Below are 63,006 nucleotides of genomic sequence, written 5' to 3'. Positions count from 1 at the left end.
TGCAGGCATCGGGACCCACCTTGGGTCTGAGTGTGCAAGCATTCGGACCCTTTCCTGGGTCTGAGGGTGCAGGCCTCGGGACCCTTTCCGGGGTCTGAGGGTGCAGGCATCGAGACCCTTTCCGGGGTCTGAGGGTGCAGGCATCGGGACCCTTTCCGGGGTCTGAGGGTGCAGGCATCGGGACCCTTTCCGTGGTCTGAGGGTGCAGGCATCGGGACCCACCTTGGATCTGAGTGTGCAGGCATCGGGACCCTTTCCTGGGTCTGAGGGTGCAGGCATCGGGACCCACTTTTTGTCTGAAGGTGCAGGCATCGGGACCCTTTCCTGGGTCTGAGGGTGCAGGCATCGGACCCACTTTTTGTCTGAAGGTGCAGGCATCGGGACCCTTCCCTGGGTCTGAAGGTGCAGGCATCGGGACCCTTTCCGGGGTCTGAGGGTGCAGGCATCGGGACCCACCTTGGGTCTGAGTGGTGCAGGCATCGGGACCGACCTTGGGTCTGAGTGTGCAGGCATCGGGACCCTTTCTTGGGTCTGAGGGTGCAGGCATCGGGACCCTTTCCTGGGTCTGAGGGTGCAGGGCATCGGGACCCTTTCCTGGGTCTGAGGGTGCAGGCATCGGGACCCTTTTCTTGGGTCTGAAGATGCAGGCATCGCGACTCTTCCCTGGGTTTGAGGGTGCAGGCATCGGTACCCACCTTGGGTCTGAGGGTGCAGGCATCGGGACCCTTCCCTGGGTCTGAGGGTGCAGGCATCGGGATTTACCTTGGTCTGACGGTGCAGGCATCGGGACCCTTTCCTGGGTCTGAGGGTGCAGGCATCGGGACCCTTTCCTGCGCGCCCCTACCTGGAACTGCAAAATCACGTCTATATATGTGATTTCGCGCACCCGTTGCCGCCCTTTAGCCGTATTTCTGCTAAAGGGAACACGGAAGCGGTTAAGGGCCAGTTCACATCAGAATGCAGTGCGGGAAACCGGGGTTCTATGAGCATTTCCTGCACTGCATTTAAACACACTGCACTTGAGTCTGCAGCAGGTGTCCGTGTTAACAACATCCCAAAAGCAGCTCACAAACGCAATGCATTTGCCTGCACTGGATCACATGGTACAGTGGTACCATTCGATTCGGATGCTGTGCGTTTTATAAGGTAGCGCATGCACTACTTTTGGTGCGGTTCAAATGAATGGGACGAAATTGCACTGTACCCGTATCGCATGTGAATCGCACAGAAACATGCTGCTGTGAACCGTCCCGAAGGGAAACATTAACTGATAGAAAAATGTAAGCTGCCAGTTCTAGCCTCTGCCTCTGAAATTGCCAGCTGCCATGTCATGTCATGTTAACCCTGTAACACTGGTACAGCTCCAATTCCAAACAAAGTTAGTAAAATCTACAATGTATTACTGAGGTAATCCAACACTCTCTCCCTGAGGTAATCCAACACTCTCTCCCTGAGGTAATCCAACACTCTCTCCCTGAGGTAATCCAACACTCTCTCCCTGAGGTAATCCAACACTCTCTCCCTGAGGTAATCCAACACTCTCTCCCTGAGGTAATCCAACCCCCTCTATAACTGAGGTAATCCAACCCCCTCTATAACTGAGGTAATCCAACCCCCTCTATAACTGAGGTAATCCAACACTCTCACTGAAGTAATCCAACACTCTCTCACTGAGGTAATCCAACACTCTCTCACTGAGGTAATCCAACACTCTCTATTACTGAGGTAATCCAACACTCTCTATTACTGAGGTAATCCAACACTCTCTATTACTGAGGTAATCCAACACTCTCTATTACTGAGGTAATCCAACACTCTCTATTACTGAGGTAATCCAACACTTTCTATTACTGAGGTAATCCAACACTCTCTCACTGAGGTAATCCAACACTTTCTATTACTGAGGTAATCCAACACTCTCTCCCTGAGGTAATCCAACACTCTCTATTACTTAGGTAATCCAACACTTTCTATTACTGAGGTAATCCAACACTCTCTCACTGAGGTAATCCAACACTTTCTATTACTGAGGTAATCCAACACTCTCTATTACTGAGGTAATCCAACACTCTCTCTCACTGAGGTAATCCAACACTTTCTATTACTGAGGTAATCCAACACTCTCTCACTGAGGTAATCCAACCCCCTCTATAACTGAGGTAATCCAACACTCTCTCACTGAGGTAATCCAACCCCTTCTATTACTGAGGTAACCCGACCCCCTCTCGTTACTGAGGTAACCCGACCCCCTCTCGTTACTGAGGTAACCCGACCCCCTCTCGTTACTGAGGTAACCCGACCCCCTCTCGGTACTGAGGTAACCCGACCCCCTCTCGTTACTGAGGTAACCCGACCCCCTCTCGTTACTGAGGTAACCCAACCCCCCTCTCATTACTGAGGTAACCCAACCCCCCTCTCATTACTGACGTAACCCAACCCGCCCCTCATTACTGACGTTATCCAACCCCCTCTCATTACTGACGTAACCCAACCCCCCTCATTACTGACGTTATCCAACCCCCTCATTACTGATGTAATTCAACCCAGCCTTTTTCAACCAGGATGCCTTCTGGTGTGCCTTGGCAAAATGACTAAAATTGCTCCAAATTGCCTAGAAATTGTGCACAAGCAGCTTGCTCTGGTGGCACAAATAGAACAGAAGAAGCCAGCCGCTTTAAGGACTAAAACTCAACTCCAAGAAGAAATCTATTTATTTTTGGAAAGCCGGGTAAATATTGATGTTCTTGTACCATTCTTCCTATGCCTCTGGCAGCTTTTCAAGAAATGAGTGGAGCTGTTGTCACTGAGACATGAAGACAGAGACAATAAATTTAATCCGTTAGATATTCTTGGGAAAAAGTGTTTTCTTGCAGTCTGTCTCTACAGGAAGTGGTGGAAATCTCCCTAACAAGTACATTAACAGTATAAACCCAACAAAAGTTGTACCCCTTACCCATCCTGTGTTAATCTAACAAAAAAAAAAGTTTTTTTATCTGCAGTTTGTCTTCAGTCTACAAAAGCTTTAGTCATTTTATATAAAAACTGCTGTACATGCTGATTTGTCCAGTGAGCAAAGCCACACTGATAAAGATAATGTTCTGTTGACAAAAAATAATTATTATTAATATTATACCTTTATGACTTTATATGCAGTGCACAAACAATAGTGGTTGTGTTTTATTAATCCTTTACTTTTCCATAAAGGGAAAACTAAACTAAGTAACGGAAGCTAGGCAGAGCACACAAGGATCTGTTCCCTGTTAAATGTAACCAAATTCATTTCTTTATTGCAGCAATATCAGGATGCCATACGGGCTTCCAAAGCTGGCAGATCAGTGAATCTGGCAGAGCTCCCAATACCTCCAGGTAACATATTACTTGTTTTGTTCTACATGTAAATTCCATCAAAAAGCTTATTGACACAGGATAACATTTCTTCTGATTGCAGGCCTAGTTGTTATTTTTAATCCTTTAAAGCAGTCCTAGTTGCTAAAGTAATACTGGCCGTAGACGTTTTATTTTTTTTTTTTTGATCAGTTAGCTAGTTGACCGAAAAAAAAAAGTGAATGGATTCCCTCATCCACACAAGCTAGGTGGATGGAGGAATCCTCCCTGCTGTGCCATTGTATTCTGACAGTGGGTCTTTTCCACTGTTAGAATACTTTGATCAGCGGCTGCAGCCAATTTGCTGCAAGCTGTTAACTGACAAAAGTTTTCCAACAGTCGATGAGGAATGGCCATAGATGAATTGAAATTTGTATGGTCCTTGCCGTACCGGCTTAATTCAGTACATCTATGGGTAGATTAAGACTTCTCTTCCCAGGAGTGCTGATTTCCTGGTTCCCTGCTGTGCTCCGTGGTTTGTTCCATCAGCTGCTGTGCCACTACAGGATACAGTGGTGACATCAGGGCTGTTTGGTTGAATCACGGTTGACATGTCAGACTTTACATGCCCGTCAGGCACCATTTTTTCTTCACTACTGCAGCGATCAGTAATACAGGCAGCAGGAGAGATGAGTACTCCAAGTCTTTGCAAAGGACAAATGTACTTAAAGTTTTTATTTCAGCCGCATATGTTTACTGTTTTGCCTGGTATATTGGCGGGGTAATCCTAATGACTAGTAGGGTCATAACAAGATATAAAATAGCTGGCCAAAATGGCACAGTTGTGGCAGGTAAACAGGAAAATGTATATATTTAAATTTTCTAATAGCATTGGAATGTTGTCTATAATTTGACAGCCTTCCTCTTATATTGTTGCCTTCTCCGCAGTAACGGCTGATCCGGTAAATCACAGATCAATAAGAAGATAGGCTTTTTTGTATCATGGGTTGTCAAGGGGCAACTTAGATCCGTGAGAGTATAAAAAATACAGTGAGCGCTCCAATGGTCAGCAGCTGAACATTCAAGGAAAACACTTAAAAGTCCCAAAAATATATATATAAAGAAAATGCAGCGCTGTGTGATGTTACTATATTGCGGGCAAATATAAATAATAAATGAAACCAAAGCAAATGAATAAGAAAATAAATAAATCACAGTCCAGTAATGGTGCTTGCTGATTCCCAGTGCAAAAGTTAGAAATGCGCACTAACCAGAAACGTATTAATAATACGTATGTGTATATGATATCATGGAGATTCCCCTCTCTTTTCTGGTCTGGTAATGGGCAGGAGCTGGAGATAGTAGAGATGAAGCACCCTCGTGTGGTGAAATGTAGGTACAGCAGGTCACAGAAATCCTTACAGAAGTGTGTGAAGTGGGAAATTCCTCCTCTCAAAGGCTGGTGCAGGGATCAATCTGGGTCTGCAGAAGCTGAAAAGGCTCATCGCAGAAGACACAGGAAAGAACCCATAGTGTAGTAGGTTGATGAAAATGATTTTATTCAAGAAAAACAGGAGTGTTCAGAAAAAACTCACAATGGTGCCAGGTTTAATCAAATGACTGACCCTTTAAGATTAAAGATGGCCGCCGGGCCTCCACGTGGCACTGGCAGCGTAGTGTCAATGGCGTCCTGGGCTCCACCTAAAATAATTGTGTGGTTTCTGTACATTATCCCATGTAGCATATGGTAGTACATGAAAAAGTACGTTGGCATTTCTTAAAATTTTAGTGGCACTCCAACTCACCTAGGCAGTGCGCTGTATTGCCTGTATGTTAACTATTAGTGCTTTGTAGTATGCTGTGTTGGGAAAAAAATAGTGCTTGTCCAGGTTTCGTGTGTTGTGGTTTGGCAGCACCAAAATGAGAGGGCTTCCTAACCCAACGCTTTTCAACTTATAAATGCTGCATGTTAAAGATGCATGTTGGGAAAAAAAACATGATGTTTTATGCATTCTGGGGTTTGGTAGCCACTTCACTGCAGCGCACATCAACACATGAATACTGCACATTAAATGCACATGTATTACCAAGTCACAGTCCTGTGAATGGGCCCTAAGGGCAAATTTCCACTTCAGCATTCCCTTGCAGAGTTTTTTCTTGTTTTCCAGTAAAGCAACCCATTCATTATATATTGGCTGCTCCTGAACTGTGACAGACAAAAAAATAAATTCACATTTCCCTTTTATTGCATCCAGTACATTGTTTGTTGGCTGCTATTGTACAGTGTTTTAGGGTGGCTTTTGCACATCACTCTGCACATAGTTACCATTTTGGCAACTGTGAATGAACTCTTAAGAGATACTATAATAGAAAGTACAAGACATGAGCCTTCAGCCAATCTTTATTCTATTTCAAGTGGACTTCTCACCTTTTTTGGAGGGGGAGAACCATTTTATGATCTCGAACAGCTTTTTGGGTTTCAGTCTCCTTACCGTGTAGAAATACCTCCTTGGTTAAAGAATGCAATTTCCTTGTAGGGTTTCCTCCATCCCTGGCATGGAGAGCGCGGGAGATGTGGGCAGTGTGGAGAAAGCTTTGGAAGCTGCTCAGAAGTTAGCACATGCTGGTGAGGATGATGGAGCTGAAGATGAAGAGAAGGAGGTAGGCAATTGTTGATTACTGAATCTCTAAACTATAAACTCTAGTTACCCCTTGAATACTCCCCTCTGATTTGACCCACAGAGGATTTCTTGTTTTTATTTTATTTAAACAGTCTCATCCGGTAATTAAAAATAAAGTTGCTTAAAAGAGCAACTAAAATTGCATTTTGCGTACACGTTTTTTCGCATCAAGCATTTAAACGTTTGTGGATTTCGTTGGCCAGGATAATAATTTATTCAGACCATTACAATATCTCCCTGGTTCGTTGCAGGAGTAGAAAGGCTTCAGCTGGGTCCTTGGACATCCAGCAGGCCTTCGATTGCTGCCTTAAAAAAATATTTTCTGGAGAAAAGAATTCTTGTGGTCAATAAAATTTGAAAGTGTACTTACATCTGTGTTGTTGCTTGAAACCAAAGAAAGTTCAGCAACCTGTTGTCACACTTATTGCAAACCTTTGGATTGGCCACTTTCTAGGCTGTAGGGCAGCCCACAAACTTTATCGGAAATTACTGATGTGTTGTCCTACGGTGTGTGTAGTGATTTGTATCATTAAAGTGTTCTTCTTTTTTTTTTTTTTTTTTATTGCCATTCATATCAAACATGTTATACTTACCTGCTCTGTGCAGTGGTTTTGCACAGAGCAGCCCCAATCCTCCTCATCTCGGGTCCCCTGCTTCTGGCCCTTGTTTCCTGCTGAGTACCCCCAGAGCAAGTGACTTGCTATGGGGGCACCCAAGCAGGTTCGCTCCCAAGGTGTTGCTCTGTGTGTCCATTCACACATAGAGCTGTGGCTCAGACCTGCCCCCTCTCTCTCCTCATGGGCTCACTGACTGTGATTGACAGCAGCGGGAGCAAATGGCTGTACACAGAATGCATGATGGTAGGAAAACCTTGAGCCTTTACAACCACTTTAATTCTCTTTCTTGAAGGTGTTCAAAGCTGTTCTGAATAAAACCTTACTTTGTGATACAATACCACTGCCTCAGAGCACATCTTCATTCCACAACCTGTAATCAGGAGTGCCTCAACCATGCTCTCCTTGGCGAAAACAGAAATTCTTGCACATCCAAAAGCATTTGCATAGATTGTCTTATGAGTGATCTGGCTCTGGTAAATGTTTATGTATTTAAACTGTGCCTTTAGCTTTTTTGTCAGGAGTTTCTCTTTAAAAGTTGCACTTATTGTGCCTGTTTACCAGAGAAACAGGCTTGTACAACATGACCATTTATGAGTAAGGCCAGTTATGTTTGTCTCAGTTAATCTACTCATTGATTTCTTGAATCCAGTGTGGCAAGGACAACTGTTTATATGGTGCATTTAACAGTATGTCCTTCCTGAATTATTTTAAATTTTTTTTTTTTTTTAAAGTAAATCATACAGATTTTACCCATGTTGCACAATTCAGCCTTGATCATGTGACAGTAAAGAGCTTTTGCACAGATTTCAGGGACTTCCTTTTACACATATTGTTGGTCACAAGAACAGTTGTGCCATATGACTGAAATTTGAGGTTGAGTCTGTCTGAATATCGTGGCTGTGAGAAAAAAACAAACTATTGCTCCCTTACTTCGGGAAGCGAGATCCACTGTAAGTTTCTGCTTTTATCAATTCTCTTCTTCTTTCTACTTTTTCCAACAAATCGTTTTACATTCTTTCTTCCCTTTTTTTTTGCTGTTTGCTACCATTGCCTTATCTATAGCATTCCATTCAAACAAATGTCATACCAAAGAAAAAATCCAACAGGATTTTGGAAAGGAGGGGGATGATGAGATTGGCATTGCTGGGGTCTTCATCAACTGTTTTTGTTTGCTTTTTACTATGGGGATGCGAAACTTGCATTTAGCAAATCAAATGTGGGTTAGAAAGAGATCAACTGCAAGTCAAATGCAACCTGTCAAGAAATGTTGATCCCAGAAACTTCTCAAATTAATGTCAATCTTATACCATAGACACAAGCCCAAAGGTAGTCAACACAGGCCCTAAATCTGGCTCGCATCTTTGCCCCTGGTGGAGTGGTGCATCATTTTAAACCATTTTTCTCTGAACACCACAGTGTTCAGTCTAACATGTTTATTAGAAGATTCCCATAGACTTCTGTCTGAAAATCTTCAGCCTGATTGCACAGCACAGTGGCTGGAAAGGAGCTGTACTGAGAATCTGTCAGCTTTGACAGGAGCATTGCAGGATTGAAGACATGGAGGTGATCAGGTCACAAACCTACATTTCTTACCCTCTGTACATTGCTAGCCCCCTAATATGTTTATGTGGGTTCTTTAAATGTTTTTTTTAACATACAATTAAAATGTGTGTGTAAACCTAATAAAATCTTATATATGCTCTAAAATGTTAATATAATATCAAAAGATGTTCTATTTTTTTATTTTGCAGCTGTAATTTAAATACTTATTATACAGGATTTATATAGCGCCAACAGTTTGCTCAGCGCTTTACAATATAAAGGGAGAAAATATAGCAATGATATAGTTCAATACAAGAGGGTTAGGAGGGCCCTGAACTTCCTTGTGATCCTTTCATGAAGTTCCTTATTCAGGCATTTCCTGTCATAGGACAGCAATGCTTTGTCTCCTAAATGTACGTTTCATCACAAACAACGCAGAAATGCCTGAAAATTGTCATGTAGCCATCATCAGGATGCATTTAGACAGGAAATGACTGCAAAGTGGCTGCAGAAGAACAGGACTATCAATAAAAAGTGAAACAAGTATCTAATCCAGAAAAATGACAGCTGACACATACCGTGTTTCCCCGAAAATAAGACTTCGTACTATTTTTGGGAATTGCTAAAGTATAAGACCTAGTTGTGATTGGGGTTTTTTTTTTCAGCCGGAATGTAGTGAAACGCCGTTCCGCCACCTCCAGCACTGGCCCTGTGCACACCAATATCTACTGTCTCTTCTAAACACAGAAACGTGGCTTTTGTGTTTGTAAGTGACAGCACCATTCGCTCCCATGGAACCTCCCTATCTCTGTACTCACTGTGGGACAGGGAAGGAACAGATATCTGCAGGCGCAGTGTGTTTAGGGACGGGGCATCCTAATGCATGGAAGCCGATGCCCCAGGGTTGATTGCCGGCCAGTGGGGAAGAGGCGGAGCGGTGAGTAAGTGCACTTGGTGCACTGTGTGGGAAGATAGGACCCGAAACGGGAGTTACTATAGAGAGGGGCCAGCTGCTGATAGCAGTGTTTTGCAATGCTAACTAACCATATGAGGGCAGTGGAGGGGGAGGTGTAAAGGTGAGCTGCAGTCAGGTGTTGCAGAGGTAAATTGACAAGTGAGTTGCAGAAAGGGTGCATAGGTGAGCTTTGGCTGGGGGGGTGCAGAGGTGAGCTGAGTTGCAACCCACCTCTGCACCCCCTGGCCACAGCTTGCCTCTGCACCTCCCAGCCACAGCTCACTTCTACATCCCCTGTCTGCAACTCACCCATGCACCCTGCCTGAAACTCACCTGTCAATTCACCTCTGCAACACCTGACTGCAGCTCACAACTGTCACCAGCCAGCCCTCTCTATGGTAACACTCATCCACAACTGCCTGCAACTCACCTCTGCACCCCCTGTCCACACCTGGACATTAAAAAAATTAGAACTACCCCCAAAAATAAGACCTAGTGTGTTTTTTTTTTTGTTTTTGTTTTTGTTTTTTTTAGCCAAAAAAAATTTAAGACCATGTCTTATTTTCGGGGAAACACGGCAGTACTCAAACAATGTAAATGTAATTGGGGTTTATATCTAATTTACAGGTACTTTAAAAAAGTACGTTGTTTACAGTTTAAAATGAACATGCAGCATGGGAAGCTCAGAGTTCTGAGTACTCTCTTTTTTTCTTTTTTTTTTTTTTTTTTTTTTTAGGGTGAACAGCCAGCAAAGAAACCAGTCCCACAAAAGCCCATCCAGATTGTCAAACCACAGGTGTCATCAACCCTTCCACAGCAAGATGAGGCACCTCAAAAAACCAAAGTCGCTGAAACCACAGAGCCCACTGGGGACTTTCCCCCTGAAGGTATGGATAGGAATAATATACATAAGCTCTGGGGTTCTGTTGTGTTCATGGCCCCAAAAAGCGGACTTTTCTAACTTTCATCCGGTCATGTGACTTTCAGTACAAGAACAGCTGGAATTCCTGGAGAACCGCAGGAGACAGTACAGGAAAGCAGCTCTCCAAGCTAAGAAAAAAAATGACCTGGTCCTTGCCAAAGAGCACATGGTAGTGGTCCGTACTATCCAAGCTTCCATCGATAAAGTCAAAAGTGGGACCCTGGTTGACATTGCCAAGGTTGGTGCATCAACAGACTTTAACTTCACCTGTTAAAGCGGTAGTAAACTTCTGAAAAAAGAAAATTTTCCTTCTGGAAGGTAATATCACGCGATGCATCAAAGCAGATTATGAAAGACTCACCTTGAAACAAAGCCCTCCAGCGGTGCACTATCACAACTGACAGGGCACAGGAGTTACGGCAGTGGCACAGAGCTCTGAAGGAATAGCATGAGTATGCCGTTTCTTCAGAGCGCATGCACCAGTGAATTCACCATCACGTTTGGGAGATATTAATTTTACCTACAGGTAAGCTTTATTATAAGCCTACCTGTAGGTAAAAATCACAAAGCGGAGTTTACTACAGCTTTAACATAGCTTTTTTAGAATGATTAAATTAGACATGTGTTAAGAGAAATGTGTGAACTGCTTTTGCTGATCTGCTCATGAAAATGTTATTTCCTGACTGTCCCAGGATTGAGCACTTTCTGGTGTGCAGCAAGTGTAATCAGAACTCCCAGTCTGCATGTGTTTTATGTCATTGATTAGGATTGCATTCTAACCAGAAGTGTAGCACAGAAGCCAGTGAACTGGTGTCTACAGAAGTGGATCAGAAATATCAACACTGTATTTCTCTGACGGGTTTCCTTTAACCGCCTCCCCCCCACCATATAAGGTAATGACGGGCGCAAGGCGTTTCTCTCATTTTGGGAGGACGCCATATGACGTCCTCCCACTCTAACCGCACATGCGTGGCTCCAGGGGCGTGTAGCACAGCGACCGGTGGTGCGCTGTGTCCCTCAGACACAGCGGATCACCGATCAACGGAAAGAGCTGAAGATGTCGGCTTGGTCATGTGGTCAGCTGTGTCCAATCACAGCTGATCTTATGTAAATAGGGAAATGCCAGTTATCTGACAGCTCGTGAGGAGTGGAGAGCCGATAATCGGCATTCCTCAGAGGGGACATCTACACTGATCATCAGGGCACTGATGATCAGTGTGCGCTCATGATCAGTGTAGCCCCAGCAGTGCCACCTGTCGGTGTCCATCAATGCCAGCTGTCAATGCTCATTAATGCCACCTGCCAGTGCCCATCAGTGCCACATCAATGCCACTTATCAGTGCCTACCAGTGCACATCAATGCCACATATCAGTGCCCATCTGAGCTGCCTTTCAGTTTCACCTATCGCTGCCAATCAGTGCCACCTATCAGTGCCGCCTGTCAGTGCTGCTAACAGAGCCAGTCAGTGCCACCTAACAGTGCCAGTCAATGCCGCCTATCAGTGCTGCCTATCACTGCCATATGAGTGCTGCCTTTCAGTGCCCATCAGTGATGCCTGTCAATGCCCATCAGTGCCACCTACCAGTGCCTCCTCATCAGTGGCCATCAGTGCAGCCTATCAGTGCCCATCACCGCAGCCTCATTAGCGCACATCAGTGAAGGATAAAAATCACTTATTTACAAAAGTTTATAACAAAACTAAGGAAAAACTTTTTTTTTTCTAAATTTTCAGTTGTTTTTGGTTTGTTTAGCAAACAATAAAAAACCCAGAGGTGATTAAATACCACCAAAAGAAAGCTCTATCTGTCTCAAAAAAATGATAAAAATTTCATATGTGTACAGTGTTGCATGACCGCACAATTCCCATTCAAAGTGTGACAGCGCTGAAAGCTGAAAATTGGCCTGGACAGTATACGTGCCCTGTAGGCAAGTGGTTAAAGGTGTGCATACATTTTTATCCACTCAGAGCAGGCTGGCTCTATGGGTCTTGATTGTTTATCCCACTGTTTGAAATGGGCAATATATAGTGATCTTAAGCTAGCAATTGCTTAACCACTTGCAGCACAATCACGTAAATATATGTGATTGTGTTCACGTGGTTATACGGGGGCCATGGCTGCATCTGCTAGCAATAACCCCAGTATTAAAATTTTCAGCCAGGGATTGCCTACCCTTTTAAAAGTGTTCTGAGCAGCTTTTAAAGGTAGCAGGAGGGTTGCCCCTCCAGTGCCTCTCCGGTCTCTCCCGTGTGATCGGGAAGCCCGGCACTGAAGTCAGCAGTTCCACCGGCTGATCAGAGACCGAAAATACAGATTTTTACTTGTAAACAAAAAATGTCTGAAAAGTGTCTTCTGTCTTCAAGTGGTTAATCATAATCCTAATGATGGATCTCTTTTGTTTGACCTATAGGCTGAATGAGAAAAATCTAAGAGATTCCCACATCCACTGCATATCCTTTATTGCAATTAATGAGCCATCTTTCATTGTAGGCGTATTGCAACAGATTGACATATCCTCAAATCATTAAGCAGTCTTTGCTTTTATTCCCCAGATCCCACCACCTCCAGATGAGGACAGTGACTTTGTTGTAGTAGAACATGAAGATACCAGGTCACCACAGAACTCAGATGAAGTTTACTCTCAGTTGTTGAAGCTTCTTCATGAACAGCATGAGGTATCTTGCACTGATCCTCCAAATATTCCATCATATTCTCTAATTTTATACCTAAAAATCAACTCCAGCCTACCTTTTTTTTTTTTCAAATTGATAGAATGGAATTTGTGTGTCCCCACTCCAGAGATTCTTCTCACTTTCTGTCCTGGTCACATGGTTATGCCCTAGTGCAGTGGTCGGCAAGCTGCGGCTCGCGAGCCACATGCGGCTCTTTACACAATTTAATGCGGCTCTTCTGTGTGCCGGGCGCCCGCTCCCCTCCCTCCTCTCAGGCGCCCGGCACATTGGCTGTCAGGATGTAGGCGGGGCAGCGTGACGAACTCCTCTCCTCTCACAGTCCGCCCTGAAGACCGGAACGGCGCGGGAACACGGCGAGAGGAACGCGCGGAGCAAAGGTAAGTGAATTGGCACAATATGGGGAATGAATTACTATAGGGGGGATGAATTACTATATGGGGGATGAATTACTATATGGGGGATGAATTACTATATGGAGGATGAATTACTATATGGGGGATGAATTACTATATGGGGGATGAATTACTATATGGGGGATGAATTACTATATGGGTAATGAATTACTATATGGGTAATGAATTACTATATGGGGGATGAATTACTATATGGGGGATTAATTACTATGGGGGATGAATTACTATGGGGGATGAATTACTATAGGGGGGATGAATTACTATATGGGGGATGAATTACTATAGGGGGGATGAATTACTATATGGGGGATGAATTACTATATGGGGGATGAATTACTATATGGGGGATGAATTACTATGGGGGATGAATTACTATATGAGGGATGAATTACTATATGGGGGATGAATTACTATGGGGGATGAATTACTATATGGGGGATGAATTACTATAGGGGGGATGAATTACTATAGGGGGGATGAATTACTATGGGGGATGAATTACTATATGGGGGATGAATTACTATATGGGGGATGTATTTTCAGTTTTAAAAATGTGGCTCTCAAAATAAATTTCAATCGTGGTTTTGGCGAGATTTGGCTCAGTTTAAAAAAAAAAGGTTGCCCACCACTGCCCTAGTGCACCTTCTCACAGTGCAAATCTATGAATCAGCGAAGCCATTAAAAAAAAAAATCTACTCCCCAGTGATATATCTTATCCCTAGAGCTTCATCTATGAGCGAATCTACAAATATTGCTGTGTTTATGACAATACAAAAGAAACATTGGGGAGCCAGTTAGTAAAAATGTGAAAGACTCTAAGGAATTACTGCAGAGTATATCCTGCTATTATCTCACATTATGTACGCACGAAAAAAATTACTTTCCTTTTCCTTTAAAGTTGAACTGTGATTGGTAACTGGAAATAGTGGGATCATGATATTATTTACATTGAAGCATCATACTTCTTAAGGTTTTGTGATGGAACTACTTTGATTGAGTGGTGATAATGTATGACATATGAACTTTGAACCTTTTGAATAAGGATGTTGTAGGCTTTATATTAAATGTTATTTATGGAATACATATTAAATTATTTGCGTATATGAATCTCTCAAATGAGCAAGACCGAAACTGAAACATCTTGGGTAGTGTCTAATGATCTATACTAACATATATGATTTTATTATCACTAGAAGCCAAATTAACAAAGCTAAAACACCAGGATAAAGATCTTTATTTTTAAAGGAAAGTTGTTTTAGGCTGAGTTCAGTGAGATTCAAAATTTAATGTCACATGGATAAAATAAAAATCCTTATCCTTGCATAAATCTTTATGAATTGAACCTTATTGGATTTCATCTGTCTTCAAGGCCTGCCAAAGGTTTTTTTCAGCATATACTGTATAGTGTCTTTTGTTTCTAAATGCATTGTATGGTCAAATGTTTGTGGACACCTGACCATCACACCTACATTAGCTTGCTTGAAAACCCATTCCAAAACCATGGGCATTCATTCAAATTGAGATGCCCCCCCCACCCCCTTTTTGGTTTTTTAAGCAGCCACCACTGTTCTGAAAAAGCTCTGGAGTGTGTCTGCAGAATTTCGTGCCCATTAAGCCACAATAGCATTTTCAAGGTTGAATATCGATGTTGGAGAAAGCGGCCTGGCTCAGTCAGCATTCAAGTTAGCTCTGTGCAGGCAATGCGGGTTCTGACACACCAAACTTGCCAATGCATGTTCTATTGATCTGGCGTTGTGCACAGGAGCACAAATATATGCCGGAACAAAAGAGGGTCTTCTCCAAGTTGAAACCACCAAAGATAGAAGTCTACAATTGTCTAAAATGTCTGTATTTGTAGCTTTAACAGTACCCCTCACCAGGAAAGGGTGTCCACATACATCTGACCATATAGATAGATTTGATGATCAGGTATCTACAACTTATGGCCAAATAGTGTACATAATGTAGTATTAAGGTGATAAACATTCACAGATAGTTGATATGTCTCCATTTTTCAGACCCAGAAGGTCCACCCATGGGGTTTACATCTATACAGTCCCTTTAGTATCTTTTCTATGTAAACTGGTACAAATGATAGCACAATATGGCTACTTTTATTATTTCATAAAAAATAAACACTTTTTAAGCTGTTAAGTATGTAGAAAGTATATATTTACAGCTATGAACTAGATTCATCTTCAGAGGCTTTATGGACTGGCATCATCCAGTCTTTTGTTTCCTCCTAGAAATGTTTGCGGTACTCCAAGCAATTTACTCAGATGGGAAATGTTGCAGAAACCACAAGGTGAGTAAAAAGTCTCTACATCAGTAACCAGATAGAATGTAAAGATGGCCATAGACATTAGGGAATGAAGGCACACGTGTCCTAAAGTCATGTTATTCAAAGAGAATGGTACACAGACACATTTTTTTTCTTGTCCTTTGAGAAATGTAGAGAGTCTTAAACCTTTTATTTATGCTACCGCCTAGACTAGCATTGGCAAAGAAAAAAATGTAGCCCGTCCCAGGGTATAATTCTCCTACTTACCAGCAAGGCTCAATTATTGCTTTATTATTATAAAGGTAGATTTTATATATAAATACCTTGCTACAATCATTAATTAAGGTTTAGCTCTCAGTTACTGCACGGTCACAGTGACTTCAGTGGGGACATGCCAAGTTAAGGTGATCATTAAGCAAAGCATCGTAGCCACGAGGTTCCCCTTCAGTTGCCATGGTAAGTTTTTTTAGGTGGGCATTCAGGGATGGTAAAATCATGGCTTTTACCATCCTGTTGCCACCCGTGCAATCAAGGCCTTATTCCTGTACAGAGATTGAAAATGCCCTGATAGGCTGTTTGCTAATTCTAAGCACTTGCCTTTTCTGTTTTGTTCCAAAGCTGTTCATTCCTACTGTGGATCTGTTGATTGCTGGTCCCTTGCTTTAACAGCATGACTGTTAAAACCCAGGTTTTAACATACAGGGCATCTCTTAAGTTTGATTCCTATGTTACTGAAGGCTAGGAAATACACTTCCCACAAGGTTTACCACCAGACATGGAAGGTGTACTTTGCTTGCTGTGGGTCTAAGGGCTTCCACCCCTGGAGTTTCTCCATATGACAGATCTGTTCTTTTTTGCAGTTGATCTGAACCAACACCTGGCTGGTAGTACCATGGGTTGGATTTCTCCCCTTTCCATTTAGTTTCAGAGACTGTTGGCTTTCCATTTTCTAATTAAACCCTTTGTGTAGGGGTTTTGCATGGGGCTCCCAGTCCAGTCCCCTTTGAACCTTCCACTCTCCGGTCAGACTCACAAGGTTGCATTTTTTGTGGCAATCACCTCGGCTAGGCAAGTGTCTGAGCTGACAGCTATATCCTGCAAGAAACCCTTTATGTTCTTGCACAAGGACAATGTTGTATTGAGGCCCTGGGCTTCCTTTCTTCCCAAAGTAGTCTCTGTTTTGCAACCTAACCAGATCATTGTAATTCCATCCCTTTTGTCCAACTGCAGTTCACAAAATTGAAATTTTCTCTATTGGTTGGATGTGGTTCAGGCTGTGTAAATGTTTCAGCTGCTGCTTCTTTCATGAAGATGGATTCCCTTGTTGACATCTCAGACGGGGGCACAGCATGGGCTCCCAGGTTTCCAGTTTCACCATCTCTAGGTGGCTTGGACAAACCAAGGTTCAGGCTGTGGTCTTCAAGATTGGGCTGGCTTTCTTCACTAAGCACCTCTTCAGCTATACGGCATCAAGCCTTTGTGTGTGTGTGTGTGTGTGTGTGTGTGTGTGTGTGTGAATTTTATTTTTCTATTTTTAAACCATTTAAAATTCTTTTATGAGGCATGCTGATAGTAGGAGGGTTATACCTTGGGCTGTTCTACAGTTTTTTTGTTTGCCAGTATCCAGTCGTCCCTACAGGCAGCAGTATAACCTACAGGATTATAAAATTCTGTATCCCTCATTGGGCTCCAAGAAAAAAAGTTAATGGTATGTACACAAATCCATATTTTTGTTGTATTATATTGTTATTCCCCTCTTTGATAAACTGAGAATATGTAGAAGTCTTGACAGAGCTCCTTGGGTTAAATCTTCAGCAATGTCTGATGTTGTTTGTGTTCTTGTGGCAGGTTCGAAAAAATGGCAGATGAATGCAAGAAGAATTGTGATATCCTTCACCTATCTCAAGCTCAGGGCCGTGATCCACCTCCCTATCATTTTGAAGACAAGACATTGAGAATAGTCCGGTAATTATTTTGATCAATACTGACTGTGAGGAATGTTGAGAAGCCGTTCAAGGCAGGCATAGGTCAGATCAAGCACCAGTAACTGTTGATCAGGCATAGATCAAACCTAAGACCACTAAATGTTCAGGCCAGGCACAGGTCAGAAGTATCACCAGTAACTATTCAGGTCAGCCATAAATTAGACCAAACTCCAGCAGCTATTTAGCTCAGGCATATGTCAGATCTAACACCAGTAACTGTTTGGGTCAGTCACAGAGCAGATCATAGAACAGATCTGACACCATTAATATGTCAAATCTACAACCATTAGGTGTTCCAGTCAGGCATAGGTCAGACTCCAACACCAGTAACTGTTCAGATACAGTGTCTGTATTTTTCTTTTTGGAAATGGTAGAATACTGAAATGAAAAGGGGGAGGTTATGTGAGTTGTTTGGACTAATTGTTGGTCTGTATATAACTGATCATGATCCTTCTTTCCCAACAGAGTATTCTCGGAGCTAAGTAGTACAGAGATGCTGCTGATTATAGTACGAGGCATTAATCTTCCAGCCCCTGCAGGTGACATTCTCCTTGTCTCTGTCCCTTTCAACACCTTCCAAAGAGTGCTCTCTTCCTCTTTAGTTGTTTTGTAATGAATTCTTGAGGAAAACATGTTTGTCTAGCAAACTGCAGATATTTCTCAGCCATATTCTTACCTGCTCTTTTGCGAGGAGAGGTGTCTGCATATTGCAGGTTGTTTTTATCAGTGTATTTTTTTTATTGTATTTATTTTTAAAGCCCCACTCCAAGGACAGAAAAAAATGACTGTTTCAGTGTCAGCACTGCAGGGGTTTGCTTATTTTTGTCTAGGGGATGAGAAATAAGGTGTGAATACTTACCTTATTCTCCACTCCTGCAGGGTCCCTCCAGTGTTGTCACTGTTCCCCCCCAACCTCTTCTCCAAGGTCCTCCTGGCTACAATCTCACTCTTGCCATCTCTACCTGCAAATGCCCTGCATGGCACATTATGGATGCCAAGGGACCACCTACAGACTGGAGCACCGGAGAGTGCCGGAGCTGGCCAGAGTGGGGGTAAGGCAAGTAATGCAGCCTTCTTATCTGCCTCTAGACAAAATTAAACATACCCTTGCACTGCTAGGGAGAATAGGGACCCCCGCTGCAAGAGTTTTTTTTCTTCCAACCTGAACTTGGGTTTTAAGGTAATGTGTAGTGTTTTTTTTATATATTTTGAATATTATGGTTAGAGTTAAAAAAAAAAATTACCAAAAATAGATTTTCTTCTTTGTCTGGCAAATATTAAATATTGAATATTCCTACTTTGTATGCTCATTTTATATTCAGTGGGTGCTTTTTAAGCACCTCTTCATCTGTGTCCTGCTCCCATTTCTCAACTCTTTTATAGTATGAAACTCTGTTTTTCTGGTTTCTGATAATAACATTAGTATATTGGTTCACTAACCAGTCATCAAAGAGAGCATCCAGTTGCATGTGGATACTTATTTTAGACCAACCCCAGAATAGGCGCGCTTTTTTCCTGCACCTACTGAATAGCCTGGCTGAGTCTAGCATATCAGTTGTCTCATTTTGCTGCCATTCTTAGGGTTGTTGTCAATGGAAGTTCAGCTTGTGTTGATGACATCAGTTTGAGACACTTCTGCTTCAAATTGGTTTTGCATTCCCATAGACTTGTATGAAGATGCAAAACTGCTTGAAGTGAATAAAAGCCTGTCACCATAGTCCCTTACTACATTAGAATGGTGTCAGCTGTTATCTGACATGTCTGCCATCTCTGTATACAAATTGGCCAAATGAGTTCAGCTGAGCTTTTTTCCACATTTTATTTCAGGGCTGTCCAAAGCAGTGTTTAGGGTTTCTGTAACACAAAATATAGAAGGGAGGTGTGATTTACTAAGATTTATGTATCTGCCTCCATGCTCTGATCTGCAATTGGAACTCAGTTTGGAGTTGATCGGCCCTGTTTGTCTCACCCCATGGCTGGTGTCTCTGCTAGAGCATCCATTCACTAGTGTTGCAGTAACATCCTGGGCTCATTGAGTACTATATGACTCCAGAGAGACTCTGAACTGCTAAAGCCAGTGCTGATTGGCACTTCTCTGAGCACACCCCAGAACTTCATGTCACCGAACTCAGGGGCGGACTGACCATTTGGAAACTCGGGCTCTGCCCAAGGGCCCGGGGTCAGTAGGGTGCCCCATGAGATGCCCCTGGTACCTTTTTCATAGGCTTTTTTGAGTTTGGGCAAGGACACAGGCGCCCCATGATCCCCTATTTCCTGGGGGCCCCATGAGTTGTTAGTCCGCCCCTGCCTGAACTACAGTTAGATTTTAGAGAAATGTTAATGAGTTTTTCACTTGTATTCTTAAATGAAATCTATTTTTTTCTTGTTCAGTTGCATTTTGATCTTGTAACCTGAAAGATTCAAGTGAACCTGTGCTTTGCACATGCATTGTAAAGCAACTTGTTGACTTTAATGCCACCTTCTCCTATGCTCGCCTATTTGTTGATCTCCCATGCCTTCTTTCAACAGTCGAGGAAGGAAATCCCTGTGTTCTTGTTAAGCTTACAAAGGCGCTGAAGACTCTCGCTCCCAACCCCATGTGGCAACACTGACTCAATCACAAGCACCAATGTGATCATGTGAGAGGAAAGGGAGTTGGGCAGTCCATAGATGATTTGAAAGAAAGCAAAGAAAACCGTTTGATTCCCCCATCAACAATGCCTCGCGCTGAGCCATGTTCAGCTATGTTCTGCCAGCAGGGGGGAGCACAGGGAGCCTTCCTAGCAGGCAGAACACTGATTACTCCTAGAGGCTATAGCCGCTAGCAGTAATTACATGTAGAAAATTCCTACAGGCTGGTTGTACCCAAGTCAATTGATGGATCGATTTGGGGAACAGTCAGCTTGTCCATACATGGATGGAATCTTGGATGGTCCCTGCTGAACTGGCCGAATTTTGATCCATGAATAGCCTCCTTTTTTTCACATCCTCCCTGATTCACAAAAGTACCATATTTATTTTTCAGCTGCAAGTGACTGAATGTAGCACTGGGGAAAATGATGAAAAGAAACATGTTATGCAGGAGAGGGGGGCATTCAAGGCACCTTGTTGTTTTGCCCTGGATGGACAAAGCAAGATTTGCTTTAATGGCACAAACGCTCAAATGGCCCTTCAGGAGCTGCTGAATATACTGCAGAGGGTGGACTCTATCCATGGCTGTGTTGCCCCATGTGTCACCATACAACTTCATGTTTTATGTGCAGTTTCTTTTCTCAGTTATTTTTTAGTTGTAGTGTCACTTGGTATCCGATGAAAATTGCTCACTTCTATTAATCTGTTTCACAGGAATGGCACCCAACGACCTGCATGCGTTTGTGAAGTTTGATTTTCCATATCCAAGCACGGTAAGAAGTGAAGAGAAAACTGATTGTACCTGTGAAATCTCTGTCTCTGAAATTCTTCTTTGAGGGTTTCAAAGGCCAGAGACAGCTGACAAGTGTAATGTTGCTGCAGTCCTGTCTTTATATTTTAAGACTGGTGAAGCACACCATCTCATGCTCCTATTATTGTGCTGGAATGGAATTATGTTTTGAAATGCAACGTTTGAATCTATTTGAGCTTTTAAACACAGTCAATGTTTGTCTCTTGCAGGAACAGCCACAGAGAAATAAAACCTATGTAGTTAAGAACACCAACTCTCCAGGTGACATTGCTCAAGTATTTTTGTGTCTAGTGCTATTGTTGGCCAAAGTATGTGTGATGTGAGAGCTAAAGCCATCGCTAGTCAGAATATTGCTGCAGGAAGGTGATGCTATATGTCCACAAGAATAAACCCAGCTTGGAATGACACCGTGGGGAATATTTTCTAAAACTAGTGCAGCTGTGCATGGTAACCAATCAGCTTCCAGGTTTCATTGTCAAAGCTGAATTTCAGAAGTTGAAGTTAGAAGCTGATTGGTTACTATACACAGCTACCCCAGATTCTGTGTGCACCAGTTTTAGTAAATCTCCCCGTGTTTCTGTTTATGGATAATATACTACAGGGTTGATTTACTAAAGACAAATAGACAGTTGCACTCTGCAAGGGAATTTGCTCCAGAGTTTGGTAAATGAGGGGAAGCTCTACTGACTTCCATCATTCAATCATGTGCTAGCAAAAATGTGATTGCGTTTACTTTGCAAAGTGAATCTTTACCTCATTTACTAATCTCTGTAACTAATTTCCTTGTGGTGTGCAACTACACATACGAAGTGAACAGTTTGCCTTTAGTAAATCAACCCCTATGTTTAATCCATACAGGGGCGGACTGACAACTCATGGGGCCCCCGGGCAATAGGGGATCATGGGGCCCCTGTGTCCTTGCCCAAACTAAAAAAAGCCTCTGAAAAAGGTACCAGGGGCATCTCATGGGGCCCCCTACTGACCCCGGGCCCTCAGGGCCTGGGTCTCTAATTTTCATTCTGTTATGTTTATGTGGACTTACAGCATCCTCTCAATACATATTTGTGGGTGGAGCCTGAAAAATTGCTAAAATCAAAATGATTCTCTCTGAAAGTGAAATTTATAAGCTTGCCTTTCATGTGTCAGTGGGTTACATTATGAAAGTAAAGAGGTGTACCAATTTGGATTTTTTTTTTAGTCAATTGCTTTTACTTTCTATAGCAGTGCTCCTCTAAATGTGCATGCAAGGGTAATCTGTTCATGTCTGTTTATAGTAAGATCATGCCATACATCTAATTACCATTTGTAGCAGATCTCTCCTCAAGAATTACAGCTACAGATCTGCTTATATCTTATATATTAATTATATACTAGAAAATCTACAATTTCTGGGGAAATTGTGTAAAGTGTTCTTGCAAGTAACCTTTACCAAGTAATGATGAAATGTAAGCAGTGCACATAGCAAGCCTGACAGAGGGAGAAATGAATTTTAGCTTGTATTTTGCAGCTCACAGTTAGCCTCAATGACTCAGCTGCGTGTGAGTCATGTTTGGTTGCTATAGCAACTCACTCAGTCAGGAATGTTAGCAGGTCTGTTCTAAACACACTGTTTAAACTTGCCAACTTCACTGGCAATTGCCATCTTCAAACACTTGTAGTTTTAAAAGTATAAATGCTACAGCAAAGAGCCTTATATTGTGATAATCACAAGAAGCAGGGCTAAATTTTGATGTATAGTATGTCTCTGAAAGATAAAAAATGAAGGCACAGTCGTAGTTTAAAAACGTCCCTTCACATTTCAGGTGGCTGTGAGTGAAGTTTCTCATCTGACTCTTGAGTGACCTTTGGTTGCTATAGCAACTCACTCAGTCAGGAATGTGACAAGCTCTGTTCTAAACACACTGCTGCAAGTTGCCAACTTAACTGGCGATTGCCATTTTCAAACACTTGTAGTTTTAAAAGTATAAATGCTACTGCGAAGAAACTGAGCTACATTTTGATGTATAGTATGTCTCTGAAAGATAAAAAATGAAGGCACAGTCGCAGTTTAAAAACGTCCCTTAAAATTTCAGGTGTCTAGAGTGAAGTTTCAATGAAAGTCAATGGGAGGGGTGAGTTGCAAACAAATGGTCATATTGTGAAAACTATCAGGAGTATGTCCTAGCCGTGAACATTTTTAGTGACAGCAGGATTAGCTGAACGTTTTGATATAAGATATGTGTAGGTGGGCTTGAAAATGACAGAATGATGGCAGTTTACAAATCATGTTCTGATTTTTCCTTTCACACTGTAGCTTTGTCACTTCTCACTCTAATGTGACTCAGCTGCCTCTTGAGTGACCTTTGGTTGCTATAGCAACTCACTCAGTCAGTCACAGGAATGTGAGAAGCTCTGTTCTAAACACATTGCTCAAACTTGCCAACTTCACTGGCGATTGCCATCTTCAAACGCTTGTAGTTTTAAAAGTATAAATGCTACCGTGAAAAGGTTTATATTGTGACAATCACAAGAAACAGATCTAAATTTTGATGTATAGTATGTCTCTGCAATATTAAAAATGAAGGCACAGTCGCAGTTTAAAAACGTCCCTTAACATTTCAGGTGGCTGTGAGTGAAGTTTCAATGAAAGTCAATGGGAGGGGTGAGTTGCAAACAAATGGTCATATTCTGAAAACTATCAGGAGTATGGCTTAGCCGTGAACATTTTTAGTGACAGCAGGGTTAGCTGAACGTTTTGATATAAGATATGTGTAGGTGGGCTTGAAAATGACAGAGTGATGGCAGTTTACAAATCATGTTCTGATTTTTCCTTCTACACTCTAGATTTGTCACTTCTCACTCTAATTGCTCCATTTATTCCTATGGGAAAATTTCGCCACAAAAACTGCGATATTTCGTGAACGATTCAGCGAAATGTTCCACAAAGTAATAGCAATCCGATCGGGAACAATCCGCATGTTTTGATATATTACTTGTCTTTGTAGTGTAAAAACTGTGGGAGGAGTTAATGTGGCAAATATGGCTATAATAAGAATAAGAATATATTTGTGAGATAACAATAAGTGTTCCTGCTATGCAAGAACACTTAATTACTGTTGTCTGTGTGGTGGGCTATTTCCCACCACTGCTAAGATTGAGACCTCTAACAAAAATGACTCCACCAATTAATTGTTCTGCATAGTCTTGCCTCCTATTCATTTTCTGGCATTTTCCAGAATGAATTTGGCTTAGAACTAAAGAGTTGACTAGTTACTTAAATCAGACAGCGACCAATTCTATAAATGTCTGGGCCTCAACAACTCACAAATGAAGCTTTTTCCATTCTCACATTTTTTTTGCCTTAAACTAGTAAGCAGTTACATCATATCTTATATAAATATGTAATAAATGATGTCTCCTGATAACTTTGATTTCACTATTGAAACATTTTATTTAGTTCACTTGGGATCAGCATTTTATTATTGGTTACAGAACACTGATTCACTACTTGGCTTTGCTAGAAGTCTGATGTCATGATTTTGGAAGTTACCTGACACCCACTCAGAACTTTTGGCTTCCTAAATGAGTTCTTGCCTTCTCAGTTTCTTCATCCCATGGAACATTTTTTCAGTTGAAGTAGCTTACGGTTTCTAATATTTGTTTTGCCGTGACATTTCTGTCTAACTAAAGAAAGGAATTTTTTTAATAAGTTATGCTTATGTAGGAATTCCAAAAAAATTGGAATTGTTGCTGCAGAAATGCAATCTTATCTTCAGAATATTAATTTGCTTGCACATTCCTGTAAGTAATGCTAAAACAGCTTACCTAGAAGTCACTTTTACAAACTCCAAACTGAAAATCCTCATTTGCACCCTTTCCCAAACAATCCATTACACATAAACTCATAACAGTTAAGGTATATGTAATGACAAAACTTTTTTACAACGTAATTTTAGATAGAACTTGGATCAGTTAAAACCCATATCAGGCTTTTATATGCCATCTGTGTCCCATTGGGGAGCCATGTTTCACCTTCCAAGCTGTATACTTAACAGGAGGTGAGATGGAAATATCTCCAAACTGTGGAAAATCCCCTCTAGATAATTATCACCAGTGGAAAATGTACCTATTGAAATATTCCCCCTCTATTCCTGTTCTGATGACAATTTTGGACCTGACTATCAGTACCAATGACAATGGCCACAAGAACAAATAAAGGGAGGGTATCTTGCCAGCAGGGACATAGACAGTAATAAAAACTGACACCACACTGTTCTATCCAAAGCTTAAAAAGAAAAAAAGTTACTTTAGATAATCAGAAGTGTATGCAATTTAGAAGTGTAATCAGGCTAATAATGGCTGGTGTCAGCCGAAGCAGGAAACTAGGGGTCTTGAAATTCCTAACGCAAGATCAGCTAAAACTATAGACATAATTAGAATCAAGACAAGATGAAAAAATGCTGATGGTTAAATACAAGGAGAGGAAGTCAGACAAGAGCGAGGGTCATAAACATGTAAACAAACTGAGACTAGACAAATTTGACATACAAAAATACAGAGAAAAAAAAAAGGCTTGCGGTTGTCAGCAGGAAGTGACAATAGCTCAGTGAAAAAAAAAAATTCCCACAAGTACTACGCAAATGTGACATGGACCTAAATTGTTAAGGCCTGGAATGTCTGATCTTCAACAGAGACTACTGGTGGGGGAGTTGGAAGGGACATCACTGGTAACATTACTGAGGTAGAGAGAGAAAAACAGATTAACAGGGACAGACTTAATAGGTTTATATTGTTATTTCTAATTTGGCATTCTTTTTATAAGTGAGCAAATGAAGCTTTAGGTCTTTCACATTTTCAGACTAAGAGGGAATTTTCCTTACATTGCAAAATATCCATTTATTTCCTGTGAAGGAAAATCTCTCCAATGAGGGTTTTAACCCTGCCCTACTCTATCCAAATTTTTTAAAGTTTTTATCTTTAGATATACTTTAAAACAAAAAACTAAATTTTTTTTATCAGGTAAATATTGTTATTTCTAATTAGGCATTCTTTTTATAAGTGAGCGAATGAAGCTTTAGGCCCTTCACATTTTCAGACTCTCAGTATGCTGCAGTGATGTAAAGCCTGTTGTTTACAATTTTGTAAACAAGTGAATTAGAGTAATGATTCATCACAGTGATTCATGCCTAGGGTTAGTACAAAGTTTCAGTCAAACATTCTGCAAACCTTTTATTGCACCAATGGACACAAGGAACCATTCCACTGCTCTTTACTTAAAACTTTACTGTGACTAGAAAAATATTGTTATAAATAACATTCAAAGATCAAGAACATGGTTGAATGAAATAAAAGAAGGTTCTATCACTCCCTCATGGGTCTCTTGAGAGTCATTAATATGTGTACATGTTTCAATGTAACATCCTCATAACATCATCTCCTTCCCTCATCTCTACATCAGGAGGAATGCATCTATCTTTCTCAGAGAAGAGTATTCACAGCTCCAGAGAACACATCCCTTATTGTTTCAGCATAACTCCTCTTCCACACTGTAACCAGTGCCCTTTCACTAAACAGAAGGAGAATTTCTCCCAATCATCTCATTGACCTCATTTACACACTATGGTGAGAGGGTCCAAAATGCTGTAAGCCCTCCTGACAAGCTAACCAGGCAACAAGTCCTTGAAGCAAGCAGAACATCTTAGTTCAAAAAGCAACTTAAATCAGATAAGTCTGTCATATACAATATCACTTAAATTATGCTTTACAGCTCTCTAGGTAACATTCCCACCATCATCCAAGAAAGGCCCCTCACCTTGGGCAATGGTCCCACCACTATGAGAACTTAAGAGGTCCTTTGAAGATGTTGTGATAAAAAAATTTGGGACTTACTTTCTACAAATATGCCCATTTTCCTGCAATTTCCACAGGAGTGCCTGATGTGAAATCAGAGATGCCTCTTTTTAGGACTCATTCACACCATACGTGCAGAAAAACTGATGATAAATCAGTTTTCATGCATGCTTCAATGAGTTTTATACACATTTCAGAAAAATCTGCATGCAATACTAGTGTTGTGGTATGAACAGGGCAAATAGAGAACAATTGATTTTGTTGTGCCCTTGCAAAACGTTTGCAAAATAAACTGACCTCTCTGCACCATGGTGTGAACGAGTCCTAAAAGAGGGGCAGTGTTGACCCCTGTCCCTACCTCACTGACATTCTGGATTTTTTTTCATTATCTGTTACAGTTTCTAGGCAACAACATCAATGTTGACCTTGCAAATTGTGCTGGAAATCCTGAAGTGTGTATTTTTTTGTATATAGTATATAAATGTATATTGTATTCATAATGTATATACTTATATAGTGCATTCTTTCTAATGACCTCTGATGTAAGTGGCATTATTCTTCTTACTGAACAAGAAGTATATATGAGCCTTTCTTTTTTTATCATAATGTAAGGGATCGCATTTCCACTGACCACCCTGTCTTTTCTGCCAATTATAATTACACAGGTCTGCAAAAAAAATTTTTTCAAGAGCTGTTTTGGTTATTCCACGTAATCTTTATGTTTTTTGGCGTGCTGAATCCGAAAATGACCTCCATTTTGTCATAGGACATCATGTTTCCTCATTAACTATGTTAAATAAGGCAATACCTCAAAATAAATGGAAATAGACTTATAAAATTAAAGTTTTATTACAATTTTTTAATGAAAATCCTTTTCTGAACTGAAATGAGCTTACCTACACACACTAAACGCGATTCTTCTTCCCTGTGAGGCCCCTTCTTGGTGCATTTATGCTTGTGAGTAGCATCTGGAATGTCTCTCTGAAGCATCCAACAGTAGTCTTCCATCATTGTAATGCTCCATTTTCCCTGGTATCTCCTTTCCATCTCTTTAATGCCTTGGTGGAATCGTTCACCTTGTTCCTCACTCACAGCTCCCAAATTTTCAGGAAAGTAGTCAAGGTGGGACTGGAGGAAATGCACTTTCAAACTCATCAGGCAACCTAAAGCTTGAAATGCTTTCAGCATTCATCTGATGATCTTTTTGTAGTGAGGATCTTTGTTATTGCCTATAAATTTCTGTACGACTTCTTTAAATGCAATCCACCCTTCTTTTTGAGGATCCGTCATGGTATTGACAAACTCTTGATCAACTATAAGCCTTCTAATGTCTGGTCCATCGAACACACACAATTTTGTCTCCGACAGGCCTGGAATTTTGGTGACCAAGTATTTGAAGCAGGGGCGGACTGACAACTCATGGGGCCCCCAGGAAATAGGGGACCATGGGACCCCTGTGTCCTTTCCCAAACTCAAACCACACCCAAAAAAGCCTATGAAAAAGGTACCAGGGGCATTTCATGGGGCCTCCTTCTGACCCCGGGCCCTCGGGCAGTGCCCAAGTTCCCAAATGGTCAGTCCGCCCCAGATTTGAAGCATTCTCCATCTTTTGGAAGTAATTTTACGAATTGCTTCATCAATTCCAATTTTATGTGGAGAGGTGGTAGAAGAACTTTATGGGAAGGTACCAAAGTTTCTCGGAGGACATTTTTTTCACCGACTGTTAGCACCCTCGGCTGCCAACTCTTCTTGGTCCAGTGATTTTGTCTGTCTCGACTGTCCCATAGACACAGAAAACAAGGGTATTTGGTATCCCTCCCACTGGATTCTTCAGGAAAGATTAACCCCTTCTACCATTAGAAGCACAGACTCAGGGCTGAGGCTTACACATACAGCATGCTACTGAGTATCCCAGTAGTCAGACATGTCACTCAGAGCAGCACTTGTATTCACCCCCTTTGCAGTGGGGGAGGGGCAGAAATTGTTTACCTGCAAATAACAACAAAGGGCCAGAAGAGAACTAGGGAACTGAGGAAATAGAATTTATTTTCCCTAAAACTTGCCTAGCTTAATTATGTATATATTGCTGACCATGAGATTTACAGTGCTATTTTTTTTTACATAACTCGGAAAACCCCTTTAAGATTTTTTTTGCATTTTATATCTTAAATGCACTTATGTGAATTCATTAATAGTAATTTGGACTTAAAATTTGGTTAAAAACACATAATATAAAAAAATACCAAAAATTAAAACAATTTGAAGACAATTTTGCATTTTGTGGCAAATCACGACGTCTAGGAGTTTTTTCAATATTTTATTTGTTTTCAGCACACCAAAATACATGGAAAGTAGATGAAAATAATCAAACAGCTTTTTAGTCGCAGACCTGTGTTATTGTTCATTTTATTGAAAATTATTTTATCTTGTAAAACAAGAGAATGTTAATAATGGGGGTCACATAGTCTAGGTATGTCACAGTTTTACAGCTGTACAGGTGAAACTCGAAAAATTAGAATATCGTGCAAAAGTTCATTTATTTCAGTAATGCAACTTAAAAGGTGAAACTAATATATGAGATGACTCATTACATACAAAGCAAGATAGTTCAAGCCGTGATTTGTCATAATTGTGAGGATTATGGCTTACAGCTCATGAAAACCCCAAATCCACAATCTCAGAAAATTAGAATATTGTGAAAAGGTGCAATATTCTCGGCTCAAAGTGTCCCACTCTAATCAGCTAATTAAGCCATAACACCTGCAAAAGGTTCCTCAGCCTTTAAATGGTCTCTCAGTCTGGTTCAGTAGGAATCACAATCATGGGAAAGACTGCTGACCTGACAGTTGTGCAGAAAACCATCATTGACACCCTCCATAGGGAGGGAAAGCCTCAAAAGGTAATTGCAAAAGAAGTTGTATGTTCCCAAAGTGCTGTATCAAAGCACAATAATAGAAAGTTATGTGGAAGGGAAAAGTGTGGCAGGAAAAGGTGCACAAGCAGCAGGGATGACTGCAGCCTGGAGAGGATTGTCAGGAAAAGGCCATTCAAAAGTGTTGGGGACTTTCTCAAGGAGTGGACTGAGGCTGGAGTCAGTGCATCAAGAGCCACCACACACAGATGGATCCTGGACATGGGCTTCAAATGTCATATTCCTCTTGTCAAGCCGCTCCTGAACAACAAACGTCAGAAGCATCTTACCTGGGCTAAAGAAAAACAGACCTGGTCTGTTGCTCAGTGGTCCAAAGTCCTCTTTTCTGATGAGAGCAACTTTTCCATCTCATTTGGAAACCAAGGACCTAGAGTATGGAGGAAGAATGGAGAGGCACACACTGCAAGATTCTTGGAAGTCCAGTGTGAAGTTTCCACAGTCTGTGTTGATTTGGGGAGCCATGTCATCTGCTGGTGTTAATCCACTGTGCTTCATTAAGTTCAGGGTCAATGCAGCCATCTACCAGGAGATTTTGGAGCACTTCATGCTTCCTTCCGCAGACAAGCTTATTGGGGATGCTGACTTCTATTTCCAGCAGGACTTGGCACCTGCCAAAAGCACCAAAACCTGGTTCAATGACCATGGGATTACTGTGCTTGATTGGCCAGCAAACTCGCCTGACCTGAACCCCATAGAGAATCTATGGGGCATTGCCAAGAGAAAGATGAGAGACATGAGACCGAACAATGCAGAAGAGCTGAAGGCCGCTATTGAAGCATCCTGGTGTTCCATAACATCTCAGCAGTGACACAGACTGATAGCTTCCATGCCACACCGCACTGAGGCAGTAATTGCTGCAAAAGGGGCCCAGACCAAATAATGAGTAAATATGCATGCTTATACTTTTCAGAGGTCCCATATTGTTCTATGTGCAATCCTTGTTTTATTGATTGCATGTAATATTCTAATTTTTTGAGATTGTGGATTTGGGGTTTTCATGAGCTGTAAGCCATAATCTTGTATCTCATATATTAGTTTCACCTTTTAAGTTGCATTACTGAAATAAATGAACTTTTGCATGATATTCAAATTTTTCGAGCTTCACCTGTAGATATAAATTTTAGCAGGGGTTACCAAAGAGCTAAACATTATTTCAAGGCTTCCTCTGGGGTAAAAAGGTTGAGAAAAACTGCATTCAAACTTTAGTTGAGCTTCTATACTCATTTTTGCAGACGCTTTCAAGCAACTTTGCAGGTGTTTTTGCTTGAGCATTTCATATTTTGACTATTGTTACCAATAGGAAGCTAGTTACTAGTTTGAAAAAAAATTCAGTAATCATGTATTCACACTGTTTTCATGCATCCCATTGAAGTCTTTTGGGGGCCAAAAAAGTTTGAAGTGTGTACTTTTTGAAGCTACAAAATAAGCTCATGTACTTTTTCGAGTTACAAGCTTCAAGCAATACTCTGCTCAGGTGTAAACGGTACAATTGAGCACAATGGGATTTTGGATATTGAACGTTTGGAGCACTGAGCTATGAAACATTTAGGTGTGAAAGGGACCTAAGGGATGAAGGGCTTACTGTTTATGTCATACAGAAGGGTGGGGTTCAAGGAAGTTTTAACAAGACAACCAGCTACTACTACTTGAATAGTTATTAATTGGTGTATGAGCTTGAACCTGTTTGGAACTGTACGTTTTGCTGCAGGTTGAAAATGTGCAATAGAGTTTAAAGTTATAGTTGCAGGCTATCTTCAGCCATGTTTTTTATCTTAGTGGTGCAGTCATCACCAGACAGGAAGACATTAAGGTCCCTTAAATGTCCTGTATGTAGGTGTTTATTGACTATGCCAATGAGTTGTCGAGACGCTTTGCACAGAATGAAAATCCTAGCTAGGTATTAATGGACAGGGTATTTTCTTGGTCTCTAAAACTACTCATTGTCAGGATAACATTTACTGGGGTTGAACTATCTGCCTCATTGAGCAAAAAGCACACAAAAGAACAGACCACGCATGAGAAGTAAAAGGTTTGCTGCGAATAGCAGAGGAGGTTCTGTAATTTATATATTGGAAACTACATTGAGTTCATCCCCCTCTATTGTTTGTTATTTTGTAGTTGAAATCAACATGGCCTGCTGAACTAAGGAAAAAAAGGTCCTGGCATTTACAATGTAAGATTATACAGTACCTGTATGTATGAGGCCTAAAGCATCACACAGCCTTTACTGAAGCTGAACAAGCTACACATTGACATTTCCAAACAAAGAAAAGACTTCTGGTTTAATGCCATTTTATATTTATAAATTAAATAACAAGTAAAAACCATTGCAAGTACAAATATACACAATGAAATATACTGTATCCGACATTCCCACTGAATTTAGAACAAATACAGTTTTCCATAAGTTCCTACAGAAGTGGAGATATTTAATATGGGTAGCTGGGCAGTGTTTTATGTATCCCTTTAGTTTAGTTGCTAACTATAGGAATATATGCAATAGGGGAGATTTAATAAAACTGAAGAGTGCAAGGTCTGGTGCAGCTCTTTATGGTAGACAATCAGTTTCTAACTTTAGCCTGTTCAAGCTGAAGCTTTACCTGGAAGTTGATTGGTTTCTATGCAGAACTGACTGCACCAGATTTTGCACCCACCAGTTTTAGTAAATCTCTCTCCACTGCATTAAAGTATACAGCTTTGTTTTGGTTAGTTTTGTGTGAGTAGGGAAGTTTAGAATCCCACTTTTTTTTGTGTTTCCATCTTAAATGTTTTCTCTATTTGTCTTGTTAACCATTATCATCAGAACAGAAAACAGTAGAAAAGCCAAACGTGTATGGTTCTTATAGGAATAGACAGGAAAGTTTGTAACAGGGCAATTTTTTTTATTTCTCTTGCATTTCTAAGCCACAGGCAGAAAAAACAAACCCAACATGGGATCCATGGGATAAGTTACTGAAGGGTTAAACACTGGGTAGGTGGAACATACAAGTACTATAGTAACATTGCTATGTGAAAATAGAATTTACCTAGGAGACTTTATCCACCCCAAAATAAGTGTGTGATATTTACCTCTTTGAAAATGATTGTAAAGAATCACTTTTTAGTTAAAAAAATAATAATAAATAAACATGCTGTACTTACCTACTCTGTGCAGTGGTTATGCACAGAGCAGCCCTGATCTTCCTGTATTCAGGTCCCCCATTGGCACTCCTGGCTCCTCCCACCTGCCAAACACCCACATAGCAAGCTGCTTGCTATGGAGGCACTTGTGTTTGCTGGCTCCCGAGCTGGCTCTGTGTGTCCACAGACCATTTATTTTAAAAAAAATATAAACATGCTATACTTACCTACTCTGTGCAATGGTTATGCACAGAGCAGCCCTAATCTTCCTCTTACCAGGTCCCCCATTGGCACTCTTGGCTCCTCCCACCTGCCAAACACTCACATAGCAAGCCGCTTACTATGGAGGCACTTGTGCGTGCTGGCTCCCGAGCCGGTTCTGTGTGTCCATAGACATACCGAGCGGGGTTCAGCCCCACCTCTTGCTACCTCCTAACTGGTTGTGATTGACAGCTGTAGAAGCCATTGGGTCTAACCCAATGAAGAAAGGGAAAGCAGGAAGAACCTCTGCACTTCTGCACATCGCTGGATCGAAATTGGGCTCAGGGCAGTATAGGGGGATAAGGAGAGGCTGGGTGGGAAATGCATGCACAATGTTTTTCACCTTAATACAGAGAATGCATTAAGGTAAAAAAAACATTCTGCCTTTAGAACAGCTTTAACTCCCAGTAGCCTGGTTAAACAGGGTTTGAACTGTTACCAAAATTCCTACCTGTAGTAAATAGAGCTACAAAACCATGTTGGGTGTGACTATTTCATAAGTCCTGTGACAGGTATATAAAAGTGTTTGTAAACCTCTGAAATGCAAAATTAACAAATCATATCCCTCTATAGTGTCTACTAGCCTCAATCTAAAGCACCTAGTGTGGTTCCTCTCTGATCCCTCTGCTATCTGCATGACTTGCTTCTGACAATCTAACTCAACACCACAGAATCCTGGGTGGTGGCTACACCCCCTCCAGCACACAGCAGGTGATTGACAGCGTCAGCTGTGCATGTTTTCCAATTAACTTGTGTAGAGGGGGTGTGTCCATTCCTTCTGGTCAGGTCTCAGGGTCAAAAGCATCTTCTCACAAGATTTCAGCTGTTATGTATTCCCCAGGATCTAGCCAGAAGAAGTGTGACATTATCCTTACCTAGGCACCGTGGGAGGAAAACAGGGATGATGTAGGACTAATTTGTGACTTAATATTTACAGGTACATTAATCTACTAATAGTATGTGATATATGAAGAGGGAGTGAGCCAGACAGTGTGCATCTTACTTTAAAACAGAGACATGCTTTGTAATGCTGGAAATGTTCTATGTAGACTAATCTAGGCAATTTTAGGTCATGAAGTATGGAAAAAATATCAGTAGAAGGGATTCCCTTAGGTTACTTTTATGTGGTTATGAAATCATATTGCACGGTTTCTACAAAACATAACTAAATCCACAACTGACATTTTTAAGCATATAAATATACTACATAAACCATTACGTACAATCCTATAATAATGGTGGAAAAATTTGCTGCAGTTGTGCATCTGGGAAATAGGTGCTGTACTGGGATCCTTAAAGCGCAACTGCAAAATTGCTTTCCTTCCCTCTTAGAAACATTCCTTTATTTATATTAAAATGTTTATTACATTTTTTTTTTACGTTTTTATATCTGGTTACAAGATGTCATAGGTCCTCTTCGTTTCTTGTCCTTGGCAGTGAGGGGCTTCAGACTTGAGCGCTGCAGAAAAACATGCATCTTAGTAAGTTACCACTGCATGGCCAGCACAAAACTATTATAGCATGCCCCAACATATTCCATGTGTTATGGTGCATTATATTGACAAAAAAGGGTCATGTACATTTTTAGGTCATTTGTGGAGTATTCACCACCCATTCATAATATATAGGCTGCTTAAACACAATACACATTAATGAGCAACATAATGCAGTGCAGCATACTACATACTTATGTGAATTCAGCATCTGTGTTGCAGGAAACCGTGCTCATACCATGCATCTGTTCCCTACAGATTTCTTCAGTTTTTTCGGGGTGGCTTAATGATGTGCCCTCAGGGTTAAGTAGGTTACAGTAAATAAAATTAGGCATCATTCAGCATGGGAAAGGACAAGCATTGGATGACTGGACTTGACAATCTGTGGGGCATAGGTACAGTAAGTAATGTAGCCAGAGCTGTTTCTTTATTTTTTCAGATGCTGGTCAACAAAACTGTAGTTCAGCTTTCATGCTCTTTTTTATTCTTCTAGGTATGCCTGAGTGACTTTTAATAAATATACTGGATGTGCAACTCTTTTATCAGATGTAGTTCTGGCTTCTGTCACTTTAAAACTTTCCTGAAACAGAAGGAAGCCTGAGGAAGATAAAACACCAGATAAGGAAGAATTCTATGGTTAAATTTGAGATCTGCCTTCCTAATATTCACTATATTGCCAAAAGTATTGGGACACCTCTCCATATCATTGGATTCAGGTGTTCCAATCACCTCCGTGGCCACAGGTGTATGAAATCAAACACAAAGGCTGGCCATACATTATACAATTATCTGCAGATTTTTGGTTTAGATTTACCAAAAACCATATAATAGAAGGACAAACCTAAACAACACTTTCAGTTGTATCCAATTAGGCAGGCCCTTGCACTACATAGTTGAAGGTAAATCTAAAGGAAATTGGGCAGAAAATCTGCAGATAATTGTATAATGTATGGCCAGCCTAAGGCTGGCCATACATTATACAATTATCTGCAGATTTTCTGCCCAATTTCCTTTAGATTTACCTTCAACTATGTAGTGCAAGGGCCTGCCTAATTGGATACAACTGAAAGTGTTGTTTATGTATGGCCAGCCTTAGGCATGCAGACTGCTTCTACAAACATTTATGAAAGAATGGGTCGCTCTCAAGAAATCAGTGAATTCAAGCATGGTACTGTGATAAGCTGCCACCTGTGCAATAAGTCCATCGGTTAAATGTCCTTGCTACTAAATATTCCACTGTCAACTGTTAGTGGTATTATAACAAAGTGGAAGCAACTGAGAACAACAGCAACTCAGCCATGAACTGATAGGCCATGTAAAATGACAGAGCGGGGTCAGCGCAAGCTGAAGTGCACAGTATGCATAAGTCGCCAACTGTCTGCAGAGTCAATAGCTAAAGGCCTCCACACTTCATGTGGCCTTCAGATTAGCACAACAGCAGTGCATAGAGAGCTTCATGGAATGGGTCTCCATAGCTGAGAAGCTGCATCCAAGTCTTACGTCATCAAATGAAATGCAAACCATTTGATGCAGCGGTGTAAAGCATGCCGCCATTGGACTTTAGAGCAGTGGAGATGTGTTCTCTAGAGTGACAAATCACGCTTCTCTGTCTGGAAATCCGATAGGCAAGTCAGGGTTTGGCGGTTGCCAGGAGAACGGTACTTGCCTGATTGCATTGTGCCAAGTGTAAGGTTTGGTGGAGGGGGATTATGGTGTGGGATTGGCTTTCAGGGGTTGGGCTTGGCCCCTTAGTTCATGTGAAGAGAACTCCTAAGGTGTCAGAATACCAAGACATTTTGGACAATTTCATGCTCCCAACTTTGTGGGAACAGTTTGAGGGTGGTCCCTTCCTGTTCCAACATGACTGTGCATCAGTGCACAAAGCAAGGTCCAAAAAGACATGGATGAGCGAGTTTGGGATGGAGCAACTTGATTGGCCTGCACAGAGTCCTGACCTCAACCCGGTAGAACACCTTTGGGATGAATTAGAGCAGAGACTACAAGCCAGGCCTTCTCATGCGACATCAGTGCCTAACCTCACAAATGCTCTTCTGGAAGAATGGTCAAATATTCCCATAGACACACTCCTAAACCTTGAGAACAGCCTTCCCAGAAGAGTTGAAGCTGCTATAGTTGCAAAGGGTGGGCCTACTCAATACTGAACCCTACAGGCTAAGACTGGGATGCCATTAAAGCTCATGAGCGAGTGAAGGCAGGCGTCTCAATACTTTTGGCAATATAGTGTACCTGATATATTCCTGATATATTGGAGCTAGTAGACTAGGCAAATAGACTGTTCACTTTGCAAGGGAATTTTCCCCAGAGCATAGTGAATGAGGTGAAGCTCTACTAACTTTTATCACCCAATCATGTGCAAGTAAAATACTGTTTGTTTTTCATTTTCTTTGATAGCAATTAGATATTCTTTGCAAAATGCAATTTCACCACATTAGCAAGGTCTGGGGAAGATTCCCTTGCAAAGTGAAAATATTATTTGCCTTTACTAAATCAACCCCAATGACTCATACCAGGCATGGACTGGGACAAAAAATTGCTGAGCAGCCCAAAGCCCAGGTACCCTTTCCTCGGAGCCCAGTGCTGGAATGCCAGGGCCCTATCGCAAGAGCGACCTTTGTGACCCTGGTAGTTCTGCCACTAGTGTCAGTAGGTTTTTGTTTTTATTTATTTTTATTTTTTTTACAATTTTATTTTTACAAAAAAAGGAAGGAGAGAAAGAAAAGGAAGAAGAGAAAGAAGGAAGGAGGGAAAGAAGGAAATAGTGAAATAAAGGAGGGAAAGAAAGAAGGAAGGAGGGAAGCAGGACAGAGAGAGAGAGAGAGAGAAAGAAAGAGAGATGTATAGAAGAAGGGAAAGAAAAAAGGAGGGAAAGAAAGGAAGGAAGGAGGTGAAGTAGGAAACAGGGAAAAAAAGGAGGGAAAGCAGGAGGGAAAGAAAGAAGGAAGGAGGGAAGGAGGAGATAGAGAGAGAAAAAGAGAGACGTATAGAAGGCGAGAAAGACAGAAGGAGGGAAAGAAAGCACGAGAGCAAGAAAGGAGAGAAAAAGGAGACAGAGAGAGAAAGAGAGACATATAGAAGGAAGGAAGGAGGGAAAGAAAGAGGGAAAGAATGAAGAAGGGAAGAAAGAAGAGGGAAATAAAGGGGGAAAGAAGGAAGGAGGGAAAGAAGGAAGGAAGGAGAGAAACAGGAGAAAGGGAGAGTGAGAGTGAAAGAAAGAGAGATGTGTAGAAGGAGGGAAAGAGAGTGAAAGAAGGAAGGAGAGAAAGAAGGAAGGAGGGAAAGAAAGAAGAGAAAGAGACAGGGAAAGTAGGAAGGGGGGAAGAAGGAAGGAGGGAGACATGGAAAGAAAGAAAGAAAGAAAGAAAGAAGGAAGGAAGGAAACAGGAGACAGAGAGAACGAGAGACGTATAGAAGGAGGGAAAGAAAAAGGAAGGAGGGAAAGAAGGAAAGAGTGAAATAAAGGGGGAGGGAAAGAAAGATAGAAAGAAGGAAGGTGGGAAACAGGAGAGAGAGAGAGAGAGAGAGAGAGAGAAAGAAAGAAAGACATATAGAAGGAGCGAATGAAAGAAGGAAGGAAAGAAGGAGGGAAAGAAAGGAAGGATGGAAAGTAGGAAAGAGTGAAAGAAATAAAGAGGGAAAGAAAGAAGAAAGGAGGGAAACAGGAGAGAGAGAGAGAGAAAGAAAGAAAGGAAGGAAATAGGAGACAGAGAGCAAGAGAGAATGAAATAGAGACATATAGAAGGAGGGAAATAAAAAGGAAGGAGGGAAAGAAAGAGGGAAAGAAAGAAGAAAGAAGGGAAACAGGAGAGAGAGAGAGAGAGAAAGAAAGAGAGATGTATAGAAGGAGGGAAAAGAAGAAGGAAGGAAAAAAGGAGAGAAAGAAAGGAGAGAAACAGGAGACAGAGAGAGAAAGAAAGAGAGACATATAGAAAGAAAGTGGGAAGGAGGGAAGGAAGGAAGGAGGGAAAGAAAGAAGGAAAGAGCAAAATAAAGAAGGCGGGAAAGAAAGAAAGAGGAAAAGAAAGAAGAAAGCAGGGAAACAGGAGACAGAGAGTGAGAAAGAAAGTAAGAGATGTATAGAAGGAAGGAAAGAAAAAGGAAGGAGGGAAAGAAAGGAGGGTGGGAAAGAAGGAAGGAGGGAAAGATGGAAGGAGGGAAAGAAAGAAGGAAAGAGGGAAACAGGATAGAGAGAGAGAAAGAGAGAGAGATGTATAGAAGGAGGGAAAGAAAGAAAGAAGGAGGGAAAGAAGGAACAAGGGAAATAAAGAAAGAGGGAAGGAGGAAACCAGGAGACAGGGAGAAAGAGAAAGAAAGAAAGAAAGAAAGAAAAATGAGAGAAACGGGAGACAGATAGAAAGGAGAGAAACAGGAGACAGAGAGAAAGAAAGAGAGAAGTATAAAAAAGAAAGAGAAAAAAATGAGAGAAATGGGAGAAAGAAAGGAAGGAGAGAAACAGGAGACAGAGAGATAGCGAGAGAAAGAAGAAGGGGGAGAAAAGACACAAGGCTGGCTGGAAGTGTGGGCAGGGAAGACACAGGTTGAGAAGGCGGGAGGAGGGGCAGATTTCTCCCTCCTCTCCCGTCTGTGGTGGGCGGGGAACTGTCAGCACTGGGGACTGCATATGCTGACAGATCCCCTGCAGTGCTTCGGGGGATAAGGGGGGGCTAGCCTTGGGGGGGGGGGGGGGAGCATACAGCAGCCCAGGCATGCAACCTGCAGGAGATGGATAGGAGTGACGGCCGGGCAGAACATAGAGGAACCGAGAAATTCATGGTCCTCTATGTGCCGCCCGGCCTCCTCTCCTATACGGGCGGCCCCGACGCACCAGGCAAATGCACGGTGTGCCATATGGCCAGTCCAGGCCTGCCTCATACTGTAAAGGACAGTAAAGAAAAATACAGTATTTTGCAGTCACAAAATACTGAAGACACATTTAGATGTACAGCTTTGTTTCGTCACAACAGGAGAAGCTTAAAATGGTAGTAAACTCTTTTGTTATACTTTTACCTACAGGTAAGCTTATAATAAAGCTCACCTGTAGTTAAAATAAATATCTCCTAAACGTGCACTGTTTAGGAGATTTCTGCTCCTTTTCACAGCTGGTGTATGCACTCTGAAGAAACGGCATACTCTTGCCATTCTACAGGACACTGTGCCATGTCCCAGGACTCCAGCACTCATGCGTGGGAGTGACATCATTGCGTCTTGGCCAGTCAGACAACCAAAGCTTGCAAACCCGGAAGGAAAACCAGCTGAAGATGGAAACCTCTGCAGTGGTGACAGCATGCCACTAGAGAGCTTCATTTTAAGGAAAGTCCTTCATAATGTATTAGTATGCAATGCCTACTAGCACATTATGACATTAGCTTGCAGGGGATTTTCTTTGTTAGCTGCAGGTTACTACTGCTTTAATATTTGGTCTAAGGAGACCTGATTGGTGGTAAAGCCTGCTTAAAACAGAAGATGCATTGTCTATTAAAATGTATGCACCTCTAGAGAGTTTTCATTTTTTATTACAGAGCATTGCATCATGGAGCTTGTATTTTTTTAACATACCCTTCAAGTCAGCATTTAGTAGATACACCTTTGGCAGCAATTGCAGCCTCATTTCTATATAAATAGGTCTCTATAGGCTTTTTACACCTGGACACTGCAGTTTTCCCCATTCCTCTTTGCATCTGCTCCAGCTTTCTCAGGTTGTATAGAGATTTTGAATGGCCTGCCTTTTTTCAAGTCCAGCCATACATTTTCTTTTGGATTGAGATCTGGACTCTGACTCAGCCATTCTAGGACAATAACCTTGTTATTTCTAAGCCATATTTGTGTAATTCTGGGTTTATCCTTAGGTCATTGCCTTGCTGGAGCATATACAGTATCTTCTCCCAAGCCTCAGTTTCTTGTAGAAGCCCTAGATTTCCTTTAGAATTTCCTTGTGTTTTTCTGTATTCATCTTGGTCTCTACCCTCACAAGCTATCCATGGCCTTGTGTGTGGAAACATCCCTACAGCGTGATGCTGTTATCACAATGCCTCACTGTGTAGATGGTGCATTTATGATGAAGTACAGTTTTTGGTTTCACCAGATCATACTAATTGGCATTGCTTTCTGAAAAACTGTATGTCAGGTGTCATTTGAGTTTAATAAACAGTGGCTATATTTTATCCCACTCGTAAATAAATCTGTGATGCTGTACAACTGGCTGTTGTATGCTGTTCCATTCAAGAGATATCTTCCTCTGAAGCCTCCTGAGAAATTGACAATTCCCAAAATGTTTATTTCCAGAGCCCCTTTCTGTACTCAGTGGTTCATTCCACCAACCACCACATCACCACAGGATACAGATACAACATGAGGGACCAAGAAGGTCGACATTTCTATAAATGTATTTTTGTTCTCAGCAAACTTCAAAGGAAGATTTTGCGATGTTTGGTGGTGTGGGCAGTGGAAGAGGTACTGTATTTGCTCTCTCCTATTTGCAGGTAGACTTTTTTTGGGCAATTTTTTTTATCTTGAGGGATAGTCAGTGTCTTGGAAATGTTCTTGTATCTATCCTGAATTGTACTTTTCATTAACCTTTTCATTTACCTTTTTATATATTTGTCCTTCTTTTGTCTTAATAGCGTAAATAATGCCATGATACTGACTCATCAGACTCAGTTGGAACTTCCAGATACACATGTTTATACTAAAATCACTTAAAATCCCTTGCCTATTTCACTAAGTATGTGGCTTGTGACGTCCCCATTTTAGGATAGTGACCAGAGCTATTCAAGTAATTCCTTTGTGCTGGAAGTCAGATATGCAGATACACTCTGTTTTAAGAAGACTCTGCTGTGCTTCACATGATCAAATTTAGAAAGCTTTCAACATTAGATCATTTATAAAATTAATATTGCTTTACTGGCAATGTTTTCAGATTTCCCTTTGGGATAGAGCAGCTTGGATGAATAAACTTTATCCTTAATTAAATGTGAAAGTAAAACTTATTCTTCCTTTACTTCCCGCAGGCAAGTGTTAAATACAGAAACTGGTGTTTTGGCAAAGGTCTTGTGAGGTACATCTTGGAAGAGCTGAGTAATATGCAAGTGGCCAGACTCAGCAATAATGCTTTTTGGCATTAGTCAGCTCATGAAATTAATGGCAAACATATTTGAATCAGTTGCTGAAATGGATGGTCTTTGTCTGTCTTCAGTTAATTCCGTGATTAAACACCGGATGTCTATGTCGATCTACGAATCTGGCTAGACAATGAGTCATTTATGTTTTAGACAAAAGTCATAATATTTTAGGCAATAGGTTATTTTATTCCACACAGTAAACAAAAAGAAATGTTGTCTTTAAAAGTCATGTTGCTTGAATTGTTCATAAGAACAAGTCCTTCAGAATTTTATACAGCATAATAACATTATTATTATCAATACTGCACTGTATCTTAACAGTGGCAACATACTGTATATTGCTACAGAGTTTATTCTGAAGAATTTTCACAATTAATGCAGAGCCTGTACATAACACACAGCACATAACACATAGCGCTGGTGTGCAATGTGAGTGCATGCTGCAATGGGTGATTTACTAAAACTGGAGCACTCACAATTTGGTGCAGCTGTGCATAGTAACCAATCAGCTTCTAACGTCAGATTGTTCATTTAAGCTTTGTCAATAAAACCTAAAAGCTGATTGGTTACAGGTGCACTACATTACGTGTGCTGTGGTTTTAGTAAATCTCTTCAATGTGTTGTAAAGTATTGCAGTGGTTGCTTCTTTTCTTTCTTTGTTTTTTTTAACTGCTAAGGGATTTTATGAACTGCAGCATGTTGAGATGTGTTTTGTGCTGTGCAAAAATGCAGCAGGTCCAGTTTTTTTCAGCACACACCAATGCAGCTCTTTCATGTAAACTGAAGCCATGTGTCATGGGGCAAGCCAGTGTATACAGTTGCAAGAAAAGTATGTGAACCCCTTGGGATTACATGGAGTTTTGCATGAATTGGGCATAAAATGTGCTCTGAACGTCATCTAAGTCACAACAATAGAAGAACACAGTCTGCTGAACATAATACTACACAAACATTAGATGTTGCCATGGTTTAATTGCACATAACATGTAAACATTCACAGTGCAGGGAGGAAAAAGTATGTGAGGCCTTAGCTTAATGACTTCTCCCAGAGCTAATTGAAGCCAGGAGTGAACCAACCTTGACTCCAATCAGTATGATGATATTGGATGTGTTGCTGACAGCTGTCCTGCCCTTAAAAAACACACACCTGTTTTGGGTTTACTGGTTTCAAGAAGCACTGTCTGATGTGAACCATGCCTCGCAGAAAAGAGCTCTCAGAAGACCTACGATCAAGAATTGTTGACTTGCATGAAGCTGGAAAGGGTTGCAAAAGTATCTCCAAAAGCCTTGATGTTCATGTGTCCACGGTATGACAGACTGTCTACAAATGAAGAAAGTTTAGCACTGTTGCTACTCTCCCTAGGTGTGGTCGTTCTGTAAAAATAACTGCAAGAGCACAGCGCAGAATGCTGCATGAGGTAAAGAAGAATCCCAGAGTGTCAGCTAAAGACCTACAGAAATCTCTGGCACATGCTAACATTTTTGGAGACACATCTACAATAAGGAAAACGTTAAACAAGAATGGAGTACATGGGAGGACACCACGGAGGAAGCCATTGCTGTCCAAAAAGAATATTGCAGCACGTTTGAAGTTTGCAAAAGAGCACCTGGATGTTCCACAGCACTACTGGCAAAATATACTGTGGACCGATGAAACCAAGATTGAGTTGTTTGGGAAGAACACACAACACTATGTGTGGAGAAAAAAAGGCACAGCACACCAACATCAAAACCTCATCCCCACTGTAAAACATGGCAGAGGGAGCATCATGGTTTGGGGCTGTTTTGCTGTCTCAGGGCCTGGACGGATTGTTGTCATTGATGGGAAAATTAATTCCAGAGTTTATTAAGACATTTTGCAGGAAAACGTACGACCATCTGTCCGCCAACTGAAGCTCCGCAGAGGATGGGTGATGTAACAGGACAATGACCCACAGCATACAAGTAATTCAACAAAACAATGGCTGCAACAGCACAGAATAAGCCTTCTGGAGTGGCCCAGTCAGAGTTCTGACCTCAACCCGATTGAAATGCTGTGGCATGACCTTAAGAGAACGATTCACACCAGACATCCCAAGAATATTGCTACACTGAAACAGTTTTGTGAAGAGGAGTGGTCCAAAATTACTCCAGATTGTTGTGCAGGTCTGATCTGCAACTACAGGAAATGTTTGGTTGAGGTTATTGCTGCCAAAGGAGGGTCAACCAGTTTTTAAGTCCAAAGGTTCACATACTTTTTCCTCCCTGCACTGTGAATGTTTACATGTTATGTGCAATTAAACCATAGCAACATCTAATGTTTGTGTAGTATTATGTTCAGCAGACTGTGTTCTTCTATTGTTGTGACTTAGATGACCTTCAGAGCACATTTTATGCCCAATTCATGCAAAACTCCACGTAAGCCCAAGGGGTTCACATACTTTTTCTTGCAACTGTATATGCACTTCTGTAGTACCCCCTGGCTCCTCTGCATTCTGACATCCTCTGCAGTGCCTTGTCATTGTTTTTCAAGTGGTGACTGATTTAGCCCCCTTCTTGAACAGGCCATTTTTTGCTATTCAGCTCTGCCCTATTTCAACTGGTAATTGCGTGGTCATCAAAAACTGTACCCAAATTAAATTTATGTCCTTTTTTCACACAAATAGAGTTTTCTTTTTATGATATTTAATCACCTTTTGGGGTTTTTTTTGTACTATAAACAAAAAAGACCGAACATTTTTTTAAAAATATATATTTTCTAATTTCTGTTATAAAAAATATCCAATAAACTCAAATTTCATCATAAATTTAGGCCAACATTTATTTTGCTATATGTCTTTGGTAAAAAAAAATCCTAATAAGTGTATATTAATTGGTTTATGTGAAAGTTATAGCATATACAAACTATGGTATAGATACTGGGATTTACGCAACTTTTACTTTCTGACTGCCTATCACATTTCTTGAGGTGCTAAAATGCCAGGGTAGTTCACACACCACCAAATGACACCTTTGTGGAACATAGACACCCTAAACTATTTGCTGAGAGGCATGTTGAATCCATGGAAGAATTATTTTTCCACAAATGTTTGGAAAATTAAATTTTTTTCTTTTTCCACAAGTTGTCATTTAAATGGTAGATTGCTCACACATGCCATGGGTATATTTGGAATTACACCCCAAAATATATTCTGCTACTTCTCCTGAGCATGGAGATACCACATGTATGAGACTTTTTGGGAGCCTATCCGCATACAAGAGCCCGAAATCCAACGACCCCTTTAAAAGCCTGATAGTACGTAAATTCCTCTTTTCACTTGCTCACTACCTATCAGAGTTTCAGAGGCTCTGAAATTCCAGGATAGCACAATCCACCCCTCCCCCAAATGACTCATATTTGGAAAGTAGACACCCCAGAAAAAATGTTATTTATTTATTTTTTTACACAAAGTTGTCATTTAAATGATATATTGCTGACACATACAGGAGCCCGAAATCCAATGACCCCTTTGAAAGCCTGAAGGTACATAACTTTCTTGTTTCACTTCCTCACTGCCTATCACTATCTGTCTCTGAGGCCTTGAAATGCCAGGATAGCCCCCCCCCCCCCCAAAATGACCCATGTTTAGAAAGTAGACACTCCAAGGAATTTCATAAGAGGCATGGTGAGTATTTTGCATATCTCATTTTTTTCCCACGAGGTTTTGAAATATAAAAAAATATAATTAAAAAATATGTTTTTGTTTTCTATCTTCATTTTCCAAAAACTAGTGGCAATAAACGAGATCTGCAAAATACTCATCATGTCTCACCACACGGGAGGACGAGGGTGCTTTAATTTTTTTTTAATTATTTATTTTGATTTTTGTTTTTTTGTTTTTTTTTAATTGCCCCTTTTAATTTTTGATTTTTAAACACTTTTATTGTTATCACAGGGAATGTAAATATCCCCTGTGATGGCAATAGGTAGTGAAAATCTGGGGTCTATTAGACTCTAGATATCTCCTCTGCCCCCAAATCATCTGATCTCACCAAGATCGGTGTGATCAGATGCTTTCCCAATTTAAAAATGGCGCTGTATATATCTGGAGAAACTGAACTGATGAAATGCTCGTAGCTTCCGGTTTCTTAGACTATAGAGATGATTTGAGCCATTCTGGTTTCCAATCAGCTCTATGGGCAACTGATGGAAATGCTGGCTACATTCTCAGCCCGAGAAACCCGTGGAGGGGGGGGGGTTCTATCCCCCTTGCAAAAGTAATCCTGCAGCTAATTACCTGCTCGGATTTCTTTAACATGAAAAAGGACCACCGGCTGAAAAAGGAGCCCAGAAACTGTAGGCATCATTCTGGTATAACCACTCAAAGTCCAGTTGTCAGGGATCGCGGGTCTCGCCATGGCGCACGGGTCTGCACTTGCGCAGATTGCCTAGGCGCACCAATGTGCAGGCACTAGGACCTGGGCGCCCGTGGCGTCAATTGCGGCCACGCATGCGCACTCGCACACGTGGGCGCGCGCCTGGCACCAATGACGGTGCAGGGCGCGTTATTTAAACTAGCTAGGTGGTGATCAGATTGCCGCAAGGTCTAGTTCCTGTCATCTGTTTCTGAAGTGAGTTCCTAGTTGCCGACCCTGCCTGTCCTGATTCCCGTTGTCTATTTCCTGCTCTGATCCCTGGCTCGTCCCTGACTACTCCTCTGCCTACCCCTATGTTATTGGACCTCCTGTTGCTGAACCTTGGCTCATGACCTGTTTACTCGTCGCCTACTGCTCTGTACCGATCTGCTTCCACCGATACCAACCCGGCTTGTCTGACCACACTTACCCCTGACTGTCATCCATCCATCCCACACGGGTCCTGGACCTGTCAGCCCTTCACATCAGGCTCACCCCTGGCACATACCTTCAGCGGGACCCCTCTAACACAGTTGGGTGCACTCAGGGACCGCAACCTGGTCTCAGTCTTACACCAAGTCCATCCCCACCATCAGGGGCTCTGGTGAAAAGGCAGACTGGGACTTAGACTCCGCGCCCTGGGGAATCTCGTTCTGTGGGTCCCTAGAGATCCCTCTGTGCGGTGCATGACAACAGTGATGTAGCAGTACATTGCTGGTCCTTGTTGGGCATATTTATTTTGTTTTTTTTTTCTATGCAGCCTGTAGGCTGAATGAAAAAAAGAGAAGAGTTCTCTGCAAGAAAAAGTGTGTGGTATGCCCACCATTAGAATGTACCACCCTGCATCCACCCAGTTCTAATGTTGGGCATACATGAAATATTTTTTTCTTCTTTCAGCCCCTGGGCTGAACAAAAAAAAAAAAAGAACCTAACAGATTCCTCTATTCACATCTATCAATGTGGATGAAGAAATCTCTGCTACAAAAAAAATTAAAAAGTATACATTGAAGCATAGGAGCGATCCACCCACTGACCACCACAGGCCCCAATGCATGCATGTATTCAAAATACGGTAGCCAGTTTCCTGACTGCCTAACATCTTTCAAGACCCTGTGTAAATATGTACCCTAGACTGTGCCGTGCTGTCCCCTATACTAGTGCTTCACTGGTCTGTGCTAGCGACAGAAGCAGTCCTTGAGGCACAGACCAGGTTACCCAGGACAGCAGGGACAAAAAAAGCAGGTGTCACGCCTAATTCCATGTCTGCTACAGACACAACATCTTTTTCAGGGTGACTTTTGGGTTGGGGTACCAGGAATTACATCAGGAAAATGCCTCTCATGCAGCCGGCTCACTGCATCTGGGCTGGGGGTTTTGGGCCACAGCACTTTCTGGATACAAAAGGGCCGTGATGATCTCTTCCTGAAATTTTAGGAAGGTTCCACTTTGTCCAGTTGCTTTGTAAAGCACAAAAGCGTTGTACAGAGGCAATTGAAAAAAATATACAGACACTTTTTTGTACCAGCATCTGGCTTTATGGTAAACTAAGTACAGCTTCATCATCTGGTCCACCCCTCCCATGTTAAGGATATAGTTCTGGACACAGAGGGGCTTCTCAACACCAGCTGCAGTGGAAATTTGTATGGTCATGACTGCATGAATAGAAGACAGGACGAAAATATCCCATTTGTCCTTCTACTTCACTGCGAGCAATTCATCATTTATCAAGCAGGCTTTCTCCCCCTTTCTTAGTTGGGTATTTACAAGCCATTGGGGAAGCCCCAGGGGTTAGGTCACATGGTGCCACATGCGACAATTTCAAGATTGTACAAACCTCTAAAGAGTGGCATGCTTGTAGAAAAATTGTCAACGTATAAGTGGTACCCCATATGAAAAAAGGGTGACAGCAAGTCCCACACTATCTTGCCACTGCCCCCATGTAGTCTGGGTATCCAGGGGACTCCGCATGACTATCTTTTCCCTCGTAAATCTGAACATTACATTTATAGCCTGTTTCCCTCCCACAGGTCTTATACATTTTGACCTGATATCTGACATGCTTGCTGGGGAGAAATTGTTTGAATGCAAGGCGGCCAGAAAAACTAATGAGGTCTCATCAATGCAGATGTTTTGCCAGGCATATACACATCTGCAAATTTCTGGTTAAGGTGATTCATAAGGGTCTGAATTTTGTGGAGCCTATCATATTCAGAGTCACCCCAAGGACAACAGAGTGTATTGTCATTGAAATACATAAATTGCATTATATTCTCATATCTATGCCTGGCCATGGCAGCAGAGAACACGGGCATATGATGAATCAGGTCTGCAGAACATAACAACCGCAACTCATTCTTTTTAGTGATGCCCATGTTGAAGGTTAGGCCATAAAAAAACTTTAAATTCAGAAACCATAATAGTTTTCCATGCAAATGGTCTGGCAAGGTTTGACTTTAGGTTGGGGGCGATAAATTGTTGTGCGTATAAATTGCTTTGGTCCACAATGAATCCATACAGATTTCTGTGAAAAACCGCTCCAAAAAAACAAGGGCAGAGTTAAATTTGCTGTTTCCGCGTGAATTTTGGGTTGGTCAGTGAATGGGGAAGTACGGGTTCTGCAGAATTTGTGGGCTGCCAATCAGGATTTGCAAGCACATCTGGAAGGACACTATGGGCTCTATGGGCCTGTGTGTGAATTCTTAGTGGCTGTGGGACACTACTTGTGCTAGCCACCGCTCCAGCTTGTACTGCACTTATGGGACTTATGTTACGTCACCAAGTGATACTGCAGTACTGGCATGTAAAAGACCAGGATGTACAAGGCCGCTGGTGCTCGCCAGTTAACCAAAAAGGTAAAGCGGCACTAGTACTAGCACTCTGCTGCATATGAGAATCATCATGCAATTTTAACACCTCAGCAACCCGGGAATGGGGTCGGGTACACCTGACCTTAGCAGGGACCTCTACTCCATCATCTGAGCTATCTGTCAGGGTTCCGCTGCTCTGCACAGATTCGTATTCTGAGCCTGATTGTGTCAGTGAGGCTTTCCCTTTGCTCTCATCTGACATACTCAGAATCCTGTAGGCCTCTTCATTAAATTACCTTTCATTGGACATTTTGTCCACTGAATTTATAGGTACATAGTGTGACTCACAGGAAAAAGAGCTCCTGGCTGTCAGGGACTGCTTGAACTGCTACAAAAAAAATGTACCTGCTAGTGCTAGCAGAGATCAGGCCTGATCTTGATACATTGCACAAAAAACTGCAGGGTTAGCAAGTGACAGTGATCTACTAATACTGCACTTGCAGGTGGCGGAGGGGGTTAAGCGTAGGGGCTAAATGGAGGTGCTGGTAGGTGTCAGGGTTGATCCTGCTAACACTCTGTTTTTTGGGACACTACTATAGTGAACGCTGGTATAGTTCTGATCTGATCAAAGATATTGATCCGTTCAGACACTATGCTAGCAATGTAAGTTTATAGTGTGTATGTGATCGTGTTCCTGGCAATCAAAGGGTTAAATGTGATGGTAATGTAGTGGCAGGCAATCTGACACTATCTGGGAGGGATGCTAACTTACGCTAACTGATGCTAACGCTATCTGAAGTTTCCCGTGACACAATTAAAGTGATCAGTAAAAAAAATCTGTACACTGTACTGACACTGGTGACAGAACAGTGAAAGGGTTAGCTGGGGGTGATCAAGAGGTGAAATGTGACCTAGCAGTGCTTTTACTCTGTGTTTGTGTGTGTGTGTGTAGTGCTTTGATTTACGTGGATTTGCTTTCTTCTCTCCTTGGAACAGAATGTGCTTGAGGGAGAGAAGATTGCATAATTTCCTGTGCCTGTGAAATGTAAACACGGGCACAGGTTGAGCTCTGATTGTGTACAACCGATCTGCAGGTTCAGGCCAAAAATCATTGGCCTGAATCTGGTGAGTGATCGGTGCTGTACCAAATCACAGCACCGCCGGGCACGCTCCCTGCCCGTGTACACAGCGGGAGCACGGATCACGTATATATGTCCACCCTGTAGCAGTAAAACTGCTATAAGGAGGAGGGAAACTGGTTAATGTGAATCAGTTTATACAATAATATGCATTGCACTACAGTGGTTGTAAATGTCTAATATAAAAAATGAACAAAGCGTATACTTCTATAGTGTGTTCTAGCATCAATATAAAGTAGTACATCATTTTTCTCTATTCTCCCTCTGCTATCTGCATGAGTCACTGATCAGACTCTATGATGACACAACAGCATGATGGCTCGGCTCCCCCTCCAGCACACAGAAGGTGACTGACAGCCAAAACTCTGTGTGTTTCCCTATGACAGTGTGTAGAAGGTGGGGATGTCCATCCCGTCCACTCAGATTTCAGGTTTCACTACAGCTCTGTGCTTTAGCTCTGCAGTGTGTGTGTCAGGAACCATGAACCAGACAGAAACAGGAAGTGCAGTTAAAATCACACCTTTGACGAAACAGCAAAAATACCACAGTCCAGGAATGTAGTCAAAGCAGAAGCCAGGGTTTGGATGCCAGAGTAGGTAATCTGATGAGCCATGGTCAGGAAACCAGAAGTCAGTGTAGTCAGGATCCAAAAATCAGGAACAGGAATCGGAAGAGAAGCCAGCCAAACTAAGAAACACAGGCAGGAACACACTGGAGATCATAGACCACGCAAGGGAAAGGAGGAAATGAGCTAAGCTGCTAAAATACCAAAAAGGGCTGGCTATTTTAGCTAATGAGGCAGGTAATGGTATCCAGGTGAGTCACTGTGGAGACGAGTGGCTGGTAATTAACCGACAGCTGAGCATCTTCTGAGCACTGAAAGAAAAGAGCTGCTTGTTAACTAGCAGGAGCCCAGTCCTGACAGTGTGTGACATTAGATCCCCACCCAATGCCTTGTACTGCTGAGAAAAATCCTTTAATCAATGTACTTTAAACAGATCTGGAGAAGAGAGGGCTTCAGATAAAAAGGTACAATCTCTATGCATCACCTGGGGCAAGTCATTTCAGTGGGTAGCACTCACAGCCCTTTTCATTTTGAATAGAATGTGAGTACATCCCATCCCATGAAAAAGCATTTACATTTTTGGTGCAATAAAACAGACGCGTATTTAAAAGTGAGGGGCGCTAGCAAGGTGCATTGGGGTACCATTTAAATTGTATGACACTGCAACATACTACACTGCAAGTCGTATTTCACCACATATTTATATGATCCAGCGCTGTTCTTACAGCCATAAGCCAGAACATTAGCGGGTGCAATGGTGAAATCCAGTTGCTATTTGCCCTTACCAAACAGCAACATTTCACCAATGATGATCCCTCTGGCAAGTGGCCTGAGGAAGAATTTTCCTCAATGGGCCCAAACTTTGCTGTCTCGTAGTGCATGGGTGTGAAGCCAGCCTTTATGTTTTGAGCGTGAATCTTTTATTCACAGTTTTATGCACTTTTGATTTTCATTTGCAAAAAGACACAGCTTATATTCTGAAATTATTTATTACTTATTAACTCAATACAGTTTTATCTTTTACATTTACTTTTCGTAGGAATTTTGGAAATTATGTTGTGTTTGTGTAGTCTAATATTTTTATGATTTTATTGCTTTTAGATTAACATTTGCACAATTATCATGGCTCATTCTAAATCAACAACATCATCTTCTAATTCTACGGGCCACGTGCTTTTGGAAAATATAATTTGGTGAGTTGAAAATAGCAAAAACGGTGGAAAATAGCAAAAATAGTGTGGCCACCCAGGGTGAAAAATGCAAGGAAGGGCCTGGCAGCCAAAGGGTTACTGTGCTGCTTGCTCAGATAACATTATGTTTTGTGTGGACTACAAGCAACCTTTAATCCAAAGTCTTTTTTTCTAAACTGGCTATATTTCTTACATGCTAGTAAACAGTTTTATATAATGCAAGTTCTAATGTCCTGTAGGTCTACAGGAACCCTGAAGAACTTTTTTTTGGTTGCATAGTTTTGGTGAATAATTATATTTTTCCAACTTTCAGTAGCAAAGTCTGTTAAGTACAGCCAAAAACATTATTCATGATTGTAAACAGAAATTAGTGTGATAAATTTGGTTTTAACACAGGGGAGTTGGTCTAGATTTTAAATGTAATTAGTATTGCTAACTTACCATAGATGGCTTTCTGGGAGTTTCATTATTTTACTTTTTAAAATGCCTGACATGGAAAAAGCATGCTGGTAGCCACACAAGTTTATTTCATGTGCAAAGGTTCTGTAAATGTTCTGGTTTGATACAGAGAGGTGTGTATATATATATATATATATATATATATATATATATATATATATATATAAAAAGGCATAACTGTGAACATGGTAATTTATCACTTCCACTAAATTTATTAATACTTATAAAAATAAATTCCTATAAAACATAAACTATTGTTATCTCTTTTACTACCAAAATTGCTAGTTCAGGTAAATAGAGGCAATGTTTGACAAATGACAATGCTTCATTTTTGGGTACATTCATAATGTAGTTTGCAGAATATGCACTACTGCGTATAGTACAGGGCCGAGGTCCAAATAGGGTGTGCCCATCAGTGTGCCCCCTTACATTAGGTGTTGCCATCAGACTGCAACTTTACATCATGTATTCCCATCACATCAGGTGTGTCCATCAGAGTGCTCCTTAACATCAGTTGTTCCTATCAGAGTGCCCCTTTACATCAGGTATTCCCGTCAGAGTGCCCACTTACATTCAAAGTACCCCTTTCCATCATATTTCCTCATCAGAGTGCCCCTTTACATCACATGTGCCCATCAGAGTGCCCCTTTCCACAGTATGTGCCCATCAGAGTGTCCCTTAACATAAAATGTGCCCATCAGAGTGCCCCTTAACATAAACTGTGCCCGTCAGAGTACCCCTTAACATAAAATAAGGGGCATGCTGATGTGCACATTTTATGTGAAGGGGCACTCTGATGGGCACATTTATATTAAGGGGCACTCTGATGGATACATTTTATGTTAAGGGGCACTTAACATTAAATGTGCCCATCAGAGTGCCCCTTTCCACAGTATGTGCCCCCTTAACATAAAATGGGCTCATTAAAAAGTGCCCTTTAACATAAAATGTGCCCATCAGAGTGCCCCTTAACATAAAATAAAGGGCATGTTGATGGGCACATTTTATGTTAAGGGGCACTCTGATGAGCACATTTATATTAAGGGGCACTCTGATTGGCACATGTTATGTTAAGGGGCACTCTGGTGGGCACATTCTATGTTGTGCCCATCAGAGTGCCCCTTAACATTCAATGTGCCCATCATAGTGCCCGTGTAAGACTACACCCTACCTTGAGGGCAGACAAGAGCTGTGCCGGGATCCTTGCTGGACGCTTGTGTACAGGCAAGGAGCGGGAGCCAGAGAGACAGTGAGCTGAAAGGGGCGGGGCGCACACATGATGTCATGTCGCTGTGATGACCACCCTGCTCAGTGACGGATCTGTGATTGCGGGCTGGTGGTCCAGGCGGCAGCGCTGCTGGGGCCGTTCGCAAACCACGGTTTACCATTTAGTGACCACTGATATAGGGACTGCTCTGACAGGCTTTGAGTGAAACACATCAATAGGATGCCTATTTGTTGCATGTGAACCCAAGGCAATTCTCTCTTATTTGATTTTGTATTGGATGTCTTTGTTGTAAGTACACTCTAATAGTAATAGTCTGTTAGGACCATTATGGATGCTTATTATAATGCAAAACTTCAGTTGCTTGTTCCAGGTAAAATCAACCCGACACAGCTACCTGTGCTTCTTATATCTGAATGTGGGACTTATTCATGCTATGTACAGTGGGGATCGAAATTTTGGGCACCCCAGCTAAATATTTGTATTAATGTGCATAAAAAAGCCAAGGAAAGATGGAAAAATCTCCAAAAGGCATCAAATTACAGATTAGACATTCTTATAATATGTCAACAAAAGTTAGATTTTATTTCCATCATTTACACTTTCAAAATAACAGAAAACAAAAAAATGGCATCTGCAAAAGTTTGGGCACCCTGCAGAGTTAATATCTTGTACTGCCCCCTTTGCAAAGCTGAGACCTGCCAGTGTCATGGATTGTTCTCAATCATCGTCTGGGAAGACCAGATGATGTCAATCTCAAAGGTTTTAAATGCCCAGACTCATCTGACCTTGCCCCAACAATCAGCACCATGGGTTCTTCTAAGCAGTTGTCTAGAAAACTGAAACTGAAAATAGTTGACGCTCACAAAGCTGGAGAAGGCTATAAGAAGATAGCAAAGCGTTTTCAGATGTCAGTATCCTCTGTTCGGAATGTAATTAAGAAATGGCAGTCATCAGGAACAGTGGAAGTTAAAGCAAGATCTGGAAGACCAAGAAAAATATCAGACAGAACAGCTCGCAGGATTGTGAGAAAAACAATTCAAAACCCACGTTTGACTGCACGATCCCTCCAGAAAGATCTGGCAGACACTGGAGTTGTGGTACACTATTCCACTATAAAGAGATACTTGTACAAATATGGTCTTCATGGAAGATTCATCCGAAGAAAACCTCTTCTACATCCTCACCACATAAATCATCGTTTGAACTTTGCAAATGAACATATAGACAAGCCTGATGCATTTTGGAAACAAGTTCTGTGGACCGATGAGGTTAAAATTGAACTTTTTGGCCAGTATGAGCAAAGGTACGTTTGGAGAAGAAGGGGCACAGAATTTAATGAAAAGAACCTCTGTCCAACTGTTAAGCATGGGGTTGGATCAATCATGCTTTGGGGTTGTGTTGCAGCCAGTGGCACAGGGAACATCTCACGAGTAGAAGGAAAAATGGATTCAATAAAATTTCAGCAAATTTTGGATGGTAACTTGATGCCATCTGTAAAAAAGCTGAAGTTAAAGAGAGGATAGCTTCTACAAATGGATAATGATCCTAAACACACCTCGAAATCCACATGGGATTACATCAAGAGGCGTAAACTGAAGGTTTTGCCATGGCCTTCACAATCTCCTGACCTCAACATAATTGAAAATCTATGGATAGACCTTAAAAGAGCAGTGTGTGACAGACAGCCCAGAAATCTCAAAGAACTGGACGACTTTTGTAAGGAAGAATGGGCAAAGATACCTCAAACAAGAATTGAAAGACTCTTGGCTGGCTACAAAAAGCGTTTACAAGCTGTGATACTTGCCAAAGGGGGCAGTACAAGATATTAACTCTGCAGGGTGCCCAAACTTTTGCAGACGCCATTTTTTGTTTTCTGTTATTTTGAAAGTGTAAATGATGGAAATAAAATCTAACTTTTGTTGACATATTATAAGAATGTCTAATCTGTAATTTGATGCCTTTTGGAGATTTTTCCATCTTTCCTTGGCTTCTTTATGCACATTAATACAAATTTTTAGCTGGGATGCCCAAACTTTCGATCCCCACTGTAGCTACTAGCAAGACAGCACACACTTCTACTTTTACAAGTTCTGTTTAGAAAGTCTATCGTATTTGAATGTTTTGAGGTAATGTTTCAGAATTACACTGGATATAAGCAGGACCGTTGCCAGCATAAGCTGCCGAGGCAGCTGCCTCCGATGCACCAAGATTGGGGGGGGGTAAAAGGGTAAAATGCACCTTCTACTCACCATTCATTCTGCTGTATGCAACTTCCAAGGAGAAAAATAAAGGACATTTTCAGGGACAAATCACTTCAAAGACTAACCAGACAACACTTGCCTGCCTCTGGGCAAAGTGTCTCCTAGCAGAAAAGAAAAAATCAAAAGCAGGTAATAGCAAAAAAAGCCCTTGTCCTCAAAACTATACCTCCCAGCATGCATTGCTCAGCACATTGCCTAGTTACCAAGTTATATACAACATGGTGGCTCCCAGATTGATGGTCTGTCTACTAGCAACACGGAAACACGGCACAAAGGAATGCGGTGTCCAGCTCTGGACATGGCTGTGACCCTCCTCAGCTCTGGGCTCAGGGAAGAATTCTCCATCATCAGTGCCCGAGACCTGAAGAAAAAGAGTGAAGGAGAATGAGGGAGTCTCAGCCCTGACAACTGGCAGGACCCCAGGGAGTCTAATAGCGAGTAACAGGGGATAGCATTTAAGTAAGGCAGACAATCTGTGTGTGAGAACATGGAGGATGAACACCATACCAGGAATGGAGGTCAGCTGCTGATCAGGGCTGTCCTTGTCACTGGGTTCATTGTGAACCAAGAATAGACTTGTTCTCATTGGTTACCAGGGCTGCCTGATCATCTGGAATGGCTGGCATATACATGTCTAACCCAGGGTGAGTACAGGAACACACACCCATGTGAATGATATATTTGGAGCATTATCTGTGTCCGTGCAGCCTCTGCATCCCAATAGGCAGCTATGGGACTGCCTGCTTGAAAATGCATGCAACACCTGTGCATCCCTGTGTAGGTAGACATGATCCTGCATAGGGAATAGATCAAATCACCCCATGTGAACGAGGCCTTAGGGCTCGCTCCCCATTGTGCACACTAGACAAGCAATGGGTCTCCACACAGAAGCTAGCACAATCGGCTCCACGCGGAAAGCTCTTTCCATGGGGATATCACATGCATGGCTCCTGGCCACCATTGAGCGCGGAGCTGTTGATCTTCCGCCAGTGCCACTGGGACTGGTAATTGGATCAGCTTGCTTTAGATATGTTTGTTTACAATTTTTTTTAACGTATTCATGACTTTTATGCTCAACGTGGCTCAATAAATGACTTTTTACTACTGTTAGTGGTTGTCGCAGCACCTTATGATCCATCCATCATGGAACTTTAATGGATGTATTATCGCCCAGAGGTCCTTAGTGAGGTTAATTTAGTACTTTTAATTTGAAGGCCGAAACTAGCCTGTCCAGCACCCTGCAGGGCACTGTGGCAGGCTAGACAGGAGAGAGACCAATGCGCTAGACTGCCCAGTGCCTACTGCTCTGTCCTGCTTCTGCTGTCACTCCGCAGCGTCAGGATAGAGCAGTGTGGCAGGCTGGGGGGGAGAGCCCGCCAATGCGGTGGTGTGGTAAAAGATGGCACCATGTTTTACCACAGCAGGTGACAGCAATCGTAGTGATACCACATCATCACAGTATTTAAGAACTGTCATCATGGTGCAGCTGTCGATAGCGGAGCATTTTTCTTTTTTTTTGGGTCGGAGGTGGTGGTGGGCATCATGATTGACTTTGGGGGACATTTTTTAACTCTTTGTTTTTATTAAAGGACTTGTCAAAGACTGTCTCCTGTCATTTTTACACTACACTTTTTTTTGTGAATTGGTAGCAGTGCCATGTACCTCATACTCATTCACACAGGAGGGGCAGGATCTGGGGGCCCCCTTGTTAAAGGGGGCTTTCATATTCCGATAAGCCCCCTTGCCCGCAGATCCCCACAACCTCCAGCTAGGGGGACATCAACTAAAAAAAACTAAAGGAAGAACTTTTTTTTTTGGTTTTGGATTGAGTGAAGGTAGATCAGAACACCTGTGCTATTTTAGTGCTGTCTGTGCCCCCGTTAGGGAGAATTACCCTCTCTATTTGTCCTGTTTACCATTATCATTGAAAGTAAAAGAAAATCCCACATTTTAGGGTGTCCCCAGAACAGTAATAGAGGGGAATTTTTCCGATGGGAACACTGGTTCTGGTGACCTGAGGGAGGGGGGGCAGTGGATTCCTCTAATTTGTAGGGATTTCCTCTCTCTTCCTGTTTGGCAATGAGACAGGAAGTGAAGGGAAATCTCTCCAATCAGACACAGATGGCAAAAAAAACCTTACAGGGGTTATAACCCTCTCTTACTCTATTCAAAATGGGGAAAAAAATGCCTATAGTTCTACTTTCGAGCAAATAGACTGTGCACTTTGCAAGTTGCTCCAGAGCTTAGTACAAGTGGTAAAGCTTCACTTTACAAAAAATACCCAATCACATGCAAGGGAAAAAAAATGCATTTTTGCTTGAACATGATTGGATGACGGAATTCAGCAAAGCTCCCCCTCATTTACTAAGCTCTGGAGCAGCTTCACTTGCAAAGTGCTCAGTCTATGTGCCTTCAGTAAATCCACCCCATTACATGTAGTAAAATCTATCTATTTTTTCTTGTTGTTTTGACAGATTTTCAAAGACTTTTTGGGTGTATATACAAGCATAAACATAATTTTCTGCAAAAACCTCCCAATCACTCCAAACATCCAAACATAATACAATGTACATGCATGAGACTGAAAAATTATTTCAATGGTTCCTCTGTGTTGCAGAGGTTGAGAAAGGCTGCTTGAAATTAGTAACTAATGACAAAACTTTCTTTTTCATTTTGGATAGAGTAATGGAGGGTTAGAACCCCTGTCAGTTGTTTATTTTTTTGCCATCTGTGTCCCATTGGGAAGATTTTCCACTTCACTTCCTGTTCCATAGCCAAAACAGGAAGTGAAAGGAAATCCCTGCTAATTAAGGAAATACCTTCCCTTGAGGTCCCCCAGGTCACCAGAACCAGTGTCTCCACTGGAAAATTTCCCCTCTATTTCTTTACTGGGGACAACCCAAAATTTGGGATTTCTTTTAATTTGACTTTCAATGATAATGGTAAACAGAACAAATATAGAGGGTTAATCTCCCTAACGGGGACAGACAGCATTAAAAACCTAGTAGGTGTTCTAATACCTCTCTACCCTATCCAAAGCTAAAATAAGTTTTTCCTTTAGTTATACTTTAGGTAAATACAAAATATCTTTATAAATGTCACTGAATGAAAATCACACACATATATAAATACCCTTCTTCCACCATTAAAAAAAGAGAACATTGTGGAAGAAGGGTATTTACAGTATGTGTGTGATTTCTGATACTATTTTCATTCAATAGTTGACATTTATAAAGATATTTTGTATTTACTTAATGTATTTGTTTTTGTTGTTTTTTCATACACCATATATGTCCTGTGAAAGCAGCTTCCCTTTGACTGGTATTCTAGTCCCTTTTTTTCTTTTGTATTAATACATACACTATAGGCAGGGCAGCCATCAGAAAATTTTGGGCCCCTTACACAGCTTTAGGTTTGGGCCCCTCAGCATGACCGCCAACGTTCTTCAGGGTTGTCACACCTGATCTGCCCACTGGCCACAACACCAAGTCCTCCAATGTACCCACTTTTATTTTAACATTCTCACAACTTAATACATGAAAATGAATAGCGTATTCAAAGTCATCAGTGCTTTCAAGATTTAAGAGTAGGGAATTATATTTTGGCCAAAAAATATGAAGCCTACCGCCACGACAAGGTAGACTGTTTTGAGCAGGGTCATACACTAACACTTATTGCACTACCTTTTCAATGCCTCCCCAATCTATCCTCCCCCAACATATCTAAGAAAACAAAAAAAACTTACAAAACAAATACATTCAGCAAAGAGATAGCCCAATCAAGCATAGAGACAGCCCAATCAAGCATAGAGACATCCCAATACAACAAAGACATATCCCCATATATTCAGCAAAGAGACATTCCAATCCAGCGGAGAGACAGCCCCATATCGCAAAGAAAACAGCATCTGATCTGTAGGGAGAAGTGGAGTGCAAATGATATCACTTTACTTTCCCCCTGCAGCCGAGACTGTGTGAGCTGCATCAACTCACTCGATGGCCACCCTGCTTCAGCAATTGCTAGTTACTACAGCAGCAACAACTCAGTCTCTCAGCCCCCCTCATACCTGTACACACTCAGCCCCCCTACATACACACATCTGTAAACACACACATAGCTCCGCTCCCTAATACGCAGACAGCCCCCTTCATTCACATGTAAACACAGCCCTTACTGGAGGTCTTCCTAGTCCCAGGTCGCTGAGAGAAATTGCAGCCGATCACAGTCCACAATACAGTACAAGCAGCACACATACAAGGAGTGCACATGCATGAAGTAGCAAGAGGTGTCAGTAATGAGCTTCATGTGTAAGACACAGAGCAGCATCTGCCAGCCGGCTTCCCTGCACCCGCTCCTGGCATCTCCTTGCTTGCCGGGCCCCTCGGGACGCCTGGGCCTCCTACATTTGTATTGGCTGCCCCCCCCCCTAATGGTGGCCCTGGCTGCAGAGACCGCACTGACTTAGTGAGTTGGCATATTTCTAAAGTTTAAACCATTTTACCTCTTTATTAGTAATAAAAATTGACAGGGGTTCTAATTCTTCTCCACTGTATCCATCTCAATAGATAGCACATGAAATAAAATACCGCAAGGTATTATTTTGTGCATGCCAAAAAACTTTTTGAAAAATCTTAGGTAGTATTTTACCGCACTCTTTAACCACTTGCTTACCGGGCACTTTTACCCCCTTCCTGCCCAGACCAATTTTCAGCTTTCTGCGCTGTCGCACTTTGAATGACAATTGTGCAGTCAGACAACACTGTACCCAAACAAAATTGTTATCATTTTTTTGAGACAGAGGGCTTTCTGTTGGTGGTATTTAACCACCACTGGATTTTTTATTTTTTGCAAAACAAACTAGAAAGTCTGAAGATTTAAAAAAAAATTTTTTCTTAGTTTCTGTTATAAAATTTTGTAAATAATTAATTTTTCTCCTTCACTGATGTGCGCTAATGAGGCTGCACTTATGGGCACTGATAGGCTGCATTGATGGGCACTGATGAGGAGGCACTGATTGGTGGCACTGATGAGCATCAATGCATCTCTGGTGCAGCACTCGTATATGCTACTCATGGGCACTGATAGGCGGCACTGACTGGCACTGATTGGAACTGTTAGACGGCACTGAGGGGCACTGATAGGCGGCACTGACTGGCATTGATTGGCGGCACTGATAGGTGGCACTGACTGACACTGATTTTCATCACTGACTGGCACTGAGAGGCAGCTCTGATGGGCACTGATAATAAGTGGCATTGATGTGCACTGATATGTGGCATTGATGGGCACTGGTATGTGGCATTGATGAGCATTGACAAGTGGCAATTAAGGGCACTGACAGGTGACACTGATGGGGCTACACTGATCATCAGGGTATCAGATATCCCCTCTAAAAAAATGCTGCTTACCTGCTCTCCTCATGTGCTGTCAGTGTGGGGAGAGGACTGCCGATATCTGGCATTTCCTATTTATCTGATCACATGATAGAGCCTACGTCATTGGCTTTTTACTGCGATCGGGGTCCGCTGTGTCCCAGGGACATAGCGCACCACCATTCGTCGCAACGTGTGCCCCCATGATACGACGTCCTCCGAGAATGAGAGAACCGCCTCCCGTCCATCACTTCCTTATATGGAAACACAGATCTTCCAATGGAAACACAGATAGCAAAAAACTGTCAGGAGTTCGAACCCTCCATTACTCTATCCAAAATGAAAAATAAAATTTTGCCATTAGTTACACTTTCAAGCAGCCTTTCTCAACATTTGCAACAAAGGGGGAACCCTTGAAAAAACTTTCCAGTCTCAGGAAACCCCTGATAAAATTTTCTATATCTACAACTCATGACTCATTAGTGAGATGGTCAGTGAGAAAAATTACCCCCTTATAGATAGCTAAAAAGATCATGATGTAAGCATCTCTAAAAATAATTGTGAAAAGTAAAGTATCCCCACCACATATGACATACTGTATGTTCCAACAAGGGATAAGACCATTGTTCTATGCATGGACATTGTATTATGTTTGGAGTGATTGAGAGGTTTATGCAAATGATGTAAATGCTTGTATATACACATAAAAAAGTAAAAAAAATCTGGTGAAATGACAGGAGAATATAAGTATATTTTACTACATGTAATGGGGTTGATTTACTAAAAGCACACAGACTGAGCACTTTGCAAGTGAAGTTGTTCCAGAGCTAGTAAATGAGGGGAAGCTCTACTGACTTCCATCATCCAATCATGTGCAAGCAAAAATGCTTTTTTTCCTTGCATATGATTGTTTTCTTTGTAAAATGTACTAAGCTCCGGAGCAACTTGCAAATTTCACAGTCTATTTGCCTTAAAGCAGAACTATAGGCAAAACTTTTTCATTCTCATTTTTCATCTTGGATAGAGTAAGGAAGCGTTATAACCCTGTTGTTGTTTTTTTATTTTTTTGCCATCTGTGTCCCCATTGGAAGATTTCCCCTATATTACTTTTTTTGGGGACAACCCAAATTTGGGATTTTATTTTACTTTCAATTTCAATGATAATGGTAAACAGGACACATAGAAAGGGTTAATCTAATGGGGGCACAGACAATAATAAAACCTGACAGGTGTTCTAATGTACCTTCATGTAATAAATCCATCACAGCAATTTCCATACTTAGGTTTCTATGCATTACTGTTAAGAGAAATGATCCAAAAGGCAGAGACTACTAAAAAGTGTCTATTATATTTTCACACTCCTTAAATACAGCAGGGACAAGTCACTAAGCTGTATCTTACCGCATCCAAGTATGTGGTAAGCTACCACACAGCATTTTTAAAAAAAAGTTGGCATTCACTTAAACGCTATTAAAATACAGCATGGGTTAATTTAATAAGTCATGTGGTGTTTTAGTATTGGAAACATGTGGTAATGCATGTTCCCTGCTGACAGCTGAATGTAAAAAAAAATAATTGCCGGCAATTATATATTAAGCAAAAAAAATTGCCTGGGGACCCCCAAAATCCTTACCAGACCCTTATCCGAGCATGCAGCCTGGCAGGTCAGTAAAGGGGGTGGGATATTGTTGATGGGGACAAGGGCCTCTTCCCCACAACCCTGCCAGTGGTTGTGGGGGTCTGCGGGCAGAAATCTTATTGGAATATGGAATGCCCCCCCATGTGAATGAGTATGGTGTACATGGTACCTCTATTCATTCACCCAAAAAAGAAGTGTACTGTAAAAAAAACACAGGAGACAGTTTTTGACAAGTTATTTATTAAAAAAGCAAAAAAGTCCCCTGAAGTAGACCCATCATTAATCACGATGCCCGCCTCCACCGCCGACCCAAAAAAAAAAAAAAAGAAAAAAAAGGCTCCTCTCT

The 63,006-nt window shown here is 41.6% G+C and overlaps 1 protein-coding gene across 1 annotated transcript; it reads left to right on the top strand.

The window, feature by feature from the left end:
* Window positions 1-2,587: 2,587 nt before the first annotated feature.
* LOC149448927 (coiled-coil and C2 domain-containing protein 1B-like) lies at window positions 2,588-22,039 on the top strand. The gene is made up of 11 exons (XM_089694051.1): window positions 2,588-2,728; window positions 3,294-3,394; window positions 5,862-5,985; window positions 9,856-10,006; window positions 10,107-10,279; window positions 12,594-12,716; window positions 15,394-15,452; window positions 17,277-17,393; window positions 17,879-17,952; window positions 20,759-20,817; window positions 21,065-22,039. The coding sequence occupies exons 1-11, from the start codon at window positions 2,588-2,590 to the stop codon at window positions 21,176-21,178; spliced, it is 1,236 nt and encodes a 411-aa protein (XP_089550177.1). The 3' UTR covers window positions 21,179-22,039.
* Window positions 22,040-63,006: the final 40,967 nt, after the last annotated feature.

This window comes from Staurois parvus, unplaced genomic scaffold (assembly GCF_062004578.1).
Source record: "Staurois parvus isolate SC_StPar_1 unplaced genomic scaffold, SC_StPar_1.0 ptg000648l, whole genome shotgun sequence".
Classification (NCBI taxonomy): Eukaryota; Metazoa; Chordata; class Amphibia; order Anura; family Ranidae; genus Staurois; species Staurois parvus.
The sequence above is the reverse complement of the archived record's forward strand: the minus strand, read 5'-3'. Positions and strand labels throughout refer to the sequence as shown.

Bases quoted from the DNA above. Each gene is read 5' to 3' on its own strand.
- LOC149448927 (XM_089694051.1), top strand. From the start codon at position 2,588: ATGACTAAAATTGCTCCAAATTGCCTAGAAATTGTGCACAAGCAGCTT. The intron at 2,729-3,293 runs GTAAATATTGAT...TCTTTATTGCAG, and splicing joins ATTTATTTTTGGAAAGCCGG to CAATATCAGGATGCCATACG. The intron at 20,818-21,064 runs GTAAGAAGTGAA...TGTCTCTTGCAG, and splicing joins ATTTTCCATATCCAAGCACG to GAACAGCCACAGAGAAATAA.